Genomic DNA, 70,355 nt, shown 5'->3' on the forward strand with positions numbered 1-70,355 from the left:
AGGTCTCGAACTGACGAACTGTGAGACCATGACCTGAGCCTACGTCCCATAAAGTGGGCCACACACCAACTGAGCCGCCCAGGCGCCCGGTAACGACTTATTTTTAAAAACAGCCTAACTTAGATTTACAACAGGGAAGTCCCAGGCCCTTGGAGCCAGGCACTCTCGTAAATTTCACAGGCCGGCTGTCTCCCTGCTTTTGGCTTTCCTCCCCCGCCCCCGCCTCCTCCTCCCCCTCTTCCCTCCCGCACCTCCCCCCCTGCCCTCCCCGCCTCCCTCCCCCACCCCCGGACGCTCCGAGCCTCCCCTCCCCCGCCCGGCCTTCCCGGGAGGCCTGGAATCCCGGGCAGCCACTGGCCCGTGGGGATCCGCCGCCCTCCGTCACCGCGCGTCCACTTCCGTCCCGGCGGGAGGCGCCTCCCCTCCGCCTGCCCCGACCGTCCCCGGGCCCGGCGGGCAGCCTCGGCGCGGGGAGAACCCAGGCTTCCGGCGGCGGACAGGTAGGTGCGCTCCGCGGGCGCGCGGGAACGCGCGCGGCCCGGCGCCGCGCTAACTCGGCGCGAGTGTTTGCAGCAGCTCGAGCAAGTCTGCCCTGCGCACAGGTCCTGAGCCGACCAAAAAGTCCTTTTCCCAAAGCAGCAGTACATTATCACCGCAGAAAAGCAACCTGGGCCGGCCCACTTGGGTATGTTTTCCTGTCCTGTTCAGCCACCTCTGTAAAAAACGTAGCTGCAATGGTGCTGTGCAGAAACTCGTTATTTATTTTTTCCATAGAACGCTGTGTCCGGAGCCTTTCTTCCATGCCTTCGAATGGAATACTGTTTGTAATTATTGTCCTACAAGTTGGGCATTTCAGTTGTGTGGTTTTTGCCAGTATAAACCCGTGGGAAAGATGAGCCTGTTTGCATCAAAATGTAACCAAACCAAAGGAGAGTTTGTCCCCCCCCCCCCCCTTTCCAAGTGCTGCAAGCCAGTGCGAATTGACATCAAGCTTTTGCAGAGGAGAAAAATTGGCGATTTATTGGTGTGGCCCCCCAGGAGACCGGGGGGAGCTAGTGCTCAAAAGTCCAGAACTCTCGGATGGCTTGCGTGAGGGTTTTTAAGGGCAAAATTTGGGGGAAGAGGTCTTGTGAGAAGGTGGACGCCTTTGATTAGAGGCCCATGAGGTCCTACTAGCAGGTGACCTGGTGCCACTTCATCTGGTGCCCTGGAGGTCTTTTCCATTTCAAGGGGCTTGGAATCTGGAAACTATCTTTATTTCTTATGTTAGAAATTGAAGCAAGCATTCGTATCCCTTGAGCCTAGGCCTTTTTGTTCCTTGGCTGGTCTGGCTGTGCCTTGGGTAGATATGACCTCTGGTGTTTCATCCTTTCATCTGAACTGACAAGAGGGATGCGGGCTTCAAAAAATCATTATGGGGGGCACCTGGGTGACTCAGTTGGTTAAATGTCGGACTCTTGATTTCAGCTCAGGTCATGATCTCGAGGTTCGTGAGGTCAAGCCCCGCATCGGGCTCTGCGCTGACACTGTGGAGCCTGCTTGGGATTTTCTCTCTCTTCTTCTCTCTGCCCCTGCCCCTGCTGTGTGTGCTCTCTCTCTCGCTTTCTCTCTGTCTCCAAAAAAAAAAAAAAAAAAAAAATTATTATCCCCATTTGGCAGTATTTCCTTAGGGTGGGTACTACTGGGTCTAGAGAGGAGACCGTGGGTCTAGCATCATGGCATCTTTGGTGCTCGGTACCCGGTGCGTGTTGCCAAGAAGGACCGCACGGGTCACCCACTCAGCCGTGTGGGTTGGCAGGCGAAAGTGTCTCCTCTCCTAGGCCTTGCTGACATAGGGGACTGCGATCAGGCCTCCTCGCTAATGGAAGATATAAGCTGATGTTTTCAAAGCCCATTTCAAATAAGGTGGTCAGAAGTGAGCCCCACAGGTGTCTGGGGACATGCTGTCCAGGCCTCAGAACAGCCTGAGAGATGCCAAAGGCAGCCATGTGATTGGCTTGTTTGCAGGCCGGTGGGTCCTCATCACATCTACCTTTCTGATCAATGCTGTCTAGACCTGTCCCCTATGGAAAATAGAAGCATGACTGAGGACAAATAGATCTGGAGTTGTTGAAGTTGGTAGAATCATCTGTGGGTAAGTAGGGCCCTGCTTTCCCAGCTGCAAGATCAAAACTCAGTTGCCAAGCAAGTTCCTGCAGTGTTTACCCAGTGAAGGAAAACACTGAGCCTTCCCCTTTAGCCACTGCCTTCCCCTGTTACCTTTCAGCCTTTGCTTGCTGATGGTTTCCAAATCTCTGAAGCTTCTAGAAATTTCTTCCTGGACTTCTTTGCTTGTTGTAGTCCCACCTACGCCAATTCCCTTGGCTCGTTGAAATCTGTTTTCTCTGTTTCTGCTGGAGAACTTCACTGCACCGGGAAGTCTGACTTCTGAGCTATTTACGTCCCTGAGGGTATGAGAGTAGGAAAACCCCATCCTCTGGGCCATACGTCACCATCCATTTCTCACCGTTTTGACTTCTGGAGAGAAAAGGGGAATGTTATTCAATAGCGTTGTTAAAAGATCATTTTCAGGGGAAGGTGAGAGCGTGACTCTCATACAGACAGAAAAATGAGCTCATGTTGGGGTGCCTGGCCGGCTCAGTCGGTAGAGCATGCAACTCTTGATCTCGGGCTTGTGAGTTCGAGTCCCACGTTGGATGTAGAGAGATTACTTAACATTTTTTTTTTAATTTTTTTTTTCAACGTTTATTTATTTTTGGGACAGAGAGAGACAGAGCATGAACGGGGGAGGGGCAGAGAGAGAGGGAGACACAGAATCAGAAACAGGCTCCAGGCTCTGAGCCATCAGCCCAGAGCCTGACGCGGGGCTCGAACTCCCGGACCGCGAGATCGTGACCTGGCTGAAGTCGGACGCTTAACCGACTGCGCCACCCAGGCGCCCCGTCATTTTTTTTTTTTTTTTAAATGAGCATGTGTTAAAGATTCTATTTTATTTATTAAAGAAGGAACCAGGCAGCTTTTATAACTGATTCAAAAGAGAAATCAAGAAGGACAGGTATATATGGGGCAAAGGAATGCCTCAGGAAGGTTCGTGTTAGGGGAAGGGGCGGGAGCTTTTATCCTGATGGGGTCCCAATAGTTCATTTTTGCTTTTATTTCCCTCGCCCCTGGAGACACGGCAAGTAAGCAGCTGCTGCGGCCAAGGTTAAAGAGGTTGCTACCTGTTTTCTCTCGTAGGGTTTTGTTGGTTTCCTGTCTCACATTGAGGGCTTTCATCCATTTTGAGTTTATTTTTGTGTCTGGTGTAAGAAAGTGGTCCGGTTCTCCCAGCACCATTTGCTGAAATGGGTGATGGGCATTCAGGAGGGCACTTTTAGGGATGAGCACTGGGTGTCCTATGTAAGCGATGAATCACTAGGTTCTACTCCTGAAACCAAGACTACATCGTATGTTAACTCACTTAAAAAAAAAAAAAAAGAAATGGAAAAAAAAAGGAGATAAGGCAGGACATGTTAGCTCCTTGGAATTGGCATCAAACAGGCACCAGTGATCCCCATGGGTCTTGACTTGTGATATTGTGGAGGTGCTTGGTGCGTGAAGCAGGGCTGCGGGGGGCTGAAGAACAAATCATTCATTCATGGCGTTTGTCAAGGAACGGAAGGCAGACCTTATTCAGGACCTTTGGGATAGGTGTAGGGCCCACCGCAGTGGGGTTTTACAGTGGGGGGGAGAGATTGGGCTCAACCCTGGAAATAGCAAAGAAAAGTGAGGATTTATAGCCAGGGAGTGGGGTGGTGGGGGTCAGTGGATGGAAAATGACTAAGAGGAAACATCCCAGGGGATGGGAGTTCTGGATAAACCGACCTAACAGGGTTCTTGCAGAAGGCAAGCCACAGAGATCAGACATCGCCTGGGGGTGAGGGGGTGGACGATGAGAAACCAGATCAGAGGTCAAGGGTCAGGGATTCTGTGAAACTGACTTAGCGGGATTCTTACTGAAACTAGGCACAGCAGAGGTGCGTCCAGAAGCCCCACACAGGCCTGTTTGAGAAGAGAGGTCAGCGGAGCTTGGTGAGGGAGAGAAGGTTGGTTAAGGGACCGTAAAAGTCCCTGTGGGAGAGTGAGCCTTGAGATCAGTCACATGTTGGTGGCATCTTGGGTGAATGTCACGGGCGGATCATGAGCATTAGCGCTGCCGGCCAGTGTGGCCTCGCCAAAGAAGGTGCGAGTCAGGCTCTCCTGTGCAGGGGTGCGTCTCAGTTATCCTTGGCACCATGAGGAGGGTTCTGAGTTCAGAGGCTTCCCTAGTGGAGACCACGGATCTGGTCTCGAGGTGGCCGGTGAGTTTTGCCAAGCCCACCTGTCATGATGCAGGAAAGCTCTTCCTCTCCTCCTCCTTCCTCCTTCCTCCTTCCTCCTCCCTCCGTCCTCCGTCCTCCTTCCTCCGTCCTCTGTCCTCCTTCCTCCTTCTTCTAAGATTTTATTTCTAAGTTATCTCTACACCAGCATGGGGCTCAAACTCACAACCCCGAGGCCAAGAGTCGTGTTCTCCATGACAGAGCCAGCCAGGCGCCCCAGAAAAGCCCTTCTTGACACATTTTATAAGCCCCCCCACCGTCCACATCAGACCCCCTGTCCCGTCCCTAAGTAGGCGGAAAGCGCAGCACCGTTGCTCACGCAGAATGACCTCACGGTGAAGGTCATGCAGAAGGAACTTCGTGTTTCTGTAGAAAACCTCGGTCATCCGTGGGGCATCCTTCCCGGCCCGTGGTCTTTGAGCCGCTGCAACTCTTTCTTTGTAAGTGGCCGGTAACCAACAAGTTAGTAAATTCTGTCCTGTGTGGTGGGATTCATGGCTTCCTCCCTCCTGCGGAAAACTCCATTTTCTGTCCTTCTGCAATTTCAGCTGTGCTGTCGTCCGTATACATTTGTGTTCTTTTCTTTTTTCCTTCGAACCAGTTCTCACATCTGCCTCGTTCCTTCTTCTTAGAGAAGTAAAATCCTTCACGTGTTCATTTTTGTAAATCTGCATGAGAGTCATGGTTTTCCTTTCCTTGTGAAAATTATCCTTTAACAAATGTATCATTTGGGGGAGGGAGGGGGCAGAGGCAGAATCCTGGAAGGGCTGTAGAGGAATTTTAGTGTCCTCCTGTCAGTAGGGCCCGCCTGGGTGTGCTCCCCCAGGCGCTTTCCCTGGGAGCCACAGGGAGGCCACAGGGGGGCCACAGTGGGGCTGTCCATGGAAACCAGCTTCCCTGCCCTGTGGCCTTGGCCCGGGACACACAGTGCACTACTCTGCTACATGAGGGGTCTGGCCGGAGTCCCGCCTTCCACACCCAGGCCTCTCCCTGCCGCTGTCTGCTTGCGTAGGATGCATCCAAACAGTGGCTCTCCTGGCCATAAACATTCCTTCTGGAAAGTGGGTATCAATTGGGGGCGCCTGGGTGGCTCAGTCAGTTGTGTCTGACTCCTGATTTCAGCTCAGGTCGTGATCTCACCGTTTGTGAGTTCAAGCCCTGCATGGGGCTCTGCGCTGAGGAGTGGAGCCTGCTTGGGATTCTCTGTCTCCCTCGGTCTCTCTGTCCCCCCCCCCCCACTTGCTCTCTGTCTCTCTCAAAATACATACAAATAAACTTAAAAAAGAAAAGTGGGTATCAGTTGAAGATAAAGTAAAAAGATTCAGGCTCGAGGCCCCTTTGGAACGGCTAGGATTTTTCGTGGTCTCCACGTCCCCATAGGACAATCCAGGTAAGCAATCAGCGTAAAGAATCAGCTGTCAACAAATAGTGCATTGGATGTAAAATTTACCGCTCTTGGTGCTGGATTGTTGTGACTTCTCTTGCTAATAATAGTTTCATAACATAGCTTGTGAAAACAAACCCGTGGGGAATAGATTCAAATCTTCTTTGAGCAAAAGACCAGCTCTTAATATGTGTTTCCTTAAAATGTAAGTTATTTGCCTTCCAGAATATTCTGGAAAGTATAGGAAATAATCTAACAGCCACCCATATTCATGTGACCCACGCAAAACAATTGGAACATTTTGTCCTTAATCAAAACTTTCTGGGACTCCTGGCTGTCTTAGTCGGTAGAGCATATGACTCTTGGTCTTGGGGTTGTAAGTTTGAGCCCCATGTTGGGTGTAGGGATTACTCAAAAATAAAAATCTTAAAAAAAACAAAAAACAACTTTCTTAGGAAGTTAAATGTAACAAATGCGGTTAAAGCCAACTGTCCCCATCCTTTCTCCCTTGCTAGTAACCACTGGCTAATCGTGGTGTGTTTTATTCCCATGCATCACACTTTTACTACAGTATATTTATTAATAAAATAAGTACTATTTTGGGTTCTTAGTCTTTAGCATCAAAAAGGACATTGTCTTTTTATGTAGCATTATGTTTCTAAGATTTGTATCGGTAAATACACGTGTAGTTTATTCACGGAGTAGTTATGAATCTATTTGTTTCCTGGGGTGGCCGTAACAAATTACCACAAACTGGGTCACTTAAGACAACAGAATATTTTTCTAAAGTTTTTTTTTTTTTTATTCTTAAGCCATCTCTACATCCAGCATGGGGCTCGAACTCACAATGCCGAGAGTAAAAGTTGCATGGTCTACACACTGAGCCAGCCAGGTGTCCCAGGACAACAGAAATTTATTCTCTCACGGTTCTGGAGGCCAGAAGTCTGCAGTGAAGGTGTCAGCGGGGCTGTGCTTTCTATGGACCTACAGAGGGGGATCCTTCCTTGCTTCTCTCCCAATTTCTGATGGTGCCCGGCCATCCTTGGTGTTGCTTGGCTGGTAAATACTCCAGTCTCCACCTATGTCTCCATGGGGCCTTCTCCCCTGTGTGTTGCTGTATCCAAATTTCCAAAATTAGGGGCAGTGGCCACCCTAATCCAGTATGACCTCATCTTAACGATTACCTCTACAAAGCTCTATTTCCAAATAAGGGCACATTCATAAGTTCTGGGAGTTAGAACTTGAACATATCTTTTTGGGGGACACAACTCAGCCCACAGTAACGACTAAATCGCAGTTGACCCTGTTTTCCTCCTGAAGGTCAATTCGATTGCTTCCGGTTATTGCCGCCAGGAACACGCCTTCTGTCCTCACCACGCGCTCATACACACAGGTGTAAATCTCTCTAGGGAGTACACCCAGCTGTGGCATTTCTGGGTTGCAGGTGTCTTTATCTTTGACTTTGCCAGACCTTACCAGACCAAAGTAGTCTGTCTCGCCAGAGTTTGTATTTTGAGTTTGTATCAGCTCACGTTCCTTCCTCTTTCCCTGTATGGTCACCAACTCTTGGTGTTAACAGACCTTGTTGCCAAGCTGATGCAAAATAGCGTCTTTCTTAGGTACAAAATAGTATTATAATTTCTTAAATACCAGTGAGGTTGAATGTCTTTTCAGAGGTCTGGGTGCCACTGAGGGGTACCGTTTTGTGAGTTGCCTGTTCAGGTCTTTGGAGCATTTATCTCTTGGGTTTGTCTTTTCCTTGTTGATTTATACGGATTTTCCCTATATGTTATCTGGATACTAAATCTTCTGCTTTGAGAATAATATCTCAAATAATAATATCTCTTCCCCACCTCCACCACCCCCTGGGCTGTTTTGAAGCACATCCTAGATGTCTGGCTGTTTCATCTGTATATACATCAGCAGGTGACTATAAAAGATACAGATACACACACACAAAACCATCACTTCGATAGTCGTATCTGGCCCTTGCCCACCAGTCCGTTAACAGTAACTCTTAATATCATGAGACATCCAACCAGTTCAGTCTCCCCCAGTTGTCTTATAAGTGGTTCTTACAGTCACCTACCGCTGTGGATTGCATTGTGTGTCCCCAGAGTTCACAGGTGGATGCCCTAACCCCCAATGTGACGGTATTTGCAGGTGGGGCCTTGGCCGATCAGGTTGAGATGAGGTCATGAGGGTGGGGCCCCATGGCGGGATTCGTGCTCTTCTAAGAAGAGGCCAGAAAGCTTGCGTGTGAGGACACAGTGAGAAGGCGGCTGTCCGCAAGTGAGGAGAGTCCCCCTCAGAGCCCCACCTTGCTGGCACCCTGACCTTTGACATCCAGCCCCCGAAACACATTTCTGTTGTGTCAGCTGCCCGGTCTGTGGTATTTTGTTATGCAGCTCGAGCAGACTGATGCGTACTTAATGACATTTATTAATCTTTTTCTTTATGGTTCATGTTTTTGGGTCTAATGTAAGAAATGCTGCCTTGCTCCAAGATTCAAGGAAAAGGTGTTCCCCTTTATTTTCTTCCAACAGATGACTTTCGCTTTTCTACTCAGGTTTTTAACCATCTGGCAGGGCAGCGACGTGGCAGGTAGGGATCCACTGTGATCTCGTCGCATCTTACGCCCCTTCGTTGGCCAGTCCGTCTTTCCACCTCGGCTCTGCCTGTTCACCGTGGATCCGCCTGCCCCGTAGTGACCTCCAGAGCCTGGTCTGTTCTACTGCCTCTCGCTGCCAGCCTCAAACCACCATCCCGGACCTGGCTGGGGGCACATGGCCTCAAGGACCGTGTACAGTTCCCTGGTCCTTCATCTTCCCACTTCTTCTGTCCTCTCCAGCCTCCCCCCCTGCTCTCACCCTGACTGTCGACCCTGCTCTCAGTTTTCTGAGCACATGTGCGGAGCGTCCTCGGCCCCCTGCCCCGATGTCATCCACCCCTCCTCCGCCTCCCCTCCTGGGACCGAGGAGGACCCGTCCACGCTTCCAAGGAAGGTGGGTGGTCTCCTCCCTGGGCTGACCCCAGCCCCCCTCCCCTAGCTCACCTAGCTCTAGGGTTTGTGAGCAAACAGCTAAGAAAGAATTTTGGTGCATAAAGGTGATCTTATTATAGCACAGGGACAGGCCCTGTGGGCAGAAAGAGCTGCCCTGGGGTTGTGAGGAGGGACTGGTTGTGTACTTTTTAATTAGTGGTAGTTAGGGAGAGCGAAAGTCCCTAAGGAACTTGGAATCAAGGCTTTCAGGACCTTGAGGGGCTAGCTGCTGTTAAGATAAGGTTACTTTTAGGCTTTTTGCTTTTTTATGTTTATTCATTTATTTTGAGAGAGAGAGACAGCACATGCAGGGGAGGGGCAGAGAGAGAGAGAGTCAGTGCAGAGCCCAACGCGGGGCTCGAACTCACACACTGTGAGATCATATGACCTGAGCTCAAAGCAAGAGTCAGACGCTTAACCAACTGAGCCACCCAGGCGCCCCAAGGTCACTTTTAGTCTTTAATTAAAGTGAACATTAAGGCACTAAGGCAGCGGTGAGTTCCTTGAGGAAGGTCACACTCTTACGTGTCAGGTGTCAGTGGGCTGCAAGCTGTCAGGAAATTTAATTTAAGCTACGTTTCTCTTGCCTTTGTGTCCCTCATCACCTGGCACCGTGGGTTGGGCTGGTTCTGCTTTGTTTTCCTCTGTGAGGCACCCGTTCTCATCCACCTGTAAATGTACTAACATTTCTTCTGTTAAAAAATAAAAAGACCTGTTGCTCTCCCTTCCCTCCGTCTGCTCGCTCTCTTTGCCCCTCTTTCTGGTAAAAGCCTTGAAGAACTTCTGTGTTCACGCTGTCAGGTGCTCTCCTCTCATTTTCCCCCAAGCCCGCTTGCCGTCATGGCCACCAGACCTGTTCTCGTGGAGACCACCCTGACGTCCACGCTGCTGAGCCCGGTGGCCACCCCTCTTGCAGAATGCCTGTGTCTACAGTCTCCCTCCTTGAAAACTTGTCTTCATGTGGCTCCAGGCTCGTGAATGGGGGGTTCCTCCCTTCTGACTGTTTATTCTCAGGCTCACTCTTTCCCCAAAGCTTTTAATGGTGAAGGCCCCAGGGCTCGCTCGCTCTTCTAGATCCTTCTTCTTCCTTATCTCTTCTTATCTAATCATTCCTTTAATCATGCCATGCACGCCCGAGGTTTCCAATAGTATGTACTGCTGATTCTTATTATTTACAGTATAGTTGACTTTGAACCACATCGGAGGGGGTGGGGCGGTTAGGGGCATGGACCCCTGTGCAGTCAAAAAATCTGCATGTAACTTTTGACCCCCTCAGAAATGTAGTTCCTTATAGTCTGCTGTTTATCGGAAGCTTTTCTGGTAACATAAACGGTTGATGAACACAGAGGGTGCATGCTCTGTGCGTTATACACTGTAGTCTTACAATGAAGTGAGCTAGTGAAAAGAAAATGGTAAAAACATCATAAAAAAAGAGAAAATACATTTGCAGTCCTGTGCTGAATTTATTGGAAAAAAAAAAAATCCACGTGTAAGTGGACCGTGCAGTTCAAACCTGTGTGGTTCGAGGGCCAGCCGTAGAACGTGGTTACGTTCTTTAAAGTCACAGGGACACTGAACTAGCAAATACTGAACCATGGCTCCAAGAGGAAATACAGGTAGGGTTCTATGAGCCTCTGGTCATGTTTCTGTCGACTGATCAGTGCATAACCTAGTTTTTTGTGTGTTTCTATGTAGAGACACCTCATTTAATACATAGGTGATTCATTAACATTGAACTCGCAGTCCACAGGTGTAATGTGTGCCTGAACTAAGCTTGCCTACTGCACACGTTATCTTTGTAGGCACATCATAGCCTTCGTGCCCTATTACTAGACAGCTCTTCACTACTGTGCATGGAGTCCATTCTTTAAGCACCGCAATCACCACCAAAAAGCACAAAAATGCAAAAGATGTGGCGCTAAATAGAAAGCGAAAAGGATACTTGTTTACAGCGTGAGGGCTGATATGGGAAGGCGGGGCGTTGCCTTGTTCGACCTTGGCCGGGACGTGCATGTGGGTGACTCAGATTTTTCAGTGCTTTACAGAAGTCCGTGGATGGTCGCAGTATTACTGCAAGTATTGATTTTGGAGTTGCAAATAAGTTTTGCGACTAGGCAACTTCACGTGCATGGAAGCGGCAAAAAATGAGGCTTGGCTGTGTAGGCTGACCATACTGTATCAAGTTTGTACTTCCGGCCTGGACCCCTGCCCCAAACTTGCTCTTCTGTGCGGTCCACGGAGCTTGTGGAGCAGATGTTTCAGACTTCCCGGGCTCCGCATTTAAGTCCCGACCTCTTCAAACCTGCTCTTCCCAAGTGTCCTCCTTCTCATTTAAAGACAGTTGCTCAGGCAAAAACCCTCATCCTCCTGTCTCCTCTTTGCCTCAGTTGGCTTTCCCTGCAAATTCTATCCAGACCCTAGCCACTGTCAGGGCCTTTATTGTCCCTCTTCAGTGGGTGGTGTTTTTTTTTTTTGTTTGTTTTGTTTTAATGTTTATTTACTTTTGAGAGAGAGAGAGCGCACACAAGCAGGGGAGGGGCAGAGAGAGGGAGACAGAGGTTCCAAAGCAGGCTCTGTGCTGACAGCAGCAAGCCCGACGTGGGGCTTGAACCCACGAACCGCAAGATCATGACCTGAGTCGAAGCCTGACGCTCGACAGCCACCCAGCCGCCCCAGTGGGTGGCGTTTTTTGTCCCGGATTGGGAACGTCTTGCTCTGAGTAGATTGGCTTCTGCTTCTGCTGGTGCCCAGGGATTTCACTGCCCAGGGTCAGTTATTGGGTTAAATGTCATAGTCTAGGTATTCCTACTTTGAAAGGACAGTGGACATTTGGGGGGTTATTTTTACCTTCTCTGGGTTTTCTAATCACAGTCTTAGTCCTGGTTGGTAGAATTTTCTTTTTTTTCTTTTGTTATTGTTTTTTGTTTTTACGTTCCCCACTAAATATAAACCTTTTGGGGCTCTGACACTGCGTGGGCTGTCAGCCATGGATCCCTATCTTGTGGGGTCCAGAGGCCTCACTGGACACATCCTAAGCATCGGGTGGTGTTAGAGCTCGTTCCTGGGTTTAGCCTTCTCCCCAGTATCTCTGGGCTCCCTCAGTGTCTGCTCATGCCAAGCCGATCCTGGCTTCAGTTCTCCTCTCCAATCCTGGCTAATCCAATCCTCTCCAATCCCTTCTTTTCCTATGAGTTCCCCATTTTAATTTTTATCCGTTGGTTACATTTACTTAGGTATTTTGAGTGTTTGTAATGGGAGTGGATTCCTGTTAGCTCTCATCTGCCACGCTGCTAAAATCCCAGGTTATCAGTGATTTATTTCCTCCATAAATACACGATATGTAGAGTTAAACTTAATTATTTTTTGTACTCTTTTTTTTTAATGTTTATCTTATTTTTGAGAGAGAGAGAGAGAGAGAGAGAGAGCGAGCAGGGGAGAGGCAGAGAGAGCCAGAGACAGAATCCGAAGTGGGCTCCAGGCTCCGAGCTGTCAGCACAGAACCCAACGCGGGCCTTGAACCCACGAACCGCGAGATCGTGACCTGAGCTGAAGTCGGCCGCTTAACCGACTGAGCCACCCAGGCGCCCCATTTTTGTGCTCGTGATTTTAATTTACTTACTGCTTACAATCTTTGGATTTGCACCATTCAGATCCTAATGCATGTTTCTCTCTCAGTAGCCCAACTTAAATATCTCCAATGGCTAACGAGGCTCATCCTTGTCCGTGTGACATTGGCCATAAGATAGAGTATGGAGGGATGGGGCGCGAAGTTCAAGTCGAGCACATCAAGGCTTATGTCACCAAACCCCCCTTCGACACGGGCAAGGCTGTGATCGTCATTCAAGACATATTTGGCTGGCAGTTGCCCAATAGCAGATACATGACTGACATGATCGCAGGAAATGGATACACGTATGTATGCAGTTCTGTTTCTTCACTTCATGGAAACCTCTGTGATCTATCTTGATCCCTTCAGGGAAAACAACACCACAACACCCTGACCGTGCGCTAAGCCGTCGACGTCCTTGTCTCGCTGGGCACAGGTGGATGGGGAATGTGAATCACACGAACCCAAAGCGGCACCTGGAGGCCATCGCTCCCACCGCTCCCAGCCCAATCCAGCCAGCAGGCTGCCCGGGGCTGGGGTTTCTGTTGCCCAACGGGGTCCTTCGGGTGGAGACAGAACCCGAAAAATGAGCAAAGCCGCCCGTGGTCTACAAAGCCCCCTCACAGGCGTACAAGTCCTCTCTCCTTCAAAACGACCCCCTGAGGTTGGGCAGAGCAGGGTGCAGTCTCTTCTTCAGGTCAAGAAAATGAGGCTAAAAGTGGGTAAGCGACCTGTTAAGGTTACAGGGCCGACTGGGACTTGAACTTGGATTCTTCTGACCCAGGCTTCAGGGTTCCTTCCACGCCGGGAAGGAAGAGCTGTGCTCCTCCGTCCCTGGTGATGACCTTTATTTTCGGAAGCAGGTCTCTGGCCAAAGCCGTGCTGACCCACCCTCTGGGGTTGACGGGAGGGGGGGGGGGGGGGGGTGTTCGCGGACGCAGTGGACTGGCTTGTTTTCTCTGCGCGGCCCATTTCAGAACCTGCAGTACACCTGCCCCTTCGGGCAGGGGGCGGGGGAAAACTGCTTAGTCATGGTGACTGGACATGCTCCCCAGATGTACCCTCTGACCGGAGGCTAACTGGAAAGGCCAGCTGAGCGTTGCGACTCCTCCAGGGGGTCGGGGACGCCCCTGCGCTCACCACCCCGCCCCTCCCGGGCCCATGCCTCCCGGGTCTCCATCCTGTGCCATCAGTCTCGTGGGGAGGGCGCCCTGTCCGATTGCCTCGTCATCTCGGATGGGCTGGGCTGCAGGCGGCCGTCAGAGGCCGTGCACCTACGCTTGTGAAATCCGAAGTGGTGTGGCCCGGTGCCAGCTGGCCTCTCGGATGTGATCAAAGCTGGCTCTCGTGGGCACCACTTTTCTTTTCCTCTGAAGCAGAATCTCCCTCGTAGCCCGGGTCTTAATGAGCGTAAGCAAATACCGAGTGCCGCCAGCTCCAAAGTGAAGGTCAGTTGACGTCCCTTTTTTGCAGAGCCATCCTTCCAGACTTCTTTGTGGGGCAAGAACCCTGGCAGCCTTCTGGGGACTGGTCCACCTTCCCGGACTGGTTGAAAACAAGAGACGCCCGAAAGATCGACAGGTAAGTTATCACCCGTGTTTGTGCTCCCCCTCCTCCCCGCCCCAGGGCCCCTGGAGAGCAGAGAAGCGCGTGTGACATCACCACTTGGGCACCCACCCTCCCTCCCCTGTGGCAGGACTTCCATGGACACATGCTTTCGTGCGGCACAGAGTGTGTCCCTGGAGGTGAGGTCCCGGCAAGGGCTCCTGCGGTGCCAGCAGGCTCGTCTGCTTCCCCCTTCCAGAAACTTCATGGCACTGATGCCAGGGGAACTTTGCGGAGGTGCTGCTTTGCGGGCGGTACGATTTCCCTTGACAAGGGGGCTTTCGGGGTCCACAGGGTGGACATTCCTTCCTTCCTGTCCTGGCTGCAGAACCAGTTGAGACAACGGGGAGAGAAAAGACGCCAGAGCCAACACCAGCCCCGGCTCCGTTACCGCTCAGCTGGTTGGAAACCCGAAGGGCCGTCCCCTCCCCCCAGCCGAGACCTGCCCCTGCTTCCCCCCTCCACCCCCGCCCCGAGACTTTGGGTCTTTACGCCAGGGCTAGACTGCCATCGTGCCAGGACCCGGGGAGCATTGAGAGGAAAAGCGGGGGATCCCCCAGGATCTCAGCCTTTTAGGAAATTAGCTCCAGGAGTCCAGAAGCAAGGACCAGACCTCCCAGCTGCCAGGCGCACACCCTCTTCTGTCTGGACTCAGTGTGGAGGGGGAGAGGGGCAGGATTGTTCTCTGATGCCCAGTTCCTCCTGAGCAAGTAAACGTGAGCCCAAGGCAAAGGAACTTCCCCACCACCAGCCTTGACTCTCACCTTGCCCACTTGTCCTGAAAGCTGTCCTTCCCTGTCACCTTTCTCCCACCATGCACCTGAGCCTTGGTTTTTTTTTTTTTTAATTTTTTTTAATGTTTGTTTATTTTTGAGAGAGACAGAGACAGAATGCAAGTGGGTTAGGGGCAGAGAGAGAGGGAGACACAGAATCCGAAGCAGGCTCCAGGCTCCGAGCTGTCAGCACAGAGCCCGACGTGGGGCTCAAACTCACGAGCTGTGAGATCATGACCTGAGCCGAAGTCGGACGCCCAACCGACTGAGCCACCCAGGCACCCCGAGCTTTGGTTTTGATAAGCTGCTCCCCCAGCCCAGCTTGGCGGCACTGCTCATAATGTGGTCCCCTGCCTGTGGCCGCTGGGTCCCTGGGACTGTCTGTTCTTTTCTTCTATCACCAGAGTGCCCTCCAGAGCTGGCCCCTCCTTCCACTGGGCTGGTGGACCCCAAGCAGACCTGTGCCCCTAGCCCCAAGGGGCCTTGGGTCCTGTTGAGTGCCCCTTCCTGCTTCCCCGGCCCTGCCTCACTCCCTGTACTCACTGGGCCACCTTCTTTTAGGGGCCTGTGCAGGGTGGCAGCACGTTGTGGCTCAGGCCAGGGTCATCCTAGGGTCTCTGTGCAGCTTGTGGGGCGTGGGGGGTGCTGCCCGCTGCCTTGGGAGCTCCCGGCAGGCGTGGCCGAGCACCCGGGGCTGTGTTAACAAAGTCGTCACCCAGTCCCTCACTGTCCTTGGGATGGCCTCCGGATGTCAGCCGCCTTGTCTTTCTCTGCCCCATCCTGAGGAGTCTCCCTGGGATGAAGGCCTGTCTCCCCCACCTCAAGTCAGGGGCACCTCCAGGGCCAGGGCGCTCCAGGCTCCCCTAGGGAACTGTCCGAGGCCTGCGTGGAGATTGCCACTGCTAGGTTCTCCCGAGCAGACCCCACTTCCTTCCCTCCTCTCCCGCAGTGCTGGCCCTGAGATTCCTGGAATAACTCCCCTGCATGCTTACCTTTCCTAAGTCCCTCCTGGGGGACCTGCAACCTCAGCCTGAAACCCCAAGAAAAACAAAAGGAAGCAAGAAGTTCAGAGCAAAGGAGAAGTAGAAGCACAAGAGGCTGGGATGTGAATGCAGAAGTTCAGCTTTGCATGTGGGGCCGGGGTGGGGGAGGGTCGCTGTGTGGGCCTGCCTTCCATTCGTGAGCACAAAGCAGAGGGGTCGTTTCTGGCAGGTGTGGGAGCAGGCCAGTGGGACTCTGCCACAGGGGAAAAGGAGAGCTATGCACTTAAAAAAAATTTTTTTTTTAAATGTTTATTTCGAGAGAGAGAGACGGAGTGCGATCAGGGGAGGAGCAGAGAGAGAGAGAGGGAGACACAGAATCCGAAGCAGGCTCCAGGCTCTGAGCTGTCAGCACAGGGCTTGATGTGGGGCTCAAACTCATGAACTATGAGATCATGACCTGAGCTGAAGTGGGATGCTTAACCGACTAAGCCAGCCAGGTGCCCCTAAATAAAAATGAGACATTAAACAGAAACACTGACTTTGAAAGGAGACTGAAACCCTTGTGTCTGGTCAAGTGTCTTTTGTTTGCAAGTAACAGAAAACCCATCTTGAATGCTTACTGTTTACATAGTCATGGGATATTTTGGTTTATAGAACTGAGAAGAGGTCATTTCTGGCTTCAAGCAGGGGTTGGTTCGCAGTGCAGAAAGTATCCCCAGGACTTGCCTTCCCAACGTGTCTCCACTCCACATCCTGTGCACTGGCTTCATTCTCAGGAAAGCTTTTGCCTCTGGGTGGCAAGATGGCTGCCGCAGTTCCGGCCCCTCCATTGGTCTCTTTTCCCCCAAGCCAGTAAAATTCTCATTTTGCCCTGATGGTTATGACTCAGTCACAGGTCCATCCTTCAACCAATCACTGTGGCCAGGAGATTGCTATACTCTGGTGGTCAGCTTGACCCACATACTTCACTCCTGGAACCTAGGGCAGAGTTCCCAAGGTATAAGAATCAAGCATGGGTTGGGGGGAGAGGTTCATCCAAGGCTAAACTTTGGTGTTCCCAGAAAAGTAGGGAACACATTCAGAGCAGCACGAGCAAAGGCCTGTTCACTCGAGTTACAGTATTTTTATGGAAATGGCCTCTTTCTTGTTCCCTCCAATGAAGGCAGTTATTTTTTTTTTTTATCATTATTGTTTATTTAATTTTGAGAGAGAGAGACAGAGCGTGAGCTGAGAAGGGGCAGAGGGAGACACACACACACAGAATCTGAAGCAGGCTCCAGGCTCTGAGCTGTCAGCACAGAGCCTGACGCGCGGGGCTCCAGCCCACCGACTGAGAGATCATGACCTGAGCTGAAGTTGGACGCTTAACTGAGTCACCCACGCGCCCCAAGGCAGTTATTCTTGCGATCAAAGCATTGAAGGAAAACCTAAAGCCCCAAATGTCAAAAACCATTGCTTGTTCCATTTCAGTTTGCAGAACTACTTAATTACTGCTAACATTATGAAAAAAACTGCACGCAGTGGTATGATACACGTATTTAAATGTGCTCAAGGATATGCTGTGATTAAAGGAGAAAGGAAGGAGGAAGTGCAGTGGGATGGCTTTCTTTTTCTTTTTCTAACTTGTAAACCACAATTCTTCCTGATCAGATCAAGCAGGACTTTCTGGCTGGCCTCGCAGCCCTGCCTCCGTTTGGGTGTGTTGCTTTTAGTTGAAAACGCAGAGTTCCAAACAGTCAATTTGCAAATGAGCCATTTACCAGACTGGGCCACTGTTCTTGGTCCTCTCCTGGCTTAAATAGTCCTGGTGGCTTTCCAAATCCCCCCTCTGCTCTTTGGGGACACCGGAGGGAGGAGTCCGGAGGTGCTGAGTTGGGATGTTAGCTGAAGGGGTGAACGTGCCAAGTTAGAGAGTTAGGGGAGCCGCCCAGTTGCGGCCGGTGCCTGCCAGAGGAGGGCGGGCCGGGGTGCTCGCTGGGGGTGGATCTTGGGATCAGGCCTTAGGAGTGGTGCTTTGGCCTTTGGCCTTTATCCGGAGGCTGCGGAAAGCCAGAACTCTGCTTCCAGCTGGCATGCGAGCTGGTCTGATGTGTGGTTTGCTGAGAGCCCTCCGGCAGCCCTGACAGGTGGTTGGAGGAGGCTGGGCTCGGAAGGGAGACCCGTGGGGAGACGGGTGGGGGGATGTGCGTCACTCAGGCAGGACGAAAGTAAGAAATCTCAGAACGTCAAGGAACAGCGGATGCCGAAGCCCCTGTTACTGTTGGTACAGCACTTGCTGTCCAGCTCACTCCCCAGGGGGCTCACAAAATCCCTCTTGATTGGGTGTGTGTGTGTGTGTGTGTGTGTTTCGCTGTTGCCTCCCCCGCCACCACCCCGCCCCTATTTTATTGAAATATAATTGACACATAATGTATAAGTTTAAGGTGTACAATGTGCTCATTTAGTACATTTATATGCTGCAAAAGGATCGGCACCGTAGCCTTAGCCCACACCCGGTCCTGTCACATAGTTGCCGTTTCTTTTTCATGGTGAGAACATTTAAGGTCTACCCTTTTAGCAGCCTTCAAGTCTATCACACAGTATAGACTGAGGTCACCGGCTGCACCTTACACCCCCAGGCTTGTTAATCTTCTAACTGGAAGTTAATGTCGTCTGTCCAGTCTCCCCCCCACGCCCCACCTCCGGTACCCACTCTGCTCTCTGTTTCTCTGAGTTTGGCTTTTTAGATTCCACATATAAGTGATCCGAATCTGTTGATTCTTGGATAACTTTCTGTTCTAGAGAGGTCGATGCTGTCTTGAGGTTTCTGAAACAGCAGTGTCACGCTCAGAAAATCGGCGTCGTGGGATTCTGCTGGGGCGGAGTGGCTGTCCATCACGTGATGATGAAATACCCAGAATTCAGGGCAGGGGTGTCCGTCTACGGTAAATCTGCCTTGTGCATTTTACGCGATGGAAACAGGAGTGGTTCCCGGGAGCCTCTTCCCAAACTAACGGTTCGGGGAGCAGCATAGACCCAGCTGTGCAGAGATGGCCCGTCTTGAGGGAATTGGCTTTAAAAATGTGAGCGTGGAGGTGGAGGTTGGTAATGCAGTAACCAGAGGAGTCACCTAACCCGAGGTCTCAATTTCTTCACCGAGGATGAAGGGGGTCGCATTTATTTCTGTGATAATGGTAAATATCAAACAATATTCTTTACGAGGAACATCTGTGAAGGTATTTTTCCAAGATAGCAGTTATTTTCAACCGCACACACACACACACACACACACACAGGCACACAATATAAAGGAAGGAAAGAAAAGGAAAAGTGATTCTAAAATGTAAGTAGCAGCATAAACATTGTAGCCAAACCAACTGCACGTATGATAGCAATGAGATAAGAACATTCCATCTCTATATAGAAATGGCATACTAAGTTCACAGTGTAGAAGCATTCGGACCATAAAAATGTTAAAAAAAGAAAAAAAGATGTGGAAGGCAATTTGGCTTTCTTTCATGATAGTATATTGTACAGTTACACAAAGGATTCTTATTTGGATTAATGGTTTCTTGTTGTGGCATTTTTGCTTTTAGCAAGAAAAAAAAAAAAACCCTTTAAATAGTAACTTACCCCAAAGTCAACAGTCAGTTGTCAGCTGCCGCTGTGCAGAGGGGGCTGGCTGTTCCGGGGGCCGTTCGGTGCCCTGGTGTGAAATAGCCTGGTGGACGCCTCGCCAGCACCCCCTGCTGGCCGCTGTTGCACACTGCATGAGCTGCAGAGCCCGGCGGGACTCCAGGGCATCAAACCTCGGTCCAGCCACACAGTGTGGCCTTAACAGAGCGTGGCCATCTGTCCTGTGGCTCCCTGCTTCTAGAGACGAGTTCCAGGTTGAGGGGAGGCTCTCTGGGCTCCCGCAGGAAATGGAAACAAAAGATTTCCATTATTTTCTCCCTACTGACTGGGACCCTGTCCGGCACCAAACTCGAGTCAGGCTCCACGGTGAGTCTTCCTTCCGAGGAGGCCCCGACCGGGCTCTGACATTGGCCCATTGGGGCAGTTCAGAGAGAACCCCCTACTTTTGATGTCTGTCCAAGTTCTTCACACCCCGCCTTCCGTCTCTTGTCAGCAAGAACCCTGTCCTATCACCTGGCCAGAATCCGTCTTACCCCAGTATTTCCTCTTCGTAATTTTCTGCCCACTGCCCCCCACCCCGCTCCTTGGCCGTAAATCCCCACTTGTCCTTGTATCTGGGCGGAGGGATCTCTCTCCCCTCACACCCTCCTGTGCGGTGGTCCCCTTTGAATACAGCCTCCTTACCAAGTGTCAGAGTAATCTTTCCTTTAACACTACGGTTCTTCTTAGAGGGGCAACGTATGGTACCTCTCTTGCTTATTTTCCTGTAGGAGTGGGCACACCCACGGTGGTTGTCCCCAAGGCAGGACAGGCTTCTGACCAAATGCTCTGTGATTCTGAAGGATGAAAGGTAACTTTTGCAGACGGACCAGGTGGCACATCTGAGACTTCACACTCGTCGTCTGGTCTGGGCACGGTTACCCCGTGGAACACTGTATGAACGAGGCCCCTCGGCATACTGAGGCCAGAAGCCATGGGGCTTGTGTGGACCTTGAGAAACTTCTAGAACAGTGGTGGTCAGAAGGTGCAGATGGAGAGTCGTCACTTTTCTTTGTAAATGAAGGCGTGCCCCACGAGGAGGGAGCGTTTTCGGGGCTGCTTCTGTATCTTTGCGTGCAAAGCAGCTGCAAGGTCTAATTCCGTTATTTGTGGCCCGACCCAGTGAAGGAGGTGGAGAGCAGGAAAGTCCGGCCACTTGCGTGGAATTGCTAGAAAGAAAATAAAACCCCAAAGCACAGATTTTACTTTGAAAAAAAAATCAAGCCAAACCCACATGGTTTTCTGAGGCGCGTGTGTGGAAGTCCTACCCCCGTGTCCCTGTCCCCATTTTCCAGGCATCATCAAGGATTCTGAAGATGTGCACAGTTTGAAGAACCCCACGTTGTTCATTTTTGCCGAAAATGATGCTGTGATTCCTCTTGAGCAAGTAAGTTGGTATCTTTTCTCATTTCTTTCTTTTTTGCTTATTTTCCTGTAGGAGTGGGCACACCCACAGTTGTTGTTTCGATTTTTACTTTTTGAGGGAGAGAGAGAGTGAGTGAGCTCGGGGGAGGGGGAGAGAGAATCCCAAGCAGGCTCACACTCAGCACGGAGCCCGACACGGGGCTCAATCCCACAACCCTGAGATCATGACCTGAGCCGAAATCAAGAGTCTGATGCTTAACTGACCGAGCCACCCAGGTGTCCCTCACCTCTGTATTTAATGACATGATTTGACCTTTCGGGGAAAATGTCTCAAAGGGTTCATTTGTTCCTCCAAACATTTTCAACATGAAAAATTTAAAGATGGGTTTTATTGGGGAATTTAGGGATTGTAATCCTCCGAATGTGCTCTTGGTGGGGCCTGGTTACTGGGCATAGAAGCTCGGCCTCCCCATCCTCCCACATGGAACCCAGGAGTTCAGATAAAGTGTGTCCTTAAAGACATGGGCGTGTTGGGGATCCCGGCTGGCTCAGTCGGTGCAACTCTTTATCTCGGGGTCGTGAGTTTGAGCCCCATGTTGGGGATAGAGTTTACTTAGAAAAAAAAAAAAAGAAAAGAAAAAAACATGGGTGTGTTAAACTCACTATGTTGATAAGAAAAAAGAAAATTGTGGTTCAAAAGCAGTCGCTTAGAAATTGTTATTATTCATAACTAATACACTATGTTAATATAAACTTAAAACAATTTATACTTGACTATATTGAGTATTTTGTTATATATCGAATGAGTATTATATATTGAATGATACACAAAAGATACTAATTTAATTTCAAGAAATTGATATTGCATCGAATTTTTACATTGCTTGGGATGCTCTCCTTTGCCAGAGCCGAGGACTCTTAGTTGTCAAATTAAAAGTAACAAATTCACAGTAGCTACGGAACTTAAGGCACCGATGTTAGACTTCTTTTATGAGCATTCAGAGAGGATTTGGAGAATGGAAAATATTACCAGATTGTTAAAGTCATACTGTCATGAAATCTTCCGCATTATCAGGTCTCTTTGCTGACCCAGAAGTTGAAAAAACACTGCAAAGTGGAATATCAAATTAAAACATTTTCTGGGCAAACCCATGGCTTCGTGCATCGAAAGAGAGAAGATTGTTCAGCCGAGGACAAGCCCTATGTTGACGAGGCAAGAAGGAATTTAATTGAGTGGCTGCACAAGTACGTTTAGCAGGGGCCAAGGGTACACTTTCTCAGAGTAGCTCGCATCCAGAAAATTGCTTTGGGATACTTGGGTCGTTTAATTTTTACTATCTTGATATAAAATAAATCCAGGAATCCTGAAATTCATTATTCCATCTCAAACATAAATGCAGTAGGAAATGTTAATGCATGATACAATTTAATTTTGAACACATACACTAAGGGAAAAACAGGTCAGTACCTGAAGAATTCGAATGTTAGAGTTAATATCCTGTTAGCAAAAACCTAGGGCTGTTTATGGACCAGCTGACAGCTCAGCCACGGACTTCGTGGTTCTTCATTAAGTACATTCTTTAAAACGATGGGTGTGGCAGAGCCATGAAGAGCATGAATTGTAAACTCACATTCAAAGCCCAGCTTCCTTGGGCATTTGTCTGTCTTAATACGGATGAGTCGGTCATGTTCATGGATTGCACTGTGAGAAATACTGAAGCTAAAATAGGGTTTCGTTGACCTAATTATATTGAGCCAATAAACTTACTTTCTGAACGTGTGGCTTTTTCTAAAAGCTAATAAAGAACAATGGATTAGAGTGACTATCTGGCCGTCTCCCAAGGAAGTGATTTTCCAGAACGTGGGCATCTTCGGGGCCCAGGGCCTGGGATTGCGTCAGGAATCACTCGTGCATTCAGTTGAAGGGTGGTGGCATACAGGGTCACGCTTCAGTTTTTATATATATATATATATATATATATATATTTTTTTTTTTTTTTTTCAACGTTTATTTATTTTTGGGACAGAGAGAGACAGCATGAACGGGGGAGGGGCAGAGAGAGAGGGAGACACAGAATCGGAAACAGGCTCCAGGCTCCGAGCCATCAGCCCAGAGCCCGACGCGGGGCTCGAACCCACGGACCGCGAGATCGTGACCTGGCTGAAGTCGGACGCTTAACCGACTGCGCCACTCAGGTGCCCCTATTTTAATTGATTTATATTCAATCGCATGAACAGCTCAGGTCCTCGGCATTCCTGGCCACGTGCCGTGCGCAGCGTGGCGGTAGGAGCTACATGGGGCGGAGCCAGTCGGCACCAGTAAAGGCCCTGCCTTCATCTAGCCGCGCCGTTGACTTTCCTTTAACCCGGTTACCCGCCCCCCACCCACCCCGTGACAGTCCCGCACTTGGTGTTCTTCTGTGCCAGCTGAGAGTTCTGCTTTGCAAACTAAGCAAGCCTCGGCTAGATGGCTGTGCACTCCCACTGGCTCCTGTGAGTCTGCAGATCCAGAGGGTCACCTCGTGTCCCCTCACACCCCGGCCCCGGCCCCGCCACAGGTGCCCTCCATCGGGTGGGACCAGGGGGAGGGCATTTTGCTTGGGTCCTGGGTTGAGGGCGGGGCTCTGGGTGGAGAGGGGAACTCATGGCACTTCCGCTCTGGAAGCCAGGGACGAGAAGGGTGTCTGCGGCTTCCAGCATCCACACGCACCCCTTCCTTTCTTCCATCGCTGGGCTTTTGGAGTCCCATGTGACCGATGGCTTTACTTTTTTCTGTGACAGCAGAGGGGTGACGAGAAAAAGGGAGGAGTGATGTGGACCTCACCCCTGCAGGAAAATGGAGAGGAGGGGAGGGATCCCAGAGCACTTAGAAGAGAACTGGGAGGGCAGACACAGTGACCCGTCCGAGGTCTGTGTAGAGCTTATGATGGACAGGGAATCCGGGAAGAGAAGCAGGGCCATCTGGAACATCAGGTTTCTGGGGCTGAGAACAACAGAGAACCTAACACTGGCTCAGAGAAGAACACTCCTGACAGGGGCCGAGAGTGGTTCAGGGCCGGGCCCTCTCCTCACGGGCGCACTGTAGGCCTCTGCCTCACAGAACACCTGCCAGAGCCGGGGTGGGGGGGGGGGGCAGGGACTGTCTGTACCTATTCTTATGAGGGAGGGAACTCCTTGCCAAGAACCCCCCTTAGTCTTGGGCTCCCAGCTTCCAGAACAGTGAGAAAGAAACATTGAAGCCACCGTTTATGGGATTTTTGCTCTAGGAGCCGGGACAGGACCGTTACCTATGGAAGTTTCGGGCTTACTCTATCATTTTTGAGAGGTCTGTCATATATCCAATTCCACACAGTTCAAAGGTCATTCCTTCAATGGTGTTCCAGGATAAGGGGGCTAGTGCAGCGGACAGAACCACGCTTGTTACACGGACCTGCTTTACACACTTACTGTCGCAGAACGTTAGCCGTGAGCTCAAGGCTGAGAGCTGGTGCTTCATCAAGGCCCTCCCTCAGGGAGAGCGGCTTGCTTCTGCTGTGGTGGCAAATGACTCCTGTCAGCAGTGGAAAAAGCAAGTAAGCTTAGTATAAAAATACCATTGACCTCTTGGCCCCTTGAGACGGTCCAGGACCCCGTCTGGGACCACACATTACAACACCGCCAGTGTGTGTTAAACATTTACAACAGCATTTGGGACACCACAAATACCCCACACACACCTTCCCTACTGCCTCCCTGCTTTTGCCGACCTTGAACACATTTTCTAAGTAGCCGTCTCGCCTCTGGTGCTTTAGGTGGGGCCTCTATTGTGCAGGTTGCCTCCAAGAAGCACCTCAAATGCCTGCAGTTCCCTGTCACCCCTTTAGTACCACACTTTGCTCGCCCCTGGCCCCAAACTCCTGATCCTTTAGTGGAGCTGGTTCGCCAAGAACAGAAAAGAAAGGAAAAAGGATAACGAAATCATCACATGTGACACACCAGCCTCTCAGCCCTTCCAGAAGCATCTGTACTTGAGTGGTTGGTATTATAATCGAAAGCCAGACCATTTAACGAACACCGAGTAAGTCCAGCAAGTGTGGGAGTTGGGAACCAACAAGAGTGCTGTCCTGTGTGGGAATCTGGCCTTGGGGTCATGGTCAGCGGAAGCACAAGGGACTGGTCTTGCACTTCACGAGACAGCTCTCTGGGGTCCCTATTCGGCTGTCAGATTAGGAAGGTGGGCCCGGAGGGAAGGCTCGTTTGAAAAGCCCACCGAAGCGTCAGGTGGAGACTTCACGACCTCAGCTACCGAAGACTCTGGATCCTAGTTGACAGACTGTCCTTTACCCAGGGTCCTAATCCTCTTCTAGCGCAGAGATAAGTATTTTGCGTTATAAAAAAAAGTCGGGGTGAGGACACACATAGCTTCATGAGGGATTTGCAACTAGAACGTAAAGGTCACGGGTCACCTCGGAGAGGCCCTCTAACGAAGCAAAACCACCCCTCCAGGCTTTCCTGTTAGCAGGCCACGTGGTTTCTCTGCCCCAGACCCACCGGGAACGCGCGAGGCCCACTTTGGAGCGGAGGGGTGATCTGGCGGCTCTTCACGCGACCACGGACCCCTTCAGGCAAGCCTGTGTTGTCTGGAGTCCGGAATCAGTCCTCACGAAGCGTGTCAGAGTCTAGACTACGGATGCACGTGGACGCTGCACCCACAAGCACACGACAGATCATAGTGGTGCCGATGCACAGCACACGTTAGAGGGACGTCCATGCTAGCTTGGGTTGAGTAGTTTTTTTTTAAGCTTTCAAAACTCGATGGTCTATTCCAGAACTTCCTGAGACGGGTGCGTGCTTAGCCAAACCACCAGTGCAGCCAGAGAAAAGACGACCAGCACGTTAGGGCTGACGAGCACCCAGGTGCGCAGAAGGCAAGTGAAAGGTCACCAGTCAGAACGGTTCAGATTCCGGTTCTGACCAGTTGTGGGAGGCTCCCCCTGGTGGCACACAAGTGAACTCCATCCCAAGACTGGCCAGAAAAATGGAACCCAGAGAACCACGCACACAAGTAAATGGCGCACAAGGCACAGAGGCTGCGGGGACCCGGGAGCCCGATGGCTGGGCGTCTGACCTGCTCTACCGCTCGCCGGCCATGAGGTGCCGGCAGAGGATCGGGCCTTGCCTGGAAGCTGTGGGAAAAGAAAGGTCTTCGTCCAGGGTGGTGGGAGAAGCGGGACGGTCGACATCTTGGAACGAGGCCCGGTCACGTCCGTCATGGTTACTTTAGGAAGGAGAATGAAGGGACAGCAGCCCACCCACGTTATGGTAACCTGGGGACCCTTCCTCGCACCCGGCCCACTGCTCGTGTTCCACGCCCTGCTCTGAACCTGCGCTGTTCTTGTCCCGCTGGGGAAGCCCCAGCCGTGCTCTAACGGCCCCTCCAGGTTTCTGCAGGGGGAGCAGGTGTCCGGCCGTTTGGGGAGGGTCAGGACAGGGGCAACCAAACACCCAGGGGACATGAGGCTGGAACCCACGCTGGCCTTGTGCTCCAGTCCCACGCTCGCTACGTGGCTGGCAGCTCAAAGCACTTAGGACCCCCCTCCCCCCCAATCTCACGCTTTCCCACACTCCTCAGGATGGGTCTCCGCGATCAAAGGACTGGTCTACTTAGAGACACGCGGCATTTAAATACGTTTCATAGGACCAAGCCCGGTCTTCTTTCAAAGCTTGAGACCAAACTCCATGTTTAAGCTGTTACAAGTATCTACAAATTAAAAAAAAAAAGATCTACTCAACCAAGCCCCTTCATTAGGGCAGCACTGGGTCGGTACAGCCAGTTTCTTAACTTGAAGAGAAGACAGCCGTTGTTTAAAGAGACCGCTTTAATAGAACAGATACAAAAGCCTGCGAGACCGCATTCCCATAACTGAACTTCTTTCAACAGGAGAACCATGGTAACTAAACAGCTGTTTCTATTATAGCATCTACAGTGTCTGAAAAAAGACACAGTAATAAATAACTGTAGATGCATCACAAGACATCCATTTATTTAATCACAACAGTGAACCTTACTACTACATTTACTCTCAATTTTTTCTTTATTCTTCGGATTCCCCAGGCTTACGGATGTCATCGATCTTCAAAATCATTCTAACCATCTGTGTGGCAAGAGAGATCTGTTGCTTTTTGCCGATCAGAGTTTCTATGACATGCTGTTGCTTCATATCTGGAAAACACAAATAAATGAATTATCCTAAAACATGTGTATTTGATATTAGTAACTTGCTCTCATTTTTTTTTTTTTTAATTTATTTTTGGGACAGAGAGAGACAGAGCATGAACGGGGGAGGGGCAGAGAGAGAGGGAGACACAGAATCAGAAACAGGCTCCAGGCTCTGAGCCATCAGCCCAGAGCCTGACGCGGGGCTCGAACTCACGGACCGCGAGATCATGACCTGGCTGAAGTCGGACACTCAACCGACTGCGCCACCCAGGCGCCCCATCTTGCTCTCATTTTTACAAAGACACTGAAACTTAAAAAAATATAAATCTGGGGACGACTGGGTAAGTCAGTTAAGTGTCTCTTGATTTCCACACAGGTCACGATCTCGAGGTTTGTGAATTCGAGCCTCGTGTCGGGTTCTGCACTGACAGCGTGGAGCCTGCTTGGGATTCTGTCTCTGCCCCTCCCCTGCTTGCGTGTATCCTCCCTCTAAAAAAAAAAAAAAACATTAAGAAGAAACCACTCATCCAGCTACATTTTCAGAGGGGTAGTAAGATTCCATTATTCCAGAGGACAGTCTGGAATTTGAACCTGGGTCCCAGAAAGCTGGGGGTGAAGGGGACCTCCCTTCAATGACAAGCCAAAGTGCTAGGTGACTGGCTAAAACCTTTCAGCGACATTTCATCCCACAAAATATTCACTCACATAATTTAGAAAGCCCAATGTAAGTGAAAAAATCAGACTGTATATGAAACAAAATAATTCCAAGAAAGATGTAAACAAATTTCAGCAGAACCAGGCATTCAAGTTAAAGAAAATGTGAATATCTGTCTGACAAAGAGTTGCTGCTGTTATTAAACTCTGCTGGCTGTGAACATGAAAACCAGGACATAGCTGCTGTTCTACATAAAAGCACAGATCATCTGATTCTGTGGGCTGGGAGTGGCTGCAAAAGTACAGACCTGGGGGAGCCTGGGGGGGGGGGGGCGCTCAGTTGGTTAAGCACCTGAACTCAGCTCAGGTCATGATCTCGTGGTTCGAACTCGAACTCCGTATCGGGCTCTGTACTGACAGCTCAGAGCCTGGAGCCTGCTTCAGATTCCGTGGCTCCCTCTCTCTCTGCCCCTTTCCCGCTTGCGTGTTCTCTCTCAAAAACAAACATTAAAAAAAAAAAAAAAATGTGGGCCTGGCCCCATTAGTGAGAAATCACTGGCACCACCGTTCCAACAAGCTTAAGTGAAATCACCCTCTAAACTACACACATGGCTACGGTCCCAGTACGTCACATCTGAAAACACCCCTAAGTCCTGGACAAAAGCACAAAATAAGCAGACAGCACCAAGTCACCTGCCAGGCTGCTTCCCATGACATCCAGAACCTACCTGACAGACATCGGTGTTAAAGAGCAAGAGAAGAAGGACTTTCTAAAACCAGAGACTGAAACAGGAGTCACCTTTGGTGTAAGCCAGCGTGCTACAGCTTACTGTTATTAAGGAGTGCCGCGTTACAGGACCAGCAGTCTGACCCAATCCTCAGGTAATCAAACCGAAACATTCTACAACTTAGGACCCGAATATCTGAAGTGCGAAAGTATCGAAGCTCACAGAAGGCACCGCACACTGTGCGACCAGCAGGAGATCACCCGGTCTTGACCCAGACACGGCCCCACTGGGTTGCGACTGGCTCTCACCGTTTGTTCCCTTGTGCAAACAGTCAATCCCAAGAGCGGGGTTCGTCTCCTTCACTTGTCTGGCTCGGACTTCGGTCATAGTCTGGATGGGATTCATGCCACTGTTTTCGGCGAGGGCCATGGGGATGACCTCCAGGGCATCCGCGAACGCCCGCATGGCGTACTGCTCCAAGGTCGGGCACTGGAAGGGTACAGGTAAGCGTGCTTATTAGCAAAAAACAAGACAAAAAGCAGGCAATTTGGACGGGTAATTAAATCGCATACTTTGAAAACCTAACTCACGAAGAATTCTAAGAACAGACCGTCTTGATTACTGTTAAACTACCAGAATATTAAAATGTCACGACGGAGTAAGGACGGAGAAGACAGACACGTGAGAGGAGTCTGAAGACAAATCAGCTCTACTTTTAGTTATGACAGTCACGATATTCAATTTATTTGGAACTTCAAATGAGGACACTGAAGACTGGACAGCGGTTATTGTCAAGGCTGGAAAGGTTGAGAAGGCTGAGCAATGCTAGTTTTCGGGAGGCCGCGCCTCAGTACCAGGGCGAGGACCAGGCGCTGCTCACCCATGGTGACGACACTTTGTTTCCCCCAGTTTGTTCAGTCCCACTGCTTTACGCCTTGAGGCCCCGCACGGGTTTTACCTGGTCCGCCTCCTGGCTGACGGCCAAAGCACACGCGATTTCGGCGCGCCTCCGCCATACACGACACGATTATCCCGGATGAGGTTCCGGATGACACACAGAGCATCGTGAAGGGATCGCTTTGCTTCCTCGATGATCTAGGGAAGACAGTTCCGCAGAAGTTAACATTAGCACAATCTAGTGTTTAGAGTCAAATCCGCGGAGCCTGGTTGAACCTCTGTTTGCCAGGTACCGGCATCAAAGCCACCTTGCTTAGGAACAAATGGAGAGCACGCGCCAGGATGTTCATTACCAGGTGATTTCTGCCGTTCTCCCCCTTTTCTCTGCCACGTGGTTACGTGAACACCAGGCGGAGGCAGCCAGTGACTCATTTCGGGACACGTGACCACGGGAAGTGGTCAGACGAGCCAAAACTGACTAAGAGACACCTGAGGCCCGTCTCACTGATGCCGATGCGGTACAGACTCGCTCTCGCGGGAGGGAGATTAGCAGCGTGGATGCACCGGGCCCCTACTTCCAACCCGAGCGACGCAAAAAAGGCCTGCGTAGCACTAACAGGTAGCACCGAATATGGTCTTCGGTGATTTTACACCTCGGTAAGCCACGGTTTCTTTGAGAAAGATGATCGTTTTTTTAGAAATGGCACCCGTATCTCAGTCAAACACGTTCTGGGCAAAACCAAACCCTACACCAAGGGCAGAAAACAATGCAGGGCAAGTCACTAGGATTCTCACCATCTTATTTCCTCCTCTGATGAAAATGGTCACAGCCCTGGAGTTCTTACACTGCTCGATGACCAGCATCTTGTCCTTAGTCGTCCCGAAGGAGATCTCCTTCACGAGCCCGGCGAAGCCCAGTTTCTCAGGGGTCAGCTCTGAGAACCGCGGCACGATCCGCCCTCCTGTCGCGATGGCGATCAACTAGGCAGGGTGGGTCGGGGGGAGGAAGGTGCTGGTGAACACTGGGCTCTCACGATCAGACCGCAGAGGAGCCAAACTCCACCCAGGGCTACCTTGTGCCCGAACTGCAATCCACTCTAGCCTCAAATTTCAAGGTCAACCCAAGAAGGCCTATGAAACGAGTGGGTTTCTGAGGAGCCGGTGTCTCGGGGTGACGCCACCACCCTCCGTGTCACCGTGTCCTGACCGATCGCACCCTGGCTGCGGTGAGGACCGGAGGCCGAGCCTGCCCCGGGGCACGGACCACGTGTGGGACGGCGGTCGGCGTGTGGCTGACACACCAGTCGGTAAGCAGGTGTCCCTGCCTCAGAGAGCCAAGTGCGACGACACACGGAAAGCATTTCTAAATCCCACGGAACACCAGAAACTCGCAGCACTGTGGCTGAAATAGAGAAAGATCGCAGCACTCTCCTCTCTCCCCGCTGGCCCTCTATCTGTGGAGCCTTGACACTGTGGTTATTCACGGCAACTGCTCCCCAAGCAGGCCCCCAGCACGCACAGGCATCGAGCCTGAGCCCTGCGTTCGGAAGTCTCTTCCCACGAGCCGCCTACCTCTATTTCCGGTCCTCCTACCCAACGCACCGCAGGCAAGTTATTCTGAAGAAGTAAATGATTGGCTTCGTCGTCGAAGCCCCATTGGCAAATGGCTAGATTAGCGCCAGTTTCTTTTATCTGCGGGGGAGAAAAATGCCCATCACGTTAGTAAGTATTCCTTGTGCTCGGGGAAAAAGATGAGGCACACAAAGGGGCGTGCAAGGTGGAAGTGTTAAAATAAAGCAGAGAAAAGAGAAGGAAGGAAGCACAGAAGTGTCTACCTTCTGTCAGGCCCAAATCCCAAACAATGACAAGTATCAAAGGGAATCACTTCAGTTCTTGATACGCTTTCAGAATCAGTACTTCAGGGGCACCTGGGTGCTCACTCAGTTAAGCGTCAGACTCTATTTCGGCTCAGGTCATGATCTCACACTTCGTGAGTTCGAGCCCGGCTCTCTGCTTTTGCCTCTTCCGTGACCCTCCGTCCGTTAACAGCCAACTCGTTCCTGCACATTCCTCGCTTCTGCCACGTTCTCCCTGGGGGCCAACCCTGGTTGTCCCCTGGAAACCAGCCTGCCTCAGCATTTGTCCTCACACGGCTTCATCTCCTCCCTCGTGCCCCTCACAAGTACCTACAACGTTCCTCTTTGGGCCATTCCTGTTCTTTAAAAACACGCAGCCCATCACCTTCCTGTCATCATCCCCGGCAACCCGCATATCCACCAACACACCTATCCGATTCCCTCGGCCTCTTAGGTCCTGCCACCTTGTCGCCCCGGGCACCCGGCCTGGCATTTCCACGGCAGCCTTGTAGCCCAGGTGACGCGTCTTCAGCCCTCCGACCTGTCAGCATGCCAACCCTGCTCCTGCCTCAGGGCCTCTGCACCCGCTGTCGCCCCAGCTTACCCCAGCTGGGTAAGTGCCCCTCCCCCAGGTAGGTGGGTCTCTGCCCGAGAAGCCCCGTCTTTAGCACGGCCCCTACCCACCATCCCCTTACTCTGCGCCGCAAGAGCAAGGGCTCTACTTTGGTCACTACTGTGTCTCAGGTCCCTACGACGGTGCCTGGTATGAGGTAGGCGGAGACACAGATCACGCAGGAGCAGACGAACCCAACTCCCCCCCCTGAAGAGAGACAACCCACGTAACTTCTTGCCTGTCATGAGTACGTTTCAAACCGATACCCACGTCCACGTACCCGTGTGCGGATGCTGGAAGTCCCCAAGGACAGAGGCCCAAAGAGGAACCACTGTCAGGGTGTGCACGCTTATTAGCAGCCCGCGGAGGAGAGTTAAGGTGTTTATACCCTGAACATACGAGCTTGGCTCAGATGCGTCCAGGACAGTATCGTAAAATCGAAAGCACAGCTCGAAGGTCACGGAGCCAACTCTCTGAGGCGCCCCAGACACGTGACCATTTTGTGACTCGGGTCTCTTCCCCCTTAAGCCTTTCTGTGCCACCTGATTTCTTCTCGCCGTGAATGCTGATTACTATTCTAACTTAAAAGTGAAAAAAGGGGGCTCACACCGACACGGCATCTGCAGCCACGCGCTGAAGAATCAAGACGGTAAAGAGGAGTGCCACGTTACCACTTACAGACCTACTCACGAAAAAGCTATGGGAAGACTTACTTGCTGAATCATCTCTTCAAACTTCTCCTTTTCGTATTTCTGAAGAGCTTTATAATCTTCCACAGAGGTCACATCCAGCTTATGCTTGGTCTTTGGTTTTGGCGGTTCAAAAGACACGTGAGGATTGCAAATCTTGGCATTTTCCACTTGCTGTGGGGACAAAGAGAATCTTTCAATTCGTGGATTTAGGAGTGAAAAACAGCGTGAAGCCGTGCAGGACACGGACTCACTTTTGGCATCTGTGGGTGACTGAAATCCTTGTCCACGATCACGCCCTTGATAAGTTTCGTGTCCTCCAGCCTCCCGCCCACTTTGCCTTCCACTTTGATGAGCTCGAAGTCCACGTCTCTGCGCTGCATGTCTGCTACGGTGAGTGACAGCATTCACAGCGATCTCAGCCATCTGCCGGTGACAGCTGTTAACCCTGATGAAAACAAAGAGCAACCTTTCACTCCACTACAGCCACAGCAGGACCCAGAACGTAACGTGGCAACTCAGGTACGTCTTATAAAACGAAGGACGCTCAGACTCTGTAGACAGCTGTGCCACTAGAACCTGCACTTTCAAGTTTGGGGCACGGGTTCTCAAGCTGGGATCCACAGAACCCAAAGAGAGCCGTAAACTGGGACGGGAGAAAATGACATCTTGTGTAAATGGGGTGCAGCATTCAGTAAGAAGCCAGAGGACTCCACATGGCTGCTTCCCTTGCAGGAATTTCCACCAACATCAGTTCCGGGCGGGGGCAGGGATCTTTTTGAAAGCTTTGAAACATCTGAATAAATTGCTCAATAAATTTACTTTTGGTTCTGGAAAAACTTCAAGGGAAATTTAATACTTGAAACAGTGCATGAAATCTCACTCAGAGAAAAGATAACGGGAAAACTGTAAATGTTAGTACCCTAAGTGATTTATAACTTGCCTCACACTATGTTTGGCTGCTGTCAGTGGTTTTGAACGTTTTCTGTAGTAAAGACCTATAAATACGTGGATTTTACAAAGACTTACAAATGTAACAAGATCAACTTACAAAGCAATGATAAGATTCACGCATTTTCAACTAGGACACTTTCCTCTCAGGAGAACAATAGTGCGCCGTGACAGAGACCATCCCGGTGGCCCCCTTGCCCAGCAGCTGGTCTCAGCACCCGTATAAGAGGGCACCTGGCACCCAGCACATTCTAGCACAGCATGGCGGCAGAGGCTTTCCTAGGGGTGGAGAGGGCAACAATTTGTTGCACTTCCCCTGACCTCTGAGACAAGGCCATGCCTTTTTGCTAAAACTACCACACAAATTAAAGTTTAAAATGTTTCTCAACCCTGATCTTGATTCGAAAAAACCAGTAATAAAGCTCCTCATACTAGAATTTTCATGCTACATCGTGCCAAGAGCCCACAGGTCTCCATTATTGTTCAAATAAGTGTGTCTTTGGCCGAGGCTGCTTTGGGTCTCCAGGGGACAGGCACTGTGTCTCTGTGCTCTTAAGATGTGGCAGCAGGCCTGGTAAATAGCAGGCATTATGCAAGCGTGGAAAACACCCCATGTAAGTCACTTTCAAGACTGCCCCTTCTCACTAAATTAAGATTCTGGACCAGTAACTTGCTTGGTCAATAATGAAAAGGAGAGCCTTTCCTCCTAAATGGCTTCCTAGCAAAGAAATGGTAGAAGGGTGTTTTGAAGGCTAACATTCCCCAAGTAGGACCATTTATTTCTGCTTGACTGCTAACACAGCCTATCCTGCTAAATCAAAGCCCTGGATCTCTTACAAATACTGAGAGGATTTAATACCCAAGCCTGGAACTTCAGTTTCCAACTAAAACACAAGATGCATATGGCTACACCTGCATTAGAAACAAAGCAAAGGGGGCGCCTGGGTGGCGCAGTCGGTTTAAACGTCCGACTTCAGCCAGGTCACGATCTCGCGGTCCGTGAGTTCGGCCCCGCGTCGGGCTCTGGGCTGATGGCTCAGAGCCTGGAGCCTGTTTCCGATTCTGTGTCTCCCTCTCTCTCTGCCCCTCCCCCGTTCATGCTCTGTCTCTCTCTGTCCCAAAATAAATAAACGTTGAAAAAAAAAAAAAATTAAAAAAAAAAAAAAAGAAACAAAGCAAAGCAAAATAACAAAAGTGGAAAGAAGTTCATCGAGTCCGCATGAAGCTACGTGCGATCGTTACAAAAGGAGGTTTTTTTAGCAATAAGCACACACACGTTTTGCTTGTATCGTAAACGTACACTTTGGAGCCCAGCGTGGTTTTTGCTGTCTGGATCAGGGGCTCAGTGTCCTTCATGTCAACGAGGACGCTATCGCTGATCTTGTCCAGGTGCTCGATAGCAATGCGGGCGGCCTGTTCATAGCCGTCGGCGATCCTGATCGGGTGAATGCCGCGGTCCAGCAACTGCTCGGCTTCCTCCAGCAGGGCGCCGGCCAGGACTGCAGACAAGACAGCGCACAACCACGTCAGGCAAGCACTGACACTTACACCATCGATACCAATTAGATGCTACACCCTGGGAATGTGAAGGGTCCAAAATTAAGGCAAAAGGATCTGGGAGGCTGAAGTGTTTTTTTAAAAGGGGAGACTCTGGTTTTGCCTCTAGCAAAGATCTAACAGGTCACCCCTTATAAACGGATGTTCAGCTCTCAGTGATGGACAAAACGTAAGTGAAGAACGTAACCTAAGAACGTTAAGGGCAAAAAGCTCGTGTTTCCCGAGCCAAGGATTTCGTTTTAAGATTTTTTAAAGTAATCTCTACACCTAATGCGGGCTTGAACTATAACCCTGAGGTCAAGAACTGCATGTTCTACCAACTGAGCCGGCCAGGCGCCCTGCCAGGAGAGGGATTTCTAGTCAGTAAAATTTGTGCTGGTGATAAGAGAATTTATATATAATATGCTTATGGTTTATCCTCCTCACCATCTTCCTTCCTCCCGTTATTTTAGGGCCACAAGATGATGATATTTGTTTCAATACTGCTATACTCCAAGCACATCCATAACAGTGCTTGGTTCCCAACAAATACTTGCTGAATAAATGAATTCAAACCTCATCTGCAGAAAAGGTAACGTTAAAAACTATTTCTCCTCTTCCATCTTCCCCATTTCTAAGTATATCAGAACTTCAGAGAAAGCGTAAGAACATTCAAATGAATCGTTTACTGATTAACACTATTTTGCCACATTTGTTTTCTCTACGAACCCACACCTATTCCCTTCAACTATGTGAGAGGCGCAGAAATCATGACACGTCTCAGCTGTAAGCTAAGATACGAGGGCAATCTCCCTATCACTCTAACATACCTGTCACACTCAGGACACTTAACAGGGCACTACTCTGCAATGCACGATCCCAAATCCCTCCATGTATCCCAAACACCGCCCTCCCCCCCCCCCCCCAGTTTAAATAAAGAAAAAGCCGCGTCCCATCAAGTGTTCTGCATTACAGCCGCGGTCATTTCTCTTTGGCTCCCCTGATCTAGAAGAGCCGCTTAACTCTCCCCTGAAGAACTGTCCTGTTGTTCCAGGACAAGGACTTCTGAAGAGTCTGGGCCGCTTGTATTTCGGCATGTCCTTCAACTTGGATTTGTGCAACAGTCCTTCTCATGATCTGATTCAGAGCAAACACTCTTGGCAGGTGTGCGTGACTTTAAGGAATGCCTCTCAAACAAGGATAATTTGCTTTCTTACCAACCACTCCCGTGGTCCCATCTCCAATTTCATCATCCTGTGATTTTGACAGTTCAACCATCAGCTTGGCAATCTGGTGATCGACGTCCATCATGCTTAAAATGGTAGCACCATCGTTAGTCACCGTCACATCGCCATCTTTGTCCACCATCATTTTATCAAGTCCTAGGAAGACAGCAACGTTTAGAATGACATTATGCAAAAAACAACAACAAAAAAAACAAAAAAAGCCCCCCCAAAACAAAACCAAACAAAAATGCAATCTGCACCAAAACCAAAAAAAAGCTAGACCTCTTGACCCAATGCCTATTTACAGAATTTATCAGAAAAATCAGCATACTGAATTTTTAAATTCAGTATCTGTGTGCAGACATTTTTGCACTGGTGAGTACAAAACCACCTAAAGGGCTAAAACTAGAGAAATGGGGGTGAGGAGCATCACTAATGTATTAATTACAAAAAATGACAGCCCTGATGTGGAAAATGCTAATAAGATGTTAAAAGAAGAAAAAACCTGTGACCTAAAATTGTTACTTGCACTTATAAATGTGTTTTAAGCCTGAATACACAAAACAAGTGTGTTAGTGCTGGAGGCCTAGGATGCCCCCTGCTCCACGTCCCAAATTTCTATAAAAGGGTTGCATCAACTCTCCACGATTTAGACATAACACGCATTAACACAGAATGGTAGTCTCTTACCTTTGGTCCAAGTGATGTTCTCATTGTGTTTGCTACAGCTTTTGCTGCCATGATATGAGACTAAACGAAAGACACAGAAAAGGTTCAAGTTACAATAACTTTAATAATTCAGTGGTTTTCTTTAAAGTTTATTTTTATTTATTTTGAGAGAGAAAGAGAGTGAGCACAAGAGGGAGAGAGCAGAGAGACAGCGAGAGCATCCCACGCAGGCACCCCCCGACATGGGGCTTGAACTCATGAACCATGAGATCGTGACCTGAGCTGGAGTCAGAGTCAGATGTTTAACCGACTGAGCCACCCACCCAGGCCCCCAATTTTTAATAGTTAGAAGCATACACTTGATGATTATAAAATCCAATCATACAGAACAGTTTCTGTTCTCCAGAAGCTTCTACATTTAAGAGGCAACACCCAAGTCTAAACCTTAGCGTGATAACACCACCAGCTTTAGTAGGTAATTCTTTTAAAATTTTTTTTTTTCAAGTTTTTTATTTATTTTTGGGACAGAGAGAGACAGAGCATGAACGGGGGAGGGCAGAGAGAGAGGGAGACACAGAATCAGAAACAGGCTCCAGGCTCTGAGCCATCAGCCCAGAGCCCGACGCGGGCTCGAACTCACGGACCACGAGATCGTGACCTGGCTGAAGTCGGACGCTTACCAACTGCGCACCCAGGCGCCCCATTTTAGTAGGTAATTCTACGCAAAAGAACGAGAGCCTAGAGCTTTAACTCCCGCACACCTACGAGGCAGATTCTCTTATCTGCCCCACTTCACAGCAGGTGCGGTCTGACAGGACAGGGACAGGCCTTGCAAGACCGTCCTGCAATGCAGGCCTCATGTGAAGAGTCCAGATGTACACGTACAGCCCCTTGAACCGGCATACTAGACTTACTGCAGAAATACACCCAGAAATTGATGGCTGAGTCAATACACAACCCATAGGTGAAAAGTCACCCTTGCCATCTGCCCAGGGCAATCGACAGCTAACTCAATGGAAACCTGCAAGCATCCTTTCCTGCTTGCACACACACGATCAGCAGTGTGTTTTTTCTGCAGATGCTGTTTCCTTCGTTCCTAGTCTTGTTGTCACCAGCCTGGCCTGGCTCCACAGCACCCTACAGAAATCCGGGGTCTCTGATCTCACCCGCCTGTCCTTTAGGTCCATCCGATGCCCAGCTAACTCACCCATTTTCCTCAACCGTGTCATCTGCCGGTCCCCAAACCTCCAATGACTCCCTAGTGCCTCAACATGGAGTCTGAAAGCTTCCGTTTTTCTTCAGTGCCCCCCACAATCTGAGACCTAGTTCCCTTCCAGTGACGATGGCGGTCCATGTGTCCCCCCCACATATGCCCTCTGATCCTTGAAGCGCTAATGCACCGAAGGGCCTCCAGTCATCAAACGCTGACCGCACTGAACGCAGTTCAAATGCCCATGATCCGCGGAGCCCTCCCTAGTCACTGCATCTGGCAGCTGAGACAAGACACAGAGTTCAACGGATCGGTGAAAATACTGGTAACCACGAAAATACACTTTGCCCGATCTGTCAGTGTAATGGACTTTTTAGAGAGGATTCTGTCCCCTCAGGAGCCCCCTGGCAATGCCTGCAGACATCGCTGGTTCTAACAAATTGGGTGGGGGCCGCTAACAGCACAAAGTAGAGGCCCGTCTGCTGCTCTGCGTCCGATAGAGGACAGGCCCCCACAACAAAAAGAATGACCTGGCCCCGAATGCTAACCCTGCCGATGCTCCGAACTCTGGCTTTGGAGTCAGCCAGGGGTGGGCTTGAATCATGGCCCGTTCTGGATTAGCTCTGTCACCTTACCCGCTCCGGGGCCACGCTTGCAGCTGTCACCCCAATACCTACCTCCGAGCGTGAGGATCGTGTGATGCAGAGTACGAGTGCCCGTTAACTAGCTAGCGTGACAGCTCACGCACAACAGCACGTAGCTTTTGTCGTGCTGTTACACACGAGGTACTGGAGGTGTATGTTCTCTGCTGGTTCCTTTAAACGAACGATGAAACGGAGTATGTGATACAAGCGCTCGAGTATCCACCACAGATCGAGCACCATGTGGCCCCTGCTTACGTTGCCCCGTTCGATCCTCATCCTCAGCTCCAGAGGCGTGCTGCCCCCACCGAGAAAGGAGGTTCAGAGAGGGCTGTGCAGCTTGTCCTAAGGCAAACAGTGCGAGGGAACTCTACGGTTTCTTTCGTCTGTTTAAACAGGCTTGTGCTCACCTGGACTCCTGGCGGTTTAACGCCTCTGGTCTTTCTTTGCCCCTTGGTCCACCAGACCCTACTTTCTGAAGCACACTTCTACCTCAACCGTGGCTCTGCTCAAACCCCCTCAAGGGCTCCCTCCCTTCCAGGGATAACATCTTGACTGTGGGGCATCGAGGGCTTCCACCTTTGGGGCCCTACCGTTTACTGAGACTAGACTGTGCTCCTTCCAAACCAGATTGCTCTTCTGCCCTACAACGTGCCATGCGTTCTGCCCAGCTTTTGGCTTTTGCTGTCCCTTCTCCCCCAGGTGCTAGCGCGCTCTCTCTCCGCATTCAAAGCAGTGACGCCATCCCCGATCAGAACCAGTCTCTAGGACACCCTCCAACTTTTAGCTGCATCCGTAACTGGTGATTCCAGCACACGCTGCCTTGTGTTACGGTCACTGGTGTCCACTTTCCACTCTTGCGGTGGTAAGTTTCTGCGTTAAAAGCACACGTTTTTAATTTTCACGACACCGCATCCAGTATTAGGCCACGCATTGCAAGAAATTACTCTATAAGCGACCAAGTCTTTAAGGAGTGACCGGAAAACGAACGGCATCCTCAGGGCTATTGTTTCTCTCGCAGCCGGGTGACCTGAGAATGACCTCTGCCTTTCCCGATGGAAACACCGTAAGGAACGACCACAGGCTGGAGAAGCGATCGGAGACGCGGCTCAGAGCCTAGGACTTGAACCCGCCCCACCCACGCTGAAGGGCGCTAGCGGCTCCACCCCAACTCCCAAACCGGGATTAAAGGCTTCTACATCGGCCTCTCCCGAGCTAAAGGAGCGGGGTGCAGGGCCGAAGACGAGAGGGGATCCCCGACCTTTCCGGGGAGCACATGGCTGAACCGCTCCCATGCTTGCGCAGGCGCAGAGCCGCGGGCTTCGGCCGCCTCCCTCTCATCCCACCGCCAGCGTCCGTCCCGTTACCTTGAGGGCCTCAAGTCCCATAAGACGAGACTTGCGATCCTGATCCTTGATGATGAGGAAAGGGCGCCCATATTCATCGAAGGCGAGGGTCCCGACCGACGCCATGGTGCGGCAGCAGTGGTTACTTTCCCCAGACCAGCGGAGGTCCGCTCCGGAACCCAGAGCACGCCTTCCGGTCGCGGGAGGGCGCCACAGCGCGCGCGTGCGCAGTCCGGGCGCGCGAGACTTATTTTTCACGCGAGACTAGTTTAACGCCACACCGTAGCTTCTGGAATCAGGGCCTCAGGGAAACTTCTATCGTCCAGGACCCTGTCGGGGAGAGGAAGCTCGAAGACGCGGATGGAACTTAAAACCCTCCAGCCGAGAGCAGATCGAGCTCAATCTGCTAAAGCTTCACGCTCGAGAGTTTCTGGGCAGGGGGCCCCAACGAGGAACTCGTTTCGTCACGCCGTTAGGTTTCTCCCACCGTGCCCCCCCCCTCCCCCGGAGGAGATGGTAGAACCCACTTCCGGATTTCCACCCTCCCAGCCCCGCCTCCGGCCGCAGGAAATCTCGCGATGGAGGGAGGAGGCGGTGAGCCGGCGGGCGCGGCGGGCTGCCGGGGTGGCGGGGCCGGGCTTCATGTTGGGCTCCTGGCCGGGCGGGAGTGGGAGCCGCCGGCCGCAGCCCTGGCTGGGAGTCTGGCGTGCGGGCGCGGGCCGCAGTGCGCGCGCTGGTACCCGCGTCTAGCTGCCCGGAGCTGTTCTGAGCGCCTTAGGGCGAGTGACTCCTGGCGTGTGCAGCACGATCTTCTGAGTTGACCGGAGTGCCGCCGTGTGGGTGGGGATCCGCGTGGCCCCTTGCCAGCTGGGTCTCGGTGGGCAGTAGCCTTTTGTGCCTCAGTTACCTTGCTTGCAAAATAGCAATGGGACCGTACTGTCTGCCTTGCACGGCTCCTGAAAGGATTCGGGGGAGCAGTGCGGGCCCTTAGCAAGCGAGTTCCGTGTAAAGTGTTCGTTGAAGAAATTAACCTCATGTGCACATCGTCCAGTAACTTGGCCACCGTCAGACAGCTAGTGAAAGACAAGATTGTGTAGCGCTAAGGGTCCCACTCCAAAGCCCCGCTTTGTGCTGCCTTGGCGATCTTCCCTGGCCATTCTATTGCCGAATTACTCTGTCCTCTAAATAAGCTTCTGCCGCCTTTTCTTGAGACACTGATCATGAGCTAATCCTTACAGATTAGATTCGGCCACAAAAAAAGTACAGGTGACCTTGAACAACGTGGGCGTGTCGGGGTGCTGGTGCTGTCTACACCTGTGCAGTCAGACCTGTACAGTCAAAATCCACCTATAACTTTCGCTCCAGCCCAGCCCCCTCATCCCCCCCCCCCCCCCCAAATTTTTACTGACAGCCTATTGGTCAGAAGTCAACTTTTTTTTTTGTATGTTATATGCCGTGTTCTTATGATAAAATAACCTAGAGGCGAGGGTGTTATTAAATCATAAAAGAAAATGAATTTGCAGTACTCTATGAAAAAAATCCACCTGTAAGTGGATTTGCGTAGCTCAAACCGTGTGTTGAAGGATCAAGTGTACTGATGCTCGGATCTTGGAAACTTATGCTAAGTGAAGGAGCCATTCCTAAAAGACCACATACTGTATGAGACCACTTCTGTGAAAGTCCAGAATAGGAACTCTAGGACAGAAAGTCAGTTAGTGGTTGCTTAGGGCTCAGGTGTGAACGGAACGGTGGGGGGGTGATAGGTTAAGGCTTAAGGGTAATGAGAATGTTTTTAAATTGACTGTGGTGATGGTGACATCTATCTATGAATATACTGAAAACCTTAGGATCATATATGTTAAATGGGCACATTGTTGTGGCATATGAGTTACATCTCAATAAAGCTGTTAAAAACTATGGATCTCTTCCCAAGCATAGTATTGAGACTGACCATAGTAGCCAAGTTATCACTTACTGTCTCGTTTAGAGCACTCAGTGCTTTATCTGTATTATTTTTTTAAAGTGTTCCATCAATCCTGTGAGGATAGTATTATTTCTGAATTTTACAAGCGAAGAATCTGAGCCTTGGCAAAAACTTATCTAATGTTTCCACTAGTTAGGTTCTGTGACTCCAGAACTTTAGGACTCAAATCCTTTTAACCCACTGTACTGTATAATTGGAATGCCCACAGGATAATTTTACAGAGGCATGGCAGATGGTGCTTTGACTTTTTAAAAACAGTCAAATGCATGACTATTGCTATAGCATGTAAATTCCTCCATACGATGCTGATAAGTATAACGAAATGTATTTAAAACCTTTGCTTTCCATCAAAACACCGTCACCTACCTAAACTTTACCTTTTATCTTATCTCCAGCACCAGCAGCGGACTTTTGTTGTTCTTGTTTCTGAGTTGGTTTTCCACCGTGTAACCAGATTTAAAAGTCACTTTAGAAGTGCCTGGGTGGCTCAGTCAGTGGAGTGTCCCACTCTTGATTTTGGCTCAGGTCATGATCACATGGCAGTGGGACCGAGCCCTGGGTTGTGTTCCTCGCTAAGCTTGGAGCCTGTTTGAGATGCTCTCTCGCTCTCTCTCTCTCTCTCTCTCTCCCTCCCCCCTTCTGCTTGTGGGTATGTGTGCTCTGTCTCTAAAGTAAAAAACAAAACAAAGCTCACTTTAGGGGACCTCAGGTGTCCGGAACAAAGCTCTACTGTGCGTGAGATGTTGGTGATTGGTCGGTTGCCCTGGAGCAGTGACTCACTGCGGTGGGCCAGCTTCTCGTGTGTCCTGTGTTCACACCTGTACCTCACAAAGTTGTAACAGATCACCACATTTCGTGAGTGTGGTAGGCAGACCCCCCAAATACGTCCATGTCCTAATCCCTGGAACTGGTGAATATGTTACGTGAGAGAATCTGCAGATGGGGTGAAGTTAGGACTTTGAGATGGGGAGATTCTGCTGGCTTGTCTGGATGTACCCGCTGTCATCACAGGGTCCCTATAAAGAAAAGGGAGGGGGTGCCTGGGTGGCTCATTAGGTTGAGCGCCTGATTCTTGGTCTCAGCTCAGGTGGTGGACTCATGGTTGTGAGTTCGAGCCCTGTCTTGGGCTCTGTGCTGACGGTGTGGAGCCTGCTTGGGATTCTTTCTCCCTTTCTCCCTGCCCCTCTCCTACCCAAGCTTGCTCTCTCAAATAAATAAACAGATTTAAAATAAAGGGGGGAGGCAGGAGATCGGAAGGAGGTATCCTGATGGAAGCAGAGGTTGGGGTGACATGGGGCCACTGGCCCAGGAATGCAGGTGGCCTCTAGAAGCTGGAAAAGGCAAGCAAACCTATCCCACCATAGAGCCTCCAGAAGGAACCCAGTGCTTCCAACCCATTTCAGATAGCTGACCTCCAGACCTGTATGATAATGAGCGTGTGTTGTTTTAACCCTCTAAGTTTGTGGTGGTTTCCTACTGCAGCCTTGGGAATGGAATCCCTTGGGTGCTTTGAATGGCTTACTGATTCCTGCAGCCATGAATAAGAACATCTTCGAATGACCAGAATCCGGTGTCCTCCCTCTTACTGTCTTCTGTTTCTTATGATTCCTGTGTTTCTGGCCTTGTCTTCTGTACTACACCGAGCTGCTTCAGGGCAGCCTTGCTCCCTGTAGGGTTCAGCATCTAGCCAACTGTGGATAAATAATAACGGCAACAGGCCCTGTTGTGCTGGGCAGTGTTCTAAGCGCGGTCCACTAATTTCATCCGCGCGGTGACTCTAATCCCCGTGAGTCAGATGAGTGAACTGAGGTTCAGAGAGGCGAAGGATCGTACCGTTGGCAAGGTGCGGAGCCCAGGTCCTAACCTTGGGGTTGTGCTCTTGATGTGTCCTTCCCCCTCGATCAATTTCAAAATGAAATCAATTTCAGTCTCCAGAACTTGAGATCCTCCTGAGGATGTATTTTATTTTCTTAAAGTTTATTTACTTTGAGAGAGTGTGCACACATGGGAGGAGGGGCAGAGGGAGAGAGAGAATCCCGAACAGACACCACGCTCAGTGCAGAACCCGACACACTCATGAACTGTGAGATCACAACCTGAGCCAAAAGCAAGAGTTGGACGCTCAACCGACTGAGTCACCCAGGCACCCCAAGAATGTATTTTAAAGGGTAAAACTCAAGAGGAGGGTAGATCATTCATTTCTCTGTTTCAGTGATTGGAGTTTGCTTTCTTTCATATTGGTGCATTGAAATGATTATTTTATCTTTTGTTCTTTTTGGGTCTTTTAAAAAATCTTTTCATTATCATACTTATTTTTTTTTTTAGTGGAACCTGACTTTGGTCTCTTGTTACTTGAAAATCGTATTACTGCACCTGGATTATAGATGCCTAACCCGTTTTGATGTGGAATCTTTGCATCTTATTAAAAGAAGGCAGTAATTAGACATTTTAATTCTTATTTGTGAGGCTTTGTTCTGAACCGTAAAAATACAGAGTTCATGGTTAACATCTGTATTAATGGATATATTGAATTCATAAATGCTAGAGATGAACACATTGTTTTCTAAGGATGACTCAAAAAAATCATGTGGAAGCAAAAGATTTTAGTTTTCTATTAAAGAATTTTCTGTAAAACACATTAGTTGATAGAATTTGGAACTCAGTGTGGAATCCTTCATTTGTAAGTTAGATTGTATTCAGCTAAGTTATTCTTTACACAGTACGAGTTTGTCAATAAGAACCACAGGGAAAAAAAAATACCTTGGATTTCAGATTTGGTGTGACGTATATATTTCCTGCTTGCTTTCCACCTAGGTACACCCCCAGAAATACTTGAAGAAAGTCAGTCAGGATGTAGTCTACCTACAGGTCTTGGAGCCAACGGTTTGAAGAAAAGCAGTTGGGGGTTCTTCCTTACTGGGATCGTTGGTGGGACCCTGGTGGCCGTGTATGCCGTGGCCACCCCGTTTCTAACACCGGCCCTCCGAAAAATTTGTTTGCCATTCGTACCCGCAACTACAAGCAGATTGCCAACGTTGTGAAAATGTTGCATTGCAGAAGAGGATCCCTGGTCGACATTGGCAGTGGTGACGGACGTGTTGTGAGTTCCGCTAAGGCATTTTAAGGTTTCAAACCCAAAGTTTTAAAATTTCTGCTTCACGTTTCTTGTGAGGCTTATGCAAAGCCCCGTTAAATCTGACGGTAATTAAGTCGTCATGTATTTTGTGTGTGTTTAATGATCAAACCTTCCAGCATGATTTGGAATTTATTTTTCTCAGATTTAATTTTTCTGAAAGGAAAAGTGCTCTGCAGATCGCCAGGTAAAAAGGAGCAATTAATTGGTAATTATGAAATTGTCCAATAAAAAAACTTGGGTCAGTAGAGGTGGCATAATTAGAGGAAACATTGAGTCATAGAGTTAATAGAGATGTTTGCTTCTGTATTTATTAATATTCTTACATGCATAATAATCTTAAGGGGTAATGTAGAGTTAAAATAGGAAAGAGCCAGCGCCATTAACCCTCATTATCCAAAGATCAGACTTTGAGTGAGCTCAGCATACTGACTCCAGTTGAGAACCTATAAATAAGATTCAGGGTCACTGACTGCCCGATGGGTTGTCCGAGAGCACATTTCTTCATGGGCCTGTGGCATCATCCTTAGGCCTCCATCCAACCATGAGCAGAAAGTGAGGATAGCAGTAGTCAAGGCCTGCGTTCTGGAAAACATTTATGTGGGGACCAAAAGGGGCACAACACCTTTCACCACCCCTGCAGCATGGACCTTGTGATTTCCATCATAGTGACTCGAATAGCCAGGAGGAGGTTAGGAAGTGACTGTTTAAGAAATCAAGAGATGTATAATTTATTTTAGAGAGCATGAGTGGGGGAGAGGGGCAAAAGGAGAGAGAGAGAACCTTTAAGTTTTGTTCTTAATGTTTTGTTATTTTTGAGAGAAGAGAGAGGGATGGAGCGTGAGCAGGGGAGGGGCAGAGAGAGAGAGGGAGACACAGAATCGGAAGCAGACCCCAGGCTCTGAGCTGTCAACAGAGAATCCCACGTTGGGCTCGAACTCACGACCCCTGAGATCACGACCTGAGCCAAAGTCAGATGCTTAACCGACTGAGCCACCCAGGCGCCCTGGGGAGAGAGAGAATCTTAAGCAGGTTCCACACTCAGCATGGAGCCTGATGGGCTCGATCCCATGACTGCGGGATCACGACCTGAGCCGAAATCAAGAGTAGGATGCTGAACTGACTGAGCCACCCAGGAGCCCTGCAAGATGTATATGTTAACCAGGAGGAAGTTTTAAAATCCGGATATGAATGCTTTACACATCTGAATAGTATCTTTGTGGTTTCCTTTTCTTTTTTAATTTTTTTTTTTTAACATTTTATTTATTTTGAGACAGAGAGAGAGAGACAGAGCATGAACGGGGGAGGGGCAGAGAGAGAGGGAGACACAGAATCGGAAGCAGGCTCCAGGCTCTGAGCCATCAGCCCAGAGCCCGACGCGGGGCTCGAACTCACGGACTGCGAGATCGTGACCTGGCTGAAGTCGGACGCTTAACCGACTGCGCCACCCAGGCGCCCCTGTGGTTTCCTTTTCTTAAGGGGGTGACATTGTAGTTAACTAGGGAAGTTACTGTAGGCGGACGGCTCCTTCAGGCAGGCTGCCTTGAAGAGTGGGCAAGACAAATGAGCAGAGGCCCCAGGCCCAGCCCACTGTCCTCACCTTACAGAGGCCGGTGGCATTCTGTGGTTGACTTTGTTCTGAATAATTCCGCTTCTCTTTTACCTGTTTTCAGTTTTGAGTGAGCAGTCTTTAAAGCCAAAGGAACTGTGTAAGTAATGCAGGTTCTTCACGGACAGGATTTTGATTGCATATTACAACTAGTTCACAGAACATTCTCCCAGGCAGGTCCATCTTGCCCGCTGCTGTGCTGTCACTGATGGAGAGAGACACTGGGTTTTCAGCAACCGGTCAGGCCTCCCCAGGGGTCGGCCGATCCAGAAGTGCTTTATCCAAAGCAAACCTGACTGTTGCAATGCTCGTGGTGAAATCTTTGACAAGAACACAAAAACTGACTTTAAATCAGTTAGCGTTGTCTTGTCTACAAAGCTGTAGAACTTTAGAGTTCTGTCTTTAAGTGATATTTTGAACAAAAGAGGTGCCTTTTTTATCGGACGTTTTGATTATAGACCATAAATGGGAGGTATTCATATCATTTGACCACGTAAGTTGATGTTTTTCTTTTTTTTTCAATTAAATTTTTTAAAATTCCAGCACAGTTAACATAGTGTTTTATTACTTTCAGGTGTACAATATATCAATTCAGCATTTCTGTATGTTACTCCGTGCTCATCATGATAAGTGTGCTCTTTTTTTTTTTTTTTTTTTTAAATTTTTTTTTTTTTTCAACATTTTTTTTTTTTTGGGACAGAGAGAGACAGAGCATGAACGGGGGAGGGGCAGAGAGAGAGGGAGACACAGAATCGGAAACAGGCTCCAGGCTCTGAGCCATCAGCCCAGAGCCTGACGCGGGGCTCGAACTCGTGGACCGCGAGATCGTGACCTGGCTGAAGTCGGACGCTTAACCGACTGCGCCACCCAGGCGCCCCGATAAGTGTGCTCTTAATCCTCCGGTGTGCTCTTAAGCCCCCCACCCACCTCCCCTCCGGTAACCATCAGTTTGTTCTCTAGAGTTAGGAGTGTGTTTTTTTGTTTGTCTCTTTTTTTCATTTGTTTTGTTTCTTAAATTCTACATATGAGTCAAATCATGAGTATTTGTCTTTCTCTCTTACTTATTTTATTTATTAGCATCATACTCTTCCAGATCCATCCATGTCATTGCAAATGGCAAGGTTTCATTCTTTTTTTATGACTAGGATTTCATTATGTACATATATATATATATATATACATACACGTATCTCTTCTTTATTCATTCATCTAGTGATGGACACCGGGCTGCTTCCATAATTTGGCTGTTGTAAATAACGTTGCAATAAACATAGGGGTGCATATATCCCTTTGAATTAGTGTTTTCATCTTTGGGTAGATACCCAGTAGTGGAATTACTGGATCATATATATGGTCAATCTATTTTTAATTTTTTGAGGAATCTCCCATACTGTTTTCCACGGTGGCTGTGCCAGTTTGCAGTCTCACCAACAGTGCACGAGGGTTCCTTTTTCTCCACATCCTCGCTGACGTCAGTGTTTCTTATGTTTCGGGATTTTAGCCATTCTGACAGGTGTGAGGTGATATCTCACTGTAGGTTTGATTGCACTTCCCTGATGATGAGTGATGTTGAGCATCGTTTCATGTGTCTCTTTGGCCATCTGTATGTCTTCTTGGGAGAAATGTCTGTTCGTATCTTCAGCCCATTTTTAATTGGAATGTTTCAGGTGTTTTGGTGTTGAGTATAGAAGTTCTTTATGTATTTTGGATACTAACCCCTTATCAAATACATCATTTGTAGATACCTTCTCCCATTCCATAAGTTGATGTTTTTCTTATCTTGAATAAACACTGACTTCTTTCTGCAGGTGATAGCAGCTGCAAAGGAGGGATTCACCGCTGTCGGTTATGAATTAAACCCATGGCTCGTTTGGTACTCCAGATACCGTGCTTGGCGAGAAGGGGTGCAGGGCTCTGCCAAATTTTATATTTCAGATTTGTGGAAGGTATGTAAGGCAGAGAATGGTCCTAGGAAATGCCAACCAAAACTTTATAATTCATAATTAGTATGACTAAAAAACATAAAATGGGGACACCTGGGTGGCTCAGTTAAGTGTCTGACTTCGGCTCAGATCATGATCTCACGGCTTGTGAGTTCGAGCCCCATGTCAGACTGCTCAGACAGCTCAGAGCCTAGAGCCTGCTTCGGATTCTGTGTCTCCCTTTCTCGGCCCCTCCCCTGCTTGTGTTCTTTCTCTACTTCAAAAATAAACATTAAAAAAATGTAAAATGTATTAAAGGAAAAATAGTTATAATACAAGTGTATGTTTCTGTATAATGAAACGTGAACACCTTTTAAATTGACAGGTTTACCTATCAACTCTTTTAGAGTAGAAGCTTAAGGTTTTAAACCTGATAGGTCATGTGAATTCCAAGAATTTGCTCAATTAAAAAATTTCTCATTTCTATTTATTACAAAGTGATGAAATTTTTTTTTTGACTTCATTTGGAAATCTTATAAATTGTAGACATTAATTTGTTAATGTTCTTGGTAAACGGTGGACTTTTCTGTGTGCGTGCTTGTGTGTGTGCAGGTGTGTTTTGCAAGAGGCAGAGATGAGTGCAAAAGAAAGAATCCACTATGTTCTCATGGTTCTTTCTGGTCTTCATAATGTATAAGAAACTTCCAAGTTTATTTGTACTCTAAAAAAACATACCCTGTAATTTTGCTTTAGGAAAGCTCCATAAAATGCTTTTTCTTAAATAAGAATTTCCCATTGTAATATTGTCATCAGTAGCTTATAAAAATTCATTGAGTTTTGCTTGCGTTGTTTTTTATACCATATATACGTAAATGATCTCTCTATGGAGTAAATAAGACTTTTATTGGGCAATAAGAATTTTGACTGGCAAAGCACTTTTCCCCCCAGTTTTTCGACTAAAGAGCATTTTATTTCAGTTTTTGGGTAGTATTTTCGAGAGGAGGCGGGGGACTAGAATTTTAAGGATGGCTCAGCACGAAAGGCAGGTGGTTCCCTGATCTCGCGAGTTCTCGCTGAGCTGGTTTGGTGTATGGTGGGGTAGCGTAGAGAGTGTGGACTGGGACATAGATGGCCACCGGCCGGTCACTGGATGAGTCACTGGCAAGTCTGACAGATGACCCCTGGGGGGCCTGTGTGGAGTATCCCTGAAGATGGCAGGAGTGACTTACAGGGAAGTGTTTGGAAAACCGTAATGGGCTGAATTAAGAGACAGAAGCTCGAACTTGGGTTCTTCTCGTGAAATCTTAAAGGAAGCCACATCCCTTGTGAAAACCTGTTTGATGAAACGGATCCTTGTGTTTGGCCTTTTAAATTAACCTGTGCCTTGTTCCCCCTCTTCTTTAGGTTACTTTTTCGCAGTACACAAACGTGGTTGTTTTCGGTGTGCCTCAGATGGTGAGTACACGTCCTCCTGTCCCTGGTTGGTTGGCTCTAGGTCCCGTGTGGCCCCTCCAGGTCCACCACACCGTGTCCTTGGCCGCCTGTCCCCGCGCCCTTGGCGGCCTCCCAGGGATTCTGGGGGCACGTCGGATTTCAGTTCACTGGCTTGACAAAGTACTTCAGGGCCTTAAAACTTTAATCATAAAAGATTCAGTCATGTTAAAACTTTTGCTTCAGATAAAATTCTCAATGATCTCCCTAAGCCCTAAAAATTCCAATCTGGCAACTGCTTTATGAGCTCCCGGTGTCTAATGTAGTTGGAGATTTTCGCGGTTGCTCACTCACCATCCAGCTGAAGTCACTTGGGAGAGTTAATGGCATGTTCCCTTCGAATTGATCGTTCCTCTGATTTTGCAATGAGGCCGTTTCCGGGGCAGGTGAGCGCTGGCTAGTTTCAGTTGACCTCGGCTGACTGATTTGTATCGAACTTTGATTACGTACTTTCAGAAGTGAAAATACCGTGGCATCTGTGCTGAAAATGGTTCTAAATTTAGCCTTTGGAAAGATGACCAGGATGGGATGCTTTTATTGTAATTGTTGGTTTACAGACCATAGAAAGAAATCCCTTTTCATCTTTCAAGGTCTATAATTGTAGCCATAATAATCTTGGTAAAATTGGATGTTTGCTAAAATGCCACTATGCAACTGATATGTATGGTTTTTAATTAAAAAAAAAAAAAGGATATTTACTTTTTGGTTGTTTTGTTTTCTTATTCACACTTTAATTTTGGTCGAAGGTGGTTTAGTGCTTGAGAAATTTATTCTTACTATCAGGATGTTGGGTACAATGCCACGTTTATTTTTAAGTTGATTTAGAAGTGCTTTTGTTACATATTTTTGAAAGGAACAGGATTCTATATGTTTGGAAATCTCAGTAAGCCTAAATTTAAGATGAAACTGGGGTGTTTACACTTTTGTTATAGAAATCAAAAGAGGGGGGCACCTGGGTGGCTCAGTTTGGTTGAACGTCCAACTCTTGGTTTCGGCTCAGGTCAGGATCCCGGGGTCATGGGTTTGAGCCCTGTATTGGGCTCTGTGCTGCCAGTGTGGGGCCTGCTTGGGATTCTCTCTCTCTCTCTCTCTCTCTCTCTCTCTGTCTCTCTGTCTCTGTCTTTGTCTTCCTCTCTCTGTCTCCCTCTCTGCCCCTCTCGTGCTCTTTCTCTCTCTCCCTTCCCCCCTCTCTCTCTCTCTCCCAAAATAAATAAACTTAAAAAAGGAAATTAAAAGGGGCATGAGTTTAAGTCGTTTAAGAAACTGGGACCATAGGGGCGCCTGGGTGACGCAGTCGGTTAAGCGTCCGACTTCAGCCAGGTCACGATCTCGCGGTCCGTGAGTTCAAGCCCCGCGTCAGGCTGTGGGCTGATGGCTCGGAGCCTGGAGCCTGTTTCCGATTCTGTGTCTCCCTCTCTCTCTGCCCCTCCCCCGCTCATGCTCTGTCTCTCTCTGTCCCCAAAAAATAAATAAACGTTGAAAAAAAAAAATTATAAAAAAAAAAAAAAAAAGAAACTGGGACCATAGCATTGCTATGGAACTTGATGGTTATTTACTACTTATGAAGTTTGGGCATTCCTTTGGATTAATTAGCATCTTGGAGCAAATAGATTTCATTTGAATTCCATGCTTTATGAAAATAGAAAATTAATAGTTATTGAGATTTCCATGCCATTCTGAGAGGCCGGCTGATCCTGGCCTGAGTTGTGGGCTCGTGAGGCCCCAGTGGGGGGCAGCAGTGGCCTTTGGTGGGCACGTCACCCCGTACCTGTGGGCTCCAACTCCTTGTGCGTCTTACCATGTTTGAGTATGGTCGGTTTTTGGAGCTGTTCACCTAGCAGAAATAAGAGTCCTCTATTTGGTTTTTTCTTGATGAATGTTTTTGCAATTGTTGTCCATTTTTCTGTACGCAGAGAAACCTTAAGTAAGGAACTTGTGACATTTCAGTGTTCCCAAGAAAAAGTGGGGCAGCTGAAGTACACAAAGCATCCATGTTCCCTGGAATGAGCGAGAGGGGTTCAGCCAGCATGCAGTTTTCCATGCAGGTGTATTGTTCACGGGACCCACAGGGGATCGTTCATGCATGCAAGGCCCTGCTCGTAACCCTCATTGAGCTTCACCTACGTGGAGCAGGGAAGGGGAGGGACGGTGCTGACTAGGGATTCAGGAGGCCAGCTCTGCTCTCCGGAGTCATGGGAGCCCCGATCGGGTCGTCTTTAGTGAAATGCACTTCCCTTGTCTGAGCACTGGTCGGCAGTCCAGTCATGGCATCGTGGCTCAGCAAAGCCAGCGGAGCATGAATGTTCCTGTGGCAGCTGAGGCCCACACAGGCCTGGAGAGAGCTAGGGGAGTACGTAGGGAACGTGAGAGGTGGAAACCTGGTGTTCTAGAACTCGTCCACCCCGCTTCTCATACCGCACTGACTGTTGAGCTTTTGTGGCTCAAAACTCACTTCAACAGGTGTGTCTGTAACCCCCCCCCAGGAGTGAGGAATCTCGTCCAGATCTGGTAAATCCAGTGCTAGCCTGGTAAATACCCACGTGTAACTTGAGCTTATGTTCTTTTCAAAATGTGAGAAGATCAGTCCTGCCCTTGTTTAAAACGCGCCCAGGACGTCTTGCTGCTTTAAAGCAGTGAAGATAAGGCCTGAATGCTCCACGTGGCCTGAGGCCTGGCGTGGAGTGGCCCCTGCTTCCTTCAGCTCTGTGCTTGCCAGCCCCCTGCCCTTCTCCCGGCCCCTGGACTCCACTGTGTGAACCGTGTTCTTCCCTCTGACCTAAGTCCCCCCAGCTCTGGGCCTAGTTGGCGAGCTGCTGACCACTCACAGGTCGGGTGTCCTTTCCTTCAGGAAGTCATCCCTGATTGCCCAACGAGACAGACTCCAGTGCCCCTGTTTTCCATCTGCACAGTGCCTGTTCCCTCTCCGTAGTGAGATTGTATTTACTCACATGATGGCTTCGGCAGGTTTGCCGTGTGGACCGCACTGTGAGCTCAAGAGTGAGGGCCGGCCTGTCTTTGCTCCCAGACCCCCAGCGCAGCGGCACCAGCGCAAAGTAATGACTCAAATACTCATTAAATGAATGAACGAGTATGGTAGAAACATATCCGTTAATGACACTTCCTAGTGGGCTGTTAAATTTCATAACTTTCAAAGACTGACTAATTTTAGTTACAGATCCTGTTGTGAATTGATGAACGAAAATGTTATCGTGTTCTGATAAAGATAAATGATTCACAACGGAATCCTTTATCCTTCGTCCATCCATTCAACAATTATTTATTTGGTGCCCCTAAGTGCCAGGTTCTGTTCTAATCACTTGGGTACTTTAGTGCATGAGAAACATCCTTGCCCCGAGGTGCCTATACACTAGTGAGGAGAGCAGATCTTACCTGGGGGTACCTATGTAAGATGTGTCGTTCAGTAGCAGGAGGTAAGTGCCGTGGGGCAGACTAAAGCAGGAGAGGGAGGGGAGGAGACAGTGCCCCTGAAGAGGATGTGTGGAGGTAAGGGGGAACGTGCCAGGCAGAGCCATTGTGGAGGCGCCCAGGGGTGTGTGCCTGTGGGGTTCCAGCAGCAGCAGGTGGGGGGGGGTGGCAGGAGCAGGGAGAGGTGACGTCAGAGGGGAAATGGGGGCCGTGCTGTTGGAATGCAGACGCCGTGGTGGGTTTGGGCAGAGGAGCAGAGGACCTGCCTGGGTTACAGAGGATCTCAGGCTGCTGTGTGGACGCCGAGTGCGGGTGGAAGCCGGGAGACGGGTTCTGAGCTCTTGCAGGCATCCAGACGGTAGGTGTGCTAGGCTCTTGTCCGGGCAGAAGCAGTCAAGTTCCAGAGGCATCGTGGGGATGCCAATAGGATGAGCCGGCACATCCGGTGTGGGGCGTGCGAGAAAGAGGGACCAAGGGCACCTCGAGGGCTTTGGCCGGACTAACTGAAAGTTTGCAGTTGTGACTGAGCTGGGAAAGGTTCAGGCTGTGTGGACCCAGAAGGAGGGCCGGGGGTTCCTCGGGCAGGTGAAGCCCGAGATGTGTGTGGAGGTGTGAGGTTGGCAGTGGTGGGTGGAGGGGGTCTGTGACTCAGGAAGGGGAGGGGGCTGGAGATTGTGCATCAGTCCCCGAGGGAGATGAAGCCCGGGAGTGGCCGAGGTCACCCGGGAGGAGGCAGAGCTGGTCAGGTCCGGAGTTCTGGCCTCTGACAAATGAGGGCACCCAGCCAAGGACCCGAGAGGAGGCGTTGGGTAGGAGGAAAGCCCTGGGGGGGGGGGTGGCGGTTACCCTAGGAACCCGGTGAAGCCAGTGTTTTGGGGAGGAGGGAGACGTTAAGGGGCTCAAGAGCTGCTCACGGGTATGGCTAAGTTGTCCTATGTCTTAGAGCTCGTTTCAACTTAGGCTTAAAGTTTTGAAGATGTAATTAGAATATGACGAGTTCGTGTCACTTTGAGACCTATAATTGTATGAATAATTTTGAATTCCATTAGACAGACATGACACATCACTGCCTCTCTTTGTGCGTGATATCAAGACCCGGGCTCATTGCATATTTATGTGTAATTTAGCCAGTTAATTTCTTGTGATTGAAATAGCTCCTTTCATTTGTGGGTTTATCTTGACTTAGCATATGACAGTCATTGGGAAATAAAGGAAACCGTAAAACAGAAAATCATGGTAACATGAATAAGTTTACAATTATTCTTTTTATGAATAAAATTACCATAAGAAATCTCTGATACTTTGGAAACATACATGTTGTCTCATTCTTCGCCTATTTAATGTTTCCCTCAGGAACAAAACTTTCTTTTCTTTCTTTCTTTCTTTCTTTCTTTCTTTCTTTCTTTCTCTTTCTTTCTTTCTTTCTTTCAAGAAATCTTTCACTGGCTGTTAAAAGAGTAGAAATATCCCATCCTTAATGGAATTTACTTTTGGTTATATTGGTATTAATTGTAATGAAGAATTAGAATTTTGGCTCTCTGTAGCCTTAGGCCATGTAGAGGACTTTCCCCAAGCCGCTTTTTAAAGATATAGATCAGGAGTAAAGTTTTTATAGAAGCACTGTCGATTTGTTTGTAGTTTTAAAGGGATTCGTTTTGCTCAGGTCTTGGTTTTGAGATAGCATTTCCCATTTAGAGGAACCAGGAATGTTTGAGAGGTGGTTGATTGATCTGAGGGCTGAGTTGGGGACCAATAACAAAAGCCTGGGGTGTTTTGTTGATCCCAAGTCTAAGGAAGTGTTCAGAATATTTGTTGGGGGCACATCCAAAGGAGAGAGAAGCCAATTTGAGGAGGCTCCTGGTGGCCAGACGGGGGCAGTCTGAGCATCAGAAGAAACAAGGGTGATAGTGGATTACAACCCATTGAACGAGATAGGAATCTAGGAGCTGTTACTTATGGCAATAGGTAGATAGGTAGAAAAGAAGGGAGAGTTCTTCCTTACGGTAGAATGCTGACTGTCAGCCTGGAAGGAATGACGGAATTAGCAAATGGCCACTGTGCAACCGTATAGGGAAAACTGACTCAGGCGGGTCATCAAGAATGCTGCATCTCGTGAGGGACAGTTCGATGAGCAGCAGGATATTTACATCGTCTCAAGCTAAGTCTGACAAATTAGTCATTATGAAGGAAAATTAGTAACCCCACTATGGAGATGCCAGGTGGTGACCATCAGTCTCAAAGCAGAAAGTCCTCACGGGTGCCTGACTGTGCCTGAGAAGCTCACCGCCCCTCTTGTGGGGCATCGCCAAAGATGCACGTGCTGAGTCGTCACGAGCACGCATCAGATGATCCAGGGTGCGGGCCACTGGGGAAATAACTGGCCTGTATTCCTAAAGCTGTCATGAGACAAAGGAAGGTCATGGAACTGCTCCAGATTGAAGTAGACTGAGGAAACATTCTAGCTGAATGCAATATGACATCGTAAGGAGAAACATCATAAAGGACGTTATTGGGACTTTAGGCAAAATTGGAATGCGATTGGAATTATTATTATTGGAATACAATCTTCAATATCCTGAATTTGATAACTGAGCTGGGCTTATGTCTTAGGAAGCACTGAGGCATCAAGGAACAAAGGGGCATGTGTGTGCAACCTATTCCCAAATGGTTTAGGAAAAATATTCATAGAGGAATAGGGCAGATTGGAGAGAACAAATATGACAGAGTATTAAGAATTGGTGAAGCCGGGTAAAGAAGTACGGAGTCCTTTGTTTTCTTCTTGCAACTGTTCTCTAAATTTGAAATGACTTCAGAATAACGAATGAAGAAAGTGGAAAAAATACTTCTAGGAGGTAAAGCTGGTAGGATCTGAAGATAAATTTTTAAGCGATTGTTAATTTGCCGTTGTGATTACGATGACAGTGTTTTCAGCAGGTAGATTGGTAATAAAAGAATACAAAAATGATAAAAGGATTTTACTTTTTAGAAGATATGTTGATTGTCAACAAATTATCAGTGTATTATCGATACATTTTTGAAGAATTATGAAATATTTCATTATATTTCAAGTTGGTAGAGTCTGTTTTTTCATGGTCTAATTTAATAATACCGTATCTCACTGAATCTAGATGCTGTCAATTTTAAGATGCCCCATTGCTGTTGAGAAAGAAAAAAATACTGCCAATTGTAAATCTAAGATTATGTCCATTGTAAGGTGTATCCTGATTTCAGAGATGTTAAAATGTGTGGGAAAATGTGTGAAATAGTTGAGACAGGGTGGATTGAGATGCTAGGTGGGAAAATAAAGCTGCTTCTCATTTTAATGACTGCCACATCATGGTTTTAGTTAGAAAATGGGAAATCTGTCATCTCTGCTAAAAATGGCTTATTTTATGATTGATAGAAGATGTTCTTGTAACCGTTGCTAATGTGACTTTCGTGATTTAATGGATCGTTTGATAATGTGTTTATGCCCCGGAGTGATCTTTTCTACAGCTACTAATTCCTGCACAGGTATTTCAGGCCCTCAAATCCAAACGAGCATTTGGGAGTCTCTTCCTCCGACTCCCTGCTTACTGAAATAATGACTGTCGTTCTGCACAGATGCCACAGTTGGAGGAGAAACTCGAGCTTGAACTGAAGGATGACGCCAGAGTCATTGCTTGCCGGTTCCCTTTCCCTCGCTGGACCCCAGACCACGTCACCGGGGAGGGGGTAGACACCGTGTGGGCCTACGACCTGAGCACGCTGCGAGGCAGGAGGCCCTGAAGACGTTTCCAGCTGGTCATTCGAGTGTAGACTTTATGGAGAGTGGTTTCCCAAGTGATGGTGGTCTTCGGTTTCATAGAGATCTACAGCTGTGTCGTCAGCAAAGAGTCTGTTTTTCTTCTCTATGGAATGAAAATCTATTACTTTCCTTAACTTTTGGAAAACAAACAGAAGTTAAGAACAGCAGGTAGATTTAAAGTCCCTTTTTGTGGCATATTCAAAAAAGTGGTCTTCTTTCCCACGCGCTCTGATGTATGAAAATATGACCAAGGGATGGTCAACGTTGATGGGCGGGAGAGATGTGAACAGCTCTTCACGCTACAAAAAGTATGATTTAATGCCAGAGATGAACAGAAACACTTTTTAAAGAGGCTGTGCAGTAGGAAATGTTTGCAGTTTCATCTAACTTTATTCATACTTAAGATTTGTCTTTCTTTTTTTCTGTACTTCATGGCAACGTTTTCTAAAGGACTCAGGCGCTCCTATTTTATAACATTGATTAGGAATAATTTGTTGTGAGGCCAGCGCTCTACTGTATTTTCTTGGATCTGAGGTGTCTATACGTGTGCGTGTAAACGTGTGGATAGACACACACATTTGACCGTTTCTGAAGTTGTGACGTACCTTCCGGCTGATGGTGTTTTGTGTCTACGATCGGCAGCATTGCACATCACGACGTAGCTGTAGCCACCACGGATGGTATGTCAGATGTGATGCGAGGTGCTCAGAGGAGATGCAGGACATTCTGGAGTTATAGGTAATAACATAAGCCGTCATGAGCTTGGGCTCAGCCAGACCTGGAATCACATCCCTGCTCGGCGACCAGCCTTGCACCAGTGGCTTGATCTCCTGGAGCCTCACTTTCCCGAGTGTCCCCAGCCTCTGTTGGGATAATGATACACCGAACAGGGGACTCTTTTTTTGTAAAACTCATGACGCGAAGTCTTTGGTCTTATCATTTTAGATACTAAAGAAGTCACAGATTATTTCTGCTAGTCACATCTTTATTTTATGAAAGTAGCCATTCATTTAATATTCTCGTTTAGGAGAAGAGACCTGACTGATTTAGATAAAGACAAGTTACGGAAAACCTTTGAATGTGAATAGATAGGCTTCATGTATCTGAAACGTTAATCTATTAAATGGTGGCTCTAATAATCCCTGTGTATCACAGAAAAGGATTGAGCTCCCGATCGTACACCTGTAACCTAAATACCAAACTGTGTCTTCATGGAGGTTTGATAAAATGAGATGGTTTGTATTTTTAACTAAACTCACGAAAATACGATCAGCTTGAGAATTTTCATTTAAATGAAAAGCAACTGGGGACCCGTTCATTCATTCGGCGAATGCTTCTTGTCTGCTGTGTAATAGGCCTGTCCGATTCAATGGTGAGTAGACATGAAGGACCCCTAATCTTATGGAAACGTGTATTCCGGAAGAGAGAGACAAATACGGGCGTGAATGTAAGTGTGTGTGTGAAGCTCTCTGAAAGAAGTAAACAGTGTGACAGTCATGGGCACTTGTCAGATTTTTGGCTGCCACTGTCCATCCCTTCCCAGTAGCCCCCGATTTCTTTCCGAAGAGCGAACTCCCTACGACGGTGTGTAGTTTGGTGTCTGTCCCTGCCTGTCACCCCAGCCAGCTCTGTAAGTGGGCGAGGCACGCCTGGAGAGGGACCCATCGTGGCTCCTGGCCAGGCAGGTGTGACGGGCAGAGGTAGGGTTTTGTGGAACCTTGGGTGTGTTCAGTAATCTTCTAGACGTGCTCCTGGCAGACTTGTGGAGGCATCAGGCTGTCTGCAAAGGCAAATATAACTTGCCTTTTTGAGGTTTCTGGTTTAGCTTCCCAAAGATTAAATGGCCCCTGGTGTTGCAACCTCAGAATAAAATGGACCATTTCACGGAAGTGTTGGCATTCATGGAGTTTGTAAGCTCTCTAATGGATTGATTGATTTTTAAAAAATATTTATTCTTTTTTTGAGAGAGAGAGAGCAAGCGAGCACACAAACAGGGGAGGGGCAAAGAGAGGGAGACAGAGAATCGGCAGCGGGCTCCAAGCTGTCAGCACAGAGCCCGACGCGGGACTTGAATTCCCGAACCACAAGATCATGACCTGAGCTGAAGTCTGACGCTTAACAGACTGAGCCACCCAGGCGCCCCTAATGGATTTTTTAAAATTTTGCATTTGAATAACCTGGAAGTGAGCTATAAGAATTTTCTTACAGGGGTTATTGTGGCTTCTCTGACTGGCTGGTTTGAGTTTTTATTGGTTCCCGGATTCAGGGTCTGAAATTTGCGCACAACACAAGGCAGGGAGCGAGACCTGTTACGTTTGATGTCGAAAGTAGGATTCACAGACGCCTGACCGATTGAAATCAGGGATGAGTGCTAGCTTGAGAAAATTTAAAGTTAAAACGACAACAACCAAACAAGAATAGAAATAGAGCTTAGGGGTGACGTAGCCTAACGAGCCATTGTGACCAGACCTGGAGGTTCCATTGACACACGGTCAGGTCCTTGAGCCCATTCCCGCCTGAGTGCATCTTTCTCCCAAAGCATGGCCCCAGGGCTACAACCCTTGCCTTTCCCAGCCCTGCCAGATGGGCTCCGCCAGACCCTCAGCCAGTTCCGGCGTTCAGACCCCCTGAAATGAGCTTTGCTCCGCCAAGAGTATGGGAAACCGAGTTTGAAAGACCGAGACCCTTCTAGATGCACCGTGTCCACCGTTGCTGAGAGATGGTGTACACCATGACAGGTTACAGCCAGACAGAAAGAACGAAGGTCCTGACATTTAAACCACGCGGCAGGATGCTATGCCTCTGCCAGAGTACTTTCCCTGATGGCCAAAGGCGTAAAAGAAATAGCTGTTCTCAAACGCAGGAGTCCTCTGAGCTTGCGCTGTAACCTGTATTTCCTAGATCATCTGGAGTCCCCCGGGCCGCGGGGGAGCGTTTCTCACCTGGCCCGGGGAACCGAAGTCTGCACGTCTCTGACCTGGGCCACCTGTCGGGGAGCGGAGGATGCCGGCAGGCCGGCCGAAGGGACGCAGACACCGCTCGCTGGGACCCCCCAGCCATCTCTCCTCTTTCTTGGGAACAGAGCCCCCCCCCCCAGTGCTTTGGGCATCAGGGTGGGCGGTGGGCGGTGGGCCACGGGCAGGTGATTCAGCTCCGGCCAGCGAGGCGTGAAGGGGCGTCTGCTGGGAGCTTAGGGAGAGGTTTTGTTGCTAACGGAAGGCGCTTAAGGCGAGCGTGGCCTTCCGGGCCTCGGACGGGCTGTATGGAGCCCTGGCACCTGCGGTTCTGACGGCTGTGTTACAGCCACCAGGGGAAAGTGAAGTTGAAAGCAGGGGTGCTGACGCCGGCCGAGCAGAGAGATGGACAGACTCCTGGTGTTTGCTGATTTGCCGAGCTGACCTGGAGCCTCCGACTGCAGGATGTCTTTTTTTTGTTTAATTTTTTTTTTTTTTAATGTTTATTCTTGAGAGAGGGGGAAAGAGACAGAGCACAAGCAGGGGAGGGGCAGAGAGAGAGAGGGAGACACAGAATCGGAAGCAGGCTCCAGGCTCTGAGCTGTCAGCACAGAGCCCGACGCGGGTCTTGAACCCACGAACTGTGAGATCGTGACCTGAGCCAAAGTTGGACGCTTAACTGAGCCGCCCAGGTGCCCGCCGCGCCCCCCGCCCCCCCCCGCCCCGACTTCAGGACGTCTTAAGGGAAGTGACAAACCCACGTTGCTGCTGTCCTGCGGGGGTGGCAGTATTTGGGCTGTGTGGCCATCTGGTGGGGACAGGAGGGTGTGAGGCTGAACGGGGGTGAGGAGGAAGCCCCAGGGTGTGGAGTGCGGGCACAGCCAGAGGGGCGCCTGGGGAGCTGTACCAGGTCAGAAGGGCTCTGAACTTAGACCCAGCATTCACAGTCGACAGCAGTCATCCCAGGCGGGCATCCTGTTCCTGGGGACGCAGGCAGGGCTGAGTAACAGAGCCTCAGCCACACCCCTGCATGCGGGGGGCTCCATAGGGGGAAAGATGATTCCTCAGGATTAGAAAGGACTTAGTGAAGGGAGGGGAAGGAAACACCTCAGACTGCCCACTTGGCAGGTGGGGTTGCCCAGTGAAGGAGCTGCGGTGTGGACGGCACGTGTGTGTCCTTGGGTTGAGATCCTGACCCCCAGTGCGATGGTTGAGGGAGGGGGTCTCTGGAGATGCTTCGGTCCTGAGAGTGGAGCCCTCACGAGTGGGGCTGGCGCCCGGGTTTGATGGCCTCAGCGAGCTTGGGAAGACAGCCGGCCGTGAACCAGGAGGCGGCTTCTCGCCAGACGCCGAATCTGTGGGTCCTTGATCTTAGACGTCTTAGCCTCCACAACTGAGACGAAGGAATGCTTATTGTTTAAGCGCCCTGGTCTGGGTGATGGTGCGGCAGCCGGAGCTGGTGAGAGACAGGCTGGCCCCCGAGAAGAGCCCCACCCCGCACTGTCCAGTCGTGTCACCACTCCAGCCATCACTTCCTTGACCTGGAAAGGAAGGGAGCCAGGATTGAAGAGGGCTCCCTCCGGTGCCAGCTGGGAGGAGCGGGAAACCTTCCCCCCGACGTGATGGTCGGGGTCGGTTGGCCGAGTCCTGAAGTTCCACAGGGGCCCTCTCTGGATGGCCGTCGGGGGGTATGGTTGGCACCATCTCGAGGGCAGTTTCCCTGCGAGGGGTCTCTTCTGTGCCTCTCCCTCCTGGCTCTCTCGGAGGATGCTTCTGGCACGGTTTGTCCCTAAACTAACGTGGAAGATGAAACAAAACCAGCGGGAGAGGAACAGAAGCCGCGTTGACAAGCAGAAATGAAGTCTAGGTGGCAGAGGGTCTTGGAAACCTCTCCTACGAGGCGCAGTTAAACAGGCTGTGGATGTTTGCCCGGGATGAGAGGAGGTGTAGAGGGCACAGAACGGACCTTTCTGGTGTTCGAAGGCTTGCCAAGCGGCAGAAGAAAGGAAAAGTGATTGTGGACGTGACCGTGTGTCGACAGTTTCCATGTGCTGGAAATAACCCCGTTCGCATCTGTAGGGCGGAGGCACGAGCTCGTTTCTTTTCTCTCAACCAGCGGGAGTTGCGGTCAGCTTGCTCAGTCACACCTGGACACGGGAGCACAGAGTCTTACGTTCTAACTGGCTCTGAGATACCAACTCGGGTCACACTGGGCTGGCGCCGAAGGGACGGGAGGCTGCGGCTCAGTCCCCAGCACAGTTTGGGTAAAGTCGTTTCAGGTTAGGATGCGTTGCCTCTGGACACAGTGAGTTTCTTGTCACTGGAGATAGTGGAGCAGAGGGCTGGACAGCCACTTGGTGGAGATATTGTAGAAGGGATTCATCTACAAGCAGGTGTGGAGTCTTGAAATGGCCTAAAATGACCGCGAGTTTTCCAGTCTTAGCAGTCTTGCCAGAACCTTCCCGGCCGAACACAGTGGGTCTGTGAGGCATCAGAGTGGCCTTTGAGCAGCAACGTTGCACATGCTTCCCGATTCAACTTAGCCTCCCCCAGCTCCAGGCCACGGGCGGCTTTTTACTCTCGTATACGAAATGGAAGTAGTCGAAATTTTGAAATCTCGGAGAAGCTGATGAATGACAATAGGTTTTATCAGAACCCCAGCAGAGAGCTGACGCTCAGAGAAGGTTGGAAATTGTTCGACCCCAGAGAGCTTAGACCCAGAGAGCACACTTGGGTCTCCCACGTTCTTCTTCTTTTTTTTTTTTTTTAAGTTCTTAACATTTATTCATTTTTGAGAGATGGAGGGAGACAGAGCGTGAGTAGGGGAGGAGCAGAGAGAGAGGGAGACACAGGATCTGAAGCAGGCTCCAGGCTCTGAACTGTCAGCACGGAGCCTGATGCGGGGCTGGAACCCACGGACAGGGAGCTCATGACCTGAGCTGAAGTCGGACACATAACCAACTGCGCTACCCGGGCGCCTCCCCACTTTTGTAAGACATTTATTTATTTATTAAAATAAAAAAATATTTTTTAATGTTTTATTTAACCTTGAGACAGAGAGAGAGAGAGCGAGCAAGCATGACTCGGGGAGGGGCAGAGTGAGAGAGGGACATAGAATCCGAAGCAGGCTCCAGGCTCCGAGCTGTCAACACAGAGCCCAACGGAGGGCTCGAGGTCACAAGCTGTAAGATCATGACCTGAGCCAAAGTCAGCCACTCAACTGACTGAGCCACCCAGGCACCCCCAAAATTTATTTATTTTGAGAGAGTGTGAACATGTGCACATGAATGGGGGAAGAGCACAGAGCGGGAGAGAGGGAGAGAGAGAATCCAGGCAGCCTCCTTGCTCAGCGCGTAGCCCGATGCAGGGCTTGAGCCGTGAGATCCTGACCTGAGTTGAAGTCAAGAGTCAGAGGCTCGACCGACCGAGCCACCCAGGCGCCCCATGTGTTTCCAAGTTCTGATGAGAGCCAGGACACTGTTCTTGAAGCCCCTGGGACAAGTCCGTCACTGATGATGCCTCACTGCCTTCTGAGTGACGCCGTCTTACCCATCCCCTTGTCAAGGGAGCAGCCTCACAAGGTTCTCTGACCCCTCTCCAACTGATTGGAGCCAACGTCAGGCCACAGAAATGAGATGAGCTATTCTGATTCCATGTTGAGAATTTAAATTGGGGAACAGAAAGACTGGGGATGTCCAGGGGGAGGCTGAGGGCATGATGCTGAGGCCAGGGGAGTTTGGAGGGCTGTGACAGACGAGAGGGTAACGAACGGGTTTCTCTGGGTCAAGGGCCCAGTCCAGGGACCCGGCCGCAGGCCCGCCCGCCCACCACCAGAGGGCCCAAGAACCGGGCCGGGTGGAACCCCCGCTGCCCCTCACATCTTAGCCCCCCTCAAAGGGTTCAGTTGAGTGTCGTGTTTCCTGAAGAACTCCATTTTTCTTTTAATTTTTTTAAATGTTTTTATTTATTTTTGAGAGAGACAGAGGCAGAATGTGAGTGGGTTAGGGGCAGAGAGAGAGGGAAACAGAATCTGAAGCAGGCTCCAGGCCCCAAGCTGTCAGCACCGAGCCTGACGTGGGGCTCGAACTCACGAACTGCGAGATCATGACCTGAGCCGAAGTCGGACGCTCAACTGACTGAGCCACCCAGGCACCCAGTGAAGAACTCCATTTATGTAATCGGCTATTTTATGATGAACGAAAATAATACTTGTCACGACAGGTGTTAAACACAAGGAGCTTGGTACCCCCAAAGGTGGTGCAGGCCATCTATTTCAAATAGAAAAGTGGGTATTTATATAAATGTGAGAAATCTCCCCTCTGAATAACACAATCAAGTTTCTGCACTCAAATAGAAAACTTGAGTCATCCGGCATCCTCTCAGGCAGAGTGAAGCACTCCCGTAATCGTGACACGTTGTGGTTATATTGGAATTGGCACACTTGTGACCCGATGGACCGATGCAAATTGAACGTGAACAAAGAAATCATGTAACTTTTATAGGTAAGGGGAATCAGATCTTACTTTTTCTAATTTAATGTTACGGTGCGAATGTTACCTGAGAAGGGCTGATCGAACAATAGCTCATTGATCACAAGGTTTGAGTCAGGGATGGGAAGGAGGAATCGAGTACATTTTCTCCTCTGGAATACTGTGGGGTGAAACATCGGGCAGCGAAATTATTCTTTATGAGAATTGATCCAAATGCCGGAAAAATTCACAAAACTCCACGTATGTCCCAGACTTGCTGGGGACGTTTGAGTGGCGCGGGCTTATGGGGTTTGCCAGGCAGTGTTGCTCGTGGGGAACGTGACAGCTACAGAGACAGGGTGTCACAAGGCATTAGGTTCATGCTGGTGCACATGGTGAGCGGTCAGCACATTCTGGAGGGGGCCAAAGCCTCTGCTATTCCAGAGACCGTCTCTTCTCACTCCCTGACATTTACCTGTCCTGGGCACCTGTGCTTTATCACTTCATCCCATGGCCTCTTTCCCACATGTCTGCTAATCTCTGATTTAAGAGTTACATATTGCCATTTTCAAGGGCATTTGCATTTTGTTAAGGAGTCATTCAATAGGAATTTGAATGTTCAGGGAGGCCGAAAGATGGGATTTGCAATGGTTCCTTGTTTCCACCTGCTCTTACCCCAGTCCAAACTACCAAACTGACATAATCACGGCAGCTCAGAAAGGCAGACTACGGTCACTGAAAGTTTCTCTTGACCTGGAAATGTTAATTATGAATAGAAATTCATAGTCCAGAAACAATGATAACAAGGATAGCTCTCAAGTGTTGACTGTCTACCAAGTCATACGTCTTTTAGATACGTTATTTTTATTTTTTTTGAGTTTATTTATTTTGAGAGAGAGAGAGCAGGAAGGGGCAGAGAAAGGGAGAGACAGAGTCCCAAGCAGACTTTGCGCTGAGAGACACGGGACTTGAACTCACGAACTGTGAGATCATGACCTGAACTGAGATCAAGAGTCGGACACTTAACTGACTGAGCCACCCAAGCGCCCCCTAGATACATTATTTTTAATTCTCATACTAACTACAGTGTAGATATGATATTTCCCAGGGGTAATCTGAGGCATTTAGAGAGTAATTCGTTTGCTAAGGCCCATGCACCCATTACCAGGTAGTGGAGCTGGTATTCACACCCAGGCCTGTCTGGCACTAACACCTGTGTGATTTCCCCTTTGTCCCTGCCCGGCCAGGGCGTGGGGACGACCCTACTGCTCCAGAATCGATCCCGTCTACCCAGGAGCTTAGATATCAGCAACGTTTGAGTAACTCTGAGGCTTGGGCCCCACGTGTCTTTGAATCAGAATACATCGTGTTTTTGGTAGGCACAAGGGTGGTCTTTGAGTCAGAAGCATGAGCCCGTGAGAAGAATAAGGCAGCCAGTTTTTCAGAATTGTCTCCGCGCTCAGAAATAGGCAGAGGGAGTAATGAGTTCTACGCAGAGCTGACTTACCACCTGCCTTTTAGGTCCACCTCCCAAAAATGGGTGCGTGCAGATGTATCACCTGTCTGTGTTAGACAGTAAACGACTTGCAGAAGCACACGTCTCCATCGGCCGCTGGGACGGCCATAACAACGTGGCACAGCCTCGTCATTGAGACCACAGACACGCATTTCTCATAGCTCTGGAGACTGGAAGTCCCGCTACGGTCACGTTCCGAGATACCGGGGATTAGCATTTCCATAGATGAGTTTTGAGGGGGACACGGTTCAGTGGGTAAGAAATCCCACCAAGTTAATTACAGCCTCACTTTCACAAGCAAGTAATTGGACGCAGCCCAAGCGTGCGTCAGTCGAGACTGGCTGGGCAGCCGTGAAAAAAGCCTGTGGCAGAGTGACAGGTACCAGGGCACGTGGCATTTCCAGTAGAGGCTCCTGTGCTGTGACACGCATTCTGCAACAACACGCGCCGAGCGTAGCCGGTCTGGCGGAAAAAGCTGGGTTAATGGCAGACCACTCAGAATGGTTGCCACCTTGAAATCAGAGCATTCAGGAGACAATCAGTATCTGGGGAGAGAACTGGGCAGTGCAGGCAGGCAGCTCAGTGGCACTGGAGACTGCCCGAGGGGGTGATAATTTTACTTATTTATTTATTTAACCTTTTTATTTTTATTTTGATTTTTTTTAATATGAAATTTATTGTCAAATTGGTTTCCATACAACACCCAGTGGGGGATAGTAATTTTAGAAATCAGCCCGGGAGTGCTGATTTGGGGGAACGACACGGTGCGCATGAGCACTGGAGGGCTTGCGCCCCAATGCATGCCCAGGACCGCGAAAGGCCGGGGAGCCCCTCTCTGGGGAGGGGCAGGCCCTCTTGCTAACGTTTTCTAAAAATCTAACTGATTGGGCTCCACGTTGAGAGGCGCTTCCCTTCCTGCTGAAGCAGGAAGTTCTACTCATAATGCAAAGCTAGGCTCCCCTTGCAGAAATAACTACATAGAAACCAACGAAACTTCCAGGTTATTCTGACATCATCCCCTCTGCAGCGGTGGTATGGGAGTTAATTGGTGTTACGATGATAGGTGCTGTAGCAGAGTAGAGTGTTGACAGGTGTAAAAAACCAGGGGCAGGACAGCGTGATATTTGCTTCCACTTTTGTAAAAAAGGGGCATTCCACTTTTGTAAAAAAGGGGCATCCGCGTGTGCCCCCCTTCCCCGACTCTCCCACACATACCTTGCCAGAAAGAATCCATGAGTACGCGAGAACCTGGTAATAGCTTTTGCCTCCGGGGAGGATGGGTGGGGTTTGGGATCTGAGGTGAGAAAAGACCCCTTTTGTTATATTTTAAAATACTTTTTTTTGGGGGGGGGCACGTGGGTGGCTCAGTCGGTTAAGCGACCGACTTCAGCTCAGGTCGTGATCTCACAGTTCGTGAGTTCAAGCCCCACATCGGGCTCGCTGCTGTCAGCGCAAAGCCCGCTTCAGATCCTCTGTCCCCCTCTCTTTCTGCACCTCCCCTGCTTGTGCTCTCTCAAAAAAAAAAAAAAAAAAATTAAAAAAACTTAGAACTGGTTGTGCCCAACACCAGATTGTGATCGCAAGTTAAAAGCCAAGCAAGACACATTCTTCTCTGCTTTTTGTGGTGTGTAAAAAGGGACACACTGGGTAGACTAGCAAGTGACATAACAGCTCTGAGTGGAACCTTTAGGTTATTGATTCTGAATAACCCTCAACTCTGCCTGAAACATTTTGGTTTTTTATGGCGCCTCTGCGTGGGGGCTTCTGGGGAATGTCAGTTAGCTCCCAACTCTTACAGCAGCTCGTTTTACCTTCGGACACCGTGTTAGCAATGCCTTCTGTATACCCACCTGGCTGAAAGCTGGCTCCCTAGCATTTCCCACCCGCTGGCCCTAATTTTACCTCCTGGGGACCACCCTGCACAAATCTAATGCTTCCTTCGTGGGAAATCCAAAACCCCAAAGATTTGGAGGACCCTCTCCTATTCCCACTGAATCTTTCATTCTTGTGTTTCTTCAGAAAAACCAACCCTCCCTAGCCTGGTAACTCTCCTCTTAACAGAAGCTAGGTTTTAAATTTTCCCTTCCTTCCTTCCTTTTTAATTTTTTAATTTATTTTTGAGAGAGACAGACACACAGAGAGAAAGAACACGAGCAGGGGAGGAGCAGAGAGAGAGCGAGACACAGAATCCGAAGCAGGTTCCAGGCTCTGAGCCATCAGCACAGAGCCCGACGTGGGTCTCGAACTGATGAACCATGAAATCACGACCTGAGCTGAAGTTGGCTGCTCAACTGACTGAGCCACCCAGGTGCCCCTTAAATTATCTTCCTGAAGTGTGGGTCCTGGAGCCAGACGCAGAGCCAGGGGTGGCCCGGCCAGCACGGAGGGGAACGGATGACCCCCTTCCTCGCTCTGATCTAGTCTTCAGACTGATGCCTGATACTCGATGCGCGTGGAGTTTTTACTTAGGCTTCTGATAAGTTGTCTGTCACACACAATCTTATATAAACCATGTCAGTGGAGTTTTGGGGGTTTTTTTTTGGACCCAAGTGCATTTTATGTTTTTGAAGCAAGTGAAAAAATGGACTGTTTTCCTTTTTGTAAGTTTTGTCACGTTAGGTTTGTCCCACTGCTGAAGGTTTTTTAAGGGATTTTGGACACTAATTCAATCATCCAATTACTTACTTGTCCCTGTGTACCTTAGGCCGCATGCAACGTTAATAACCATGAAATTAGTGCTCTCATCTACATTATTCGAAAGGAACAGCCACAAATTTTGAATGAAACAGAGCCCTAGGACCTCCCCGTCCTATAAACTGTATCAGCGCTCGCAGAAGGTGGCTGTTCATTAATTTATGCTCTACTCGGTGATGCCCTCACTCTGACTGTTAGGACATGTAGATGAGTGTGGTCTAGGATGGGTTTCATCACTGTGTGTCCAGCCTGGAGGATGATGCCTGCATGTCTTAGGCAGTCCATAAATATTTATTGAATAAATGTGTAAGCGAAGGACGTCAGGGGAGAGTGGACACACGTCTTACTGAAGTCCAGCTACATTATCTTTTCCCTTTATTTCGACCTGGTGGCGTTGGTGTACTACTAGTTAAAAAAGAAAATCACCAGAATTCATTCCTGGCAATCCATACTGTCTCCTGGAGTCTCTACGGGTTTTTTTTTTTTTTTGGACTCCTATGTTATTATTTGCCTTCCTACATTTTCTTTTTCGTTCCTTTTTTTAAAAAAAATTTTTTTTAACGTTTATTTATTTTTGAGACAGAGAGAGACAGAGCATGAATGGGGGAGGGTCAGAGAGAGAGGGAGACACAGAATCCGAAACAGGCTCCAGGCTCTGAGCGGTCAGCACAGAGCCCGACGCGGGGCTCGAACTCACGGACATGAGATCGTGACCTGAGCTGAAGTCGGAGGCTTAACCGACTGAGCCACCCAGGTGCCCCTCTTTTTCATTCCTTTTTAAAAAAAACTTTAATGTTTTATTTATATTAGAGAGAGAGAGAGAGAGAGAGAGAGACAGAACATGAGTGGGGGGTGGGGGGGGTGTGGGCTCAGAGAGAGAGGGAGACATAGAATCCAAAGCAGGCTCCAGGCCCTGAGCCATCAGCACAGAGCCCGATGCGGGGCTCCAACCCACGAACCGCGAGATCATGACCTGAGCTGAAGACAGATGCCCAACTGACTGAGCCACCCGGGCACCCTTCTTTTTCTTTCTTAAAAAAATTTATTGAGGTATAATAGATCCCCTGCCCCCCCCAAAAAACCAAACCTCACAAAAAGCTGCACATGTTTATTTAATGTATACAATTTGATGAGTTTGGACATACAAACCCATGAAACCATCACCACAACCAAGGTAATAAACATATCTGTCATCTCCAGAAGGTTCCTCCTGCTCTTTTGTTTTTTGTTGATGCTGTCTTGGTGGTAAGAACACTGACGGTGAGATTTTGAAGAGAACGACACTGAATTGCTAATTCCAGGCGCTGTAATGAGCGGCAGATCTCTCCAATTTATTCACCCCACATGACTGAAACTTTAGACCCCCAAGGAGCAGCTCCCCAG

The 70,355-nt window shown here is 49.2% G+C and overlaps 3 protein-coding genes across 7 annotated transcripts; 2 read left to right on the top strand and 1 right to left on the bottom strand.

Moving 5' to 3' along the window:
- The first annotated feature begins 423 nt into the window (after positions 1–423).
- On the top strand, positions 424–22,598 carry CMBL (carboxymethylenebutenolidase homolog). Of its 5 annotated transcripts, none has more exons than XM_030332581.1 (6): positions 424–500; positions 12,461–12,697; positions 13,866–13,973; positions 18,535–18,677; positions 20,703–20,794; positions 21,848–22,598. In XM_030332581.1, the coding sequence occupies exons 2-6, from the start codon at positions 12,483–12,485 to the stop codon at positions 22,025–22,027; spliced, it is 738 nt and encodes a 245-aa protein (XP_030188441.1). In that variant the 5' UTR covers positions 424–500; positions 12,461–12,482; the 3' UTR covers positions 22,028–22,598. The 5 variants fall into 5 exon arrangements, with proteins under 5 accessions (XP_030188441.1, XP_030188449.1, XP_030188459.1 ...); XM_030332589.1 differs by having other exon boundaries at positions 12,464–12,697; XM_030332599.1 differs by lacking the exon at positions 424–500 and adding an exon at positions 554–685.
- A 4,014-nt stretch (positions 22,599–26,612) lies between these two features.
- CCT5 (chaperonin containing TCP1 subunit 5) lies at positions 26,613–40,187 on the bottom strand. The gene is given in 13 exon segments (XM_030332634.1): positions 26,613–26,974; positions 28,662–28,842; positions 29,312–29,358; positions 29,361–29,448; positions 30,046–30,231; positions 30,823–30,942; positions 32,433–32,582; positions 32,663–32,806; positions 32,808–32,856; positions 34,660–34,858; positions 36,113–36,279; positions 36,813–36,871; positions 40,009–40,187. Coding segments are annotated over 13 exon segments (1,623 nt in total). The 5' UTR covers positions 40,114–40,187; the 3' UTR covers positions 26,613–26,846.
- A 105-nt stretch (positions 40,188–40,292) lies between these two features.
- Positions 40,293–59,228, top strand: ATPSCKMT (ATP synthase c subunit lysine N-methyltransferase). Its single transcript, XM_030332627.1, is given in 6 exon segments — positions 40,293–40,581; positions 44,786–44,986; positions 44,989–45,071; positions 48,522–48,659; positions 50,040–50,090; positions 57,156–59,228. Coding segments are annotated over 6 exon segments (654 nt in total). The 5' UTR covers positions 40,293–40,565; the 3' UTR covers positions 57,321–59,228.
- The last annotated feature ends 11,127 nt before the right edge of the window (positions 59,229–70,355 follow it).

The sequence above is a fragment of the Lynx canadensis genome, chromosome A1 (assembly GCF_007474595.2).
Source record: "Lynx canadensis isolate LIC74 chromosome A1, mLynCan4.pri.v2, whole genome shotgun sequence".
Taxonomy (NCBI): Eukaryota; Metazoa; Chordata; class Mammalia; order Carnivora; family Felidae; genus Lynx; species Lynx canadensis.

Excerpts from the sequence above, each read along its gene's own strand:
- CMBL (XM_030332581.1), top strand. The coding sequence starts at position 12,483 with ATGGCTAACGAGGCTCATCCTTGTCCGTGTGACATTGGCCATAAGATA. Across the intron at positions 12,698-13,865 it reads ATCGCAGGAAATGGATACAC|AGCCATCCTTCCAGACTTCT; the intron begins GTATGTATGCAG and ends CCTTTTTTGCAG. Across the intron at positions 13,974-18,534 it reads GACGCCCGAAAGATCGACAG|AGAGGTCGATGCTGTCTTGA; the intron begins GTAAGTTATCAC and ends TTTCTGTTCTAG.